Genomic DNA, 72,089 nt, shown 5'->3' with positions numbered 1-72,089 from the left:
GCAATTCTCTGCCATTATTCTCTTAAAAATCACAATGTGTTTTTTATTTTAACAAAATTAGTTCAAATTTCTGTTGATCCTTAAAGTAATATGAATATTAAACTTTATTCTTAGAAGGCCATTAATATTCATTTTTAGGAAGTTCTTATGGAATATTCATAAATTTGATCAACTAATAACCCACAAAGAAATGTAGAAATAGTAAGGATCACATTCTCTGACCATACTGATCTGAAAGAATAACCTAGGAAAAAAACAAAGTATTAATAAGCCACCTAACACCTGGAAACAAACAAACAAAAAAACACACACACACATTCTGAATGATCTTTTATGGCTCAATACCTAAAAGATATTACTCACAAAGTCCATTCATCTCAGCATCTATGAGATAAAAAAATTACATTTCATTTGAATATAGAGAGATAATAGACCCAAAATAGATAAAAAGAAAGCACAGGCTGGATTTAATAAAGATAAAATCAGAATGTAATGAATTATAAATAAGAAAAATGGCAGAACTAATAAATTCAAATACTGAGTCTTTGAGCAAACCAATAATGTAGATAACACAAAAGTAGAAAGCACAAATACATAAAATAATTAACAATGATGGATAATTCACCACATTTGGAGGAAATTAAAACATTCACAACAGACTATGTTGCTCAACTGTGCAAAGACCATTGAAAACCCAGAAAAAAAGTAAAATTGTCAAACAAGTTTCCCAAATTATAAAGATTTTAGAACAAGCAATATCTATAGATATTCCACAGGTAATAGAAATGAGTTACTACCTATGGCATAACATAAAACTCTACGAGTCCAATTAAATATATGAATAAATAAATGAATCATCAATCAACAAGCAGTTAATAAGCAAAAAGGGGATTGGAAAACTCTTTCTTATTGTAGAATTCTATACAGTAAATGTTGAGGAATGTTGGAAATAGAAAATCACCATTTTTCATCATCAGGAGATGTTAAAAGTATGGAGGAAAACAAGATGAAAAATATTGTATAGTCTCAAAGTATCTCTCAGAAGACATTTAATAATTACAAAGAGACACATTATATTGGAAAACCTAATAGGGACCATCTCAATCAAATGATGAAATTATGCAATGCCAAAAATAGGACAAACCCAACTTTATATGCGTCCCGATATGAAGGCTACAACACTAGTTCTGTGGTGTTCTTGTTTTGTTTTTTTTTTTCCAGACAAAATAAACCCTTCTCCCTTTGGCCTCAAAGAGTAGGTGAAGTTTTAAATACTGACAATGTCTTCCTTATATGTGGTATTCTTACCACCGAATTTCATCATGGGGAAACATCAGGCAAGCCCAAGTGAGGGGCACCATACAAAGTAACTGGTCAGATAGCTTTAAAAAAAGGTCAAGGTAATTAGAGAGGAAAAAGGCATAGAAATATTCCAGACTACAGGAGACTAAGGGTCTTAATATCATGTAATGGCATTGAATAATATCTAAAAATGCATAAGTCTGTGGAAAAAATCAAGGTTCATAAAGTTGTACCATTTGCCATTACTCCTATATATATTTCTTTGAAAATAAATATAAGAAATATGGTTTGGATTGACAACAAATCAGGGCAGTTATGAACATGCATATTGTGCCCAGATTACCTAAATTCAAACACATGGGTGAATTACTCAAACACACGATGCCTCAGTTTCCCCATCTGTACACATGGAGAATAATAGAAGCTACCAAAAGGGTTCTATTGAGGATTAACTGACTTAATTGGTGAAAAATGTTTGGAAAAGTGCCCAACACTCAAAAAGTATTCAATAAAAGCTAACTTGTCTTTTACCATTGCCTGTGGGGAGAGAACTTTGTAAGTGTTCTCTCAGATTGGGGAAAAAACCTTTCACAAAAATAATTTTCACATTTTTAATTTTGAGCTATGTGGCTATATGAGCTATTTAAAAATAGAAGGCAAAAATGAGAGAAGATATACTACTATAAAAATAAAATAAATACTCTATAGGGAGAAAAACATCACCAAAGTCTAATCATTATTATCCAATTGTGTCTTACTGGTAATCTGAGTACAAATAACTATTCTGCTGGGGAAGATGTCATATATTAACTTTATACTCAACTATTTCTGTCAATACTTATCATTTTCACTATTAGTTTCATGTGTCACTATATTTATCCAAACAATATTATTGTCTTAATCAAATGATCTAATTTTGAGACACATATTGATTTTGTTGGATGAAAATGAAATGCTTTTTCTTTTGTAACAAGTGTGTTGTTTCCAAACACTCGTTTTTATTGATAAAAATACAAAATGTTTTTATCGACTAACAAAAATAAGGTTTTGTTTAAGTATTTATGCTGTCTTAATCTCATTAACTATATAGGCATAATAAGTACATTAACAGTAACAGATATTAAATAGGTACAAAATATTATTAAAACTGTGTGAGAATACCATACCTCCATATCCTCTGCACAAATTTCACAAAGGAAAAAACGTGCCAAATAATGCCTTTGATATAATATGTTTTGATGAAATAAAATGCACTTAATTAATAATTTTCTAAGTTAAAAAGCTTTATTGTGATTAATCTTTGATTCCAGAAATGAAAAATGAAACAGGAATTAATTAAATTAATGCTAAGTTTAATTGGCATTAAAAGCTGTAAGAGTATGTGCATATACTCACAGGAGCTTTAATCTCATAAATTCTGCACTCTGCCAAGACCAACATTATCACTGAAAATTTATTTGATATCAAAGCTCTAACTGTATTGCAATTAAAACCCATCATTACCTCCCTTTTTAGAAAGGGAATGTGTCCAAGACCTTCTTGCCAAAGTCTGAGTTCAACAAGAATTCGTATTAGACCGACTATTAGAGACACTTAATAAAATTAAAAAATAAGAGATGCAGCCTGAAGCAACATAATATGCCTTCTTAATTGCATTTTAATATCTTCTCTTTGGTGCAGGACTATAAAGCACCAAGCAAGCTCCTTACATTCACAGTAAGAAAAAGGAAAACGGCATTTGTTGAGCTCTTATCTGCCATGTGCCATGCACACTGCTGCATATTTGACATGCATTACCTTATTTACAGCTCAAAATATTCATAAAACAGAGGGATCCACAGCCCCATTTACAAATAAGGAAACTATCAAACAAAGACATTACATAATTTAAGCTTGGTTAGAAGTATAACCCAAGCCCCTGTGATGCATCCCAAATTCCCCAGTTATATGATTCCACCCTCCTTTCCCAGGTATCTCCTCCATAAATCTCCCCAAACTCAATTAGTGATCATCTGCCAGTAGAGTTTATCATCTCATCTGGAATAGTTAGTCTCAAACTGTAATGTGCTTATGAATCACTTAGAGATCTTGTTAAAATGCAGATTCTGATGCTGAAGTGTAAGTTAAAGTTAGATAGACTCTGCATGTCTATCAAGCCTCTAGTCAATGTCCACCCTGCTGGCCCTGGGCCACTTCTTGAGTAGCAAGACCAATGCTTTCTGTTTTCTTGTTGGAATATCCCTGCTCTAAGCAAAGCCTTTATTAAACATCCTCCATAGACATTGCATTTCCAGTGTTCATACTGAAGCCTCAGCACACTTGCCAATTTTCTATATGATTTTTTTTCAGCTTTTAAAAGGCAGAATGTGTTAAGTTGCTAGTTTAGAGTTCTAAGTCAGGGAAAATGTTCAAATTAAGCAAGACTATATCAATGTCCAATCTAAGGCATCCAGGGAAAAATACCTTGGTTCAAGAAGTCTGATGACATTCAGGGTTTCTCTCTCAGCTGGAAAGACACATGGAGAACATGGCAGCATCGGTTAGCTTTCTCTCCAGGCTTCTTGTTTCTTGATGCTCCCCCAGGGACATTTTCCAAGGGTCTTTGGCTGCATGGGCTTTCACGGTTCTTGTGGATTTCAAAGGGACTCTCTCCAAAAATGTGTTCTCTTTTGAAAGATTCCAGCAAACTAATAAAGACTCAAACTAATAAAGACTCAAAATAAAGTCACAACTTCATGGAAGCCATCTAATCAAAAGTTATCACCCATAATTTGGTGGGTCACTTCTCCATGGGAACAATCAAATAGCTCCCAGTCAGCAATATTGAATGAGAATTAAAGGGCATGGCTTTCCCGGGGCCCACAAATTCAAACCAGCACATTCCACTCTTTGGACCCCAAAAGGACATGTTCTTTCCAAATGCAAAATATATTATATCACAATATCAAAAGGTCGTAAATCACTTCAGTAAGAATACAAATACAACACAAGGTCAGAAACTACAAAATCTCATCAAAGTCTTTTACAGGCAAGGTCTGTCCTAAAGCAAAGTTCTCTGGCTCTAGACCTGTAAAACTCAAGACAAGTTGTTGCCAACACATAAAGGAGGGCCAGTCACAAGATAAATAACCCCATTTCCATAGGGAGAAATTAGAAGGGGTAACTGGGCCCATGCATTTTCAAAAACCTGCAGGGCAAAGTCCATTAGATTTCAAAGTCTGAGAGTCGTTTATCTTCAGGGCTTTAAGAAGCGGCAGCCCCACCTTTCCAAGAGTCTATGCAATGGCCTGCTTCTCTCTGAGTACAACCTTAGGGGACATTGGTAAGACCACTTTTTTCTCAGCTCCACCCACTCCAAGCATTTGGGCACACCCAGGCTCTCTGTCACCTCTGGAACACACACTCAACGCCTCCATATGGTGGTAACCAGGCTCTCCCCAATCCCCAAGGAATATGCTATATTCCATCCAAGGCCTGAGGCAGCATCACTCTTCCGTTGCAATGAAGTGGAAGGGAGAGGCCCATCCTCTGCCTTTGGGGCAAACTCACCCTCTCCACATGCTTGCATGGGTCTGCTCTCCTGGTCTAAGATTCCATGACTCTAGACTTTAGCTTCCATAGTTCAGCCTCTGAAGTTCTTTTTCCTCCAATGTGCCCTTTTCCTGGGATTTTTAGTTCAGACTGGCAGTGGTTTAATTTATACAGGTCCCACAGCATTCTGGCTGGTTTTCTATGTAGTAAGCAAGGATCATGCCCATCAGACATAAGGAGTTTCCAAAATCCTTCTTTAATAGCTTCATGTCCAATCTAGACTTTTTCTGAAACAGCTGGCTAGTTCCACATTTGATTAAACCTTCACGTGGGGCACTATTCTCTGGGGTCTCCCTTTCTGGAAGCCCAGAATTTTCCAGAAGATCAATTTCTGGTTTCTTTGTACCCAAGAGTCCAGTTCCCATCTTGTCTCTTTCCTGTCATATCTTGCTGTAAGCTCCAAGGAGAAACCAGGCCGCACTTCCCACATTTAATTTGGAAATCTCTTCTGCTAAATATCCAAGTTCATGGCTTTCAAAATCTGCCTTCCAGCTAAAGTCACTAGTCAATTTTGCCAGATTATCTGCCATTTTAAACCAAGGATTGCCTTCCTTCCTGTTTGCAAAAACCCATGCCTCATTTCTGTCTAGAGTCTTGTCAGAGGTATCTTTAGAGTCCACATTTCTACCAACAGTCTCTTCAAATCATTCTAGGCTTTCTATATCAAGCCCCTTACAACTCCAAATCTTCCCCTTATCCATGTAAAAAGCTGTTCCAACATGTTTGGTATTTGCAAACCTCAACAGCACCCCACTTCTCCAGTTCCGAAATCTAGCTGCCAGAATGCAATATACCAGAAACAGAATGACTTTTAAAAGAGGGAATTTATTAAGTTGCTATTTTACAGCTCTAAGGCTGTAAAAATGTTCACAAAAAGCAAGGCTATAGAAATGTCCAATCTAAAGCATCCAGGGAAAAATACTTTGGTTCAAGAAGGCTGATGATGTTCAGGGTTTCTCTCTCAACTGGAAAGGCACATGACAAATATGGCAACATCTGCTCACTTACTCTCCTGGCTTCTTATTTCCTGAAGCTTCCCTGGGAACATTCTCCAAAGGTCTCTGACTGCATGGGCTCTTGTGATTCTTGGGGCTCTAAAAGCTATATTGATTTTAAACCTTGCTAATTTTGTGGATGACAAAGGATATTAACATACAAATATTTTCGTCTTGTTTCATTACCTAAGCAATCTTTTTCACTAGCAATAAGAAAATGGCAATAAGCAAAATTGGACAATAACAGAGGAAAAATTTTAAAAAGACTCAGAATTATACTGAACCTATCACTGAATATCTTATTAGTTAATATCTCACAGAAATAATTTTCACGTCAATGAATACACATATAAACCATCATAAAACAGTTAAAAGAATGCGGTACTTATTCTCCATGGGAGCCCACAGCCTGCAGGTCAAGTTTCCTTCTGGGCCTTAGTTACCTCACCTGTAAAATGAGTTGAACCAGGTGGGCAGAAATTCTACTCTAGATCACTAGTGGAAATCATAATCCTTTACATCTTATATCAATCTTCTGAATTACTCTACACCAGTGATACTAAACCCAGTTCTCCTGAGTTCCCACAAGAATAAGGCAAAGGACATAGTGGGTGTGAAATATTTGCCCCATCTCAAAAGGTTTCACTTTAAAGAAATCTGCATACACACAAAAACATGGCTTGAAATCTTCAGAGCAGGAACATGTGCGCAGTAGGTCCTGTCCTGTATTACCTACTAGTGGGGAAGATATTTTTTTTTCCTTTTAAAGATTCAGATTTGCATTTTTGAGTTCCTCTTCAGAGATGCTCATTGTTTTCTGAGCTATGAGGTTTGGAAAGGGAATTTCCCTTCTTCGTTTCTCCCATCCCTCTCTCCCCCCCCCCCCCCCCTTTCTCCTCTCTCTTTCTCTATCTGCCTTTCCTTCTTGTTAATGTTAGTAGTAAAACTTCTAAGGTTTCTGCCAAATTTTACCATTTTGGAAGATTGGAAATCTCTTTACTTCTTATCAAATCAGCATTGGTAACAAGTACATATTCCATGACCCAGTCACTGCATTCATTTTGCTAGAGTTTTGCTTTCCTTTTGATTCTATTATACAAGGAGACAAAATGACATCCATAAGATATAACTTCCATCTAACTTTTCTATTTCTCACACACAGAAAATATGGACATTTGTTTTTGTAAGAAATTCTCTCACTCCTGCATTTCTGAGTATGTCCAAATGTAATTTACATGGCTTCTATGGAAAATGTCCTGCTTTTATCTATCTGATGCCCTTAAAATCACATCCTGCAGGATAAAGATGAGGGCTGCCATCTAACACGAGAGTGAGAAAACCTGGCTTCAAATCCCAACTCCACCATTTCCATCTTTCCTGGAAAATTACTTGATTTTTCTGTGCCTCAATTTCTTTACCTTTAAAATAGGATAAATAGTACCACAAATTTCAAAGGATTGATTGATTATTAACACATATTTGTGCTGAAACAATGCCTGGCTGAAAATAAGTCAAGTATAACTATATTTTCTGTTATTATTATTACATTTATTATTTTTCATGAACAAAATCTATTTTACTGTACATGCCAGTTTGAAACTGTCACACATCCCCCAAAAAACATATTTTATTTTCTAATCCAATCTTATGGGTGCAGACTTATTGTTTAGGGTGGAAATTTTGATTAGATTGTCTCCATGGAGGTGTAATATACCCAGTTGTGACTGTGATTTTATCTCCATTTGATAAATGGAGATGTGATTCCACCCATACAAATTGGTCTTGATTAGTTTACTGGAGTCCTTTAAAAGGGGAAACATTTTGGAGAACGCTCAGAACTAAAAGAAACACCAACATTTGGAGACGCTTGGAGTGCCAACAGAGAGAGCAGACATCTAGACACAGATATTTGGAGATGCAGAGCCCAGTAGACGTTGCCATGTAACTTCCCATGAGATGCTAAGCAAACCAGAACCCAGAGTTGTATTTTGGAGGAGCTAAGTGAAGGCCTACAGATGCTTAGAGAGGAAGCCACTGGCATCAGAAGCTGGAAGCCACAGAATTAGGAACAAGGACCAGCAGACACCAACCACATGCCTTCCCATGAGACAGACATTATCCTTCCTTAAGTCAAGATTTCTTTCTTTGGATGCCTTAGTTTGGGCATTTTTATGACTTTAAAACTGTAAACTTTTAACCTAATAATGTCCCTTTTTAAAAGCTGTTCTGGGAGTTCCAGGAAAATGGCAGAATAAAATAGATCAAATTCAACCTTGCTCCAAGGAACAGCTAGAGAAAGGATAGGAGGGTGACTGAGATGGTGATTCCAGGGTGTAAGTGGCCTGGGAGACTTGTCCATACCACATCCAGAGGCCTTAGTTGCAAAACCTGAGGAACTGAGAAACAGAGAACAGAAGACTGTCCAGCTGATGCAAAAAATCTATTGCAGAAGCCTGGAGCCCTCAAGAGTGCATGGACTGGGACACAGGGACTAGGGAGTAAGCCAAGCCATGTTCCTTGAATGCGCTACCCTCACCAGCACAACTTTGTGACCCTTGACTCACCCCACATTCCATGCATCTGAACCCTGTCACCTACCCCCACACCCCACACTCTAAGAGTCCCTTCCCCACCAACACCTCATGCACGTACCTGCCCCACAACTCTAACCCAAGCATGGGCACACCTGCCCCAGCCCAACCCACCTCTTCTGCAGAAGTGCAGTTTTGCCCCACACCACCTGAGCCCTACCTGCCCCTCCCTGCTTCCCATAGGTGGTTGACAGTGCATAAAGGGTACTGGCGCTTGCCTCCATACTGAGGCTACACCAGCCCCCAGACCATACAGTCATGCAACCCCACCCCACCCCTCTGAGCTCTGCGCATATGTAAGTCAGTTTATAGTACTCCAAGATCTTTGCATGAGCATGGCCCCCCATGAGGCCCCCCAGCTCTGTGAAAGTGCTGACCTGCACAGTGGGGTCACATCCACCCTCAGCCCATGCAGGCGCAATACCAACTTGCTGCCCTGAGCTCAGCACATGCGGCCCCATGCTCTAGGCCAGTGCACACTAGGGCCCCACTACCCAGACCCATGCACCCACACAGACACATCTTCCCTGCTGCTGGACACCCATACTCACAGGTACTAGCATATCATCCCCAGCCTGTACCTATACCTGTGTTGCAACACAACATTGCACTATTGTGTCCTGCCCGTGCCCCACATCCTGCTCCACATCCATCCCACAAATACAAAGCTTTAGACTACTGAAGAAAATCAACTTCCAAAGTAAACCAATCAAGACATTTACAGGCCATGAATTCAATAGAAGATCACTAAGCATATCATGATGCAGACAGATATAGCCCAGCCTAATGACCAAATTAAAACACCAGAGGAAACACAGATGTTAGAACAACTAATCAAAGATGTTAATGCAACTATAGTAAATAAAATCAGTGGGAATGCTAATGAAATAAAGGAGATCAAGAGGACACTAGAAGAGCATAAAGAGGAATTTGAATGAATAAATAGAAAAATAGCAGATGTCACAGAGATTAAAGATGCTGTCGACCAAATAAAAACACACTAAAAACACACCACAGCAGATGTGAAGAGGCAGAAGAAAGAATAAGCGAACTAGAGGACAGGACAACTGATTTGAAACACTCAAAACAGAAAATGCCAAAAAAGATGGAAAATTTTGAATTGGACCTCAGGGAAATGATGGACAAGACAAAGCACACAAATATAAGAATCACTGGTGTCCCAGAAGGAGAAGTGAAGAATAAAGGACTCGGAAGAGTAGTTGAGGATATAATGGGGGAAAACTTCCCAACCCTTATAAAGGACATAAATATACAAGTCAAAGAAGCTCAACAAACTCCAAATAGAATAAATTCAAATAGGCCTTCCCCAAGACACATACTAATCAGTCAAATGTTGAAGAGAAGCAGAAAATCCTGAAAATGGCAAGAGAAAAACAATCTATTACATACAAAGGTAACCACATACGACTGAGTTTAGACTACTCAGCTGGCTCTACGGACACATGAAGGCAGTGGTATGATATATTTAAAATCCTGAAAGAGAAAGACTTCCAGCCAAGAATTCTGTACCCAGCCAAACTGTCCTTCAAAACTGAGGGAGAGATAAAAATTTTCACAGACAAATAAAAGTGTGGAGAGCCGCCTCCCGGGTCAGGCCTAGTGGTCACGCTGCAGCCTGCTCTAGAGTTCCCCCCGCCCATCGAGTGAGTCAAGATGGCGCCCGCATCCTGTTTCCGCGTATGACGTACGCGCCCACCAACCCTATCTTCCAATCACCTCTGTATACGTGGCACTAACTTATTGGGTTTGGGCACAGTATATAAGAGGTTACCCGGACAGGGTGGGTGGAGACGACCCGCAGGGAGCCGTACCTGACGGCCGCATAGAGGTTGCTCCCCCGCGGGGTATCTTGTCCCACGTGGAATCTGTAACAGAGAATGCAAGCTTAACTCCAGTAAAGGTCTGTGCTCACAACCGTTGCGTGCCTCGAACCCGTGTTTGTCACTCGAGTTGGTTTGCCTGCGTCTGTCTCTTTCTCCCCTCCTGTTCCCTTCGCCGGCCGGGGATCAGAAGCCGAACGAGACGGCGCCGGACAAGTGGTGGCCCGTACGGGGAACCCTTCTGCTGCCTTTCCCCGAGCTGGTGAGGACGTGCTTCTTGAGTTCGCAGCGGACTTCCCGCGCTTGATCACCGCGAGAAGGTGAGTACTTCTTATTACGTGAGAGTTAAGGCCCGCGGGCTTTCAGGTAGCCCCGGGGACTCGGAAGAGCTCTCCGAGTGATTAAAGTACAGTGCCGACTGCAAACATGGGGCAGTCCGGAAGTTTACCTTTGTTAGCTCCCTTAAAGACCCTTTTAGCGGACGGCTCCTGTGAAAGTGAGCCGCCCACTTGTAAGCCGCCAGAGTCTGGCGCTAGTTCAGACACCTCTGACTCAGAGTCAGATGGTGATGAGACCGAGGGTGCAGACGCGCCTCCGCTGATCAATTGGGGGAGGCCCCCTGTCTCACCCACACAGCCTTCCACCCCGCCAGCGCCTGCTGCAGGAACGCGGCGGCTTCCGGTGAATGGTTTTGGTGATCTCGCCAAAAACCCTCACCACGGGCTCCCTCTGGTGGCCGAATCAGGTAATTACAGTGGCCCTCCTTTGCGAGACCCGGAACCCCTTACAGGCTGGTCGGGGGAGGGGCAGTTACAGCCGTACCCCCTGCCTGCGTACGCGAGCCCTCGAGACCTTACATCACCAAGTGATGGAGGGAGACATTTCTGGAAATGGAACCCCTTTTCAGCCTTTAGACCTTTCGGTATGATGGGTGGTTGCCAGCCGCTTAAGCCAGAACCAGTCTCAGAGATGTACCCGGTTATTATCAATCCCCAAGGTAATAACCAGTATGAGCCATATGATTACAAAATTTTAAAGGAATTGAGGCAGGCCGTCCATCAGTATGGCCCCAATGCCCCTTTTACCCTGAATATGGTTGAAAACCTCTCCGCCCTGAATCATACACCCGCAGATATTTTTCAGCTGGCCCGTGCTTGTTTACCACAGGGCCGATATATAGATTGGAAAGCATGGTTTGAGGAGCTAGCTGAGGAACAAGCCGCAAAAAACGCAGCGGGGAGACGTGGCGGGTGGAATGCAGATATGCTATTGGGGAAAGGTGCCCACTCCCAGAATCAAACAGGGTTCCCTCAAGAAGTCTACGCCCAGATTTTCCGTTGTTTCGTAGGAGCCTGGAAAAAGCTGACAGGTGAGGGAGAGGCTCAAGCCTCACTCAGCAACATACATCAGGGCCCCACAGAACCCTTCGTGGATTTTGTAGCCAAAATGCAAACTGCGGCTGAGAGAATTTTCTCAGATCCAGGAGTGGCAGAGACTGTAGTTAAACAAATGATATTTGAGCAGTGCAACAAGGAATGTAAAGTTATCCTAGCACAAAACAGAGGAAAAAACCTGACGGAATGGGTTCGGCTCTGCAGAGATGCTGGTAGCCCGTTAACTAATGCAGGTCTAGCTGCCATGCTAGCCAGCTCCTTACAAGTAGCTGCAAAGAAATCCAAAGACCTAGGAACAAAGCCAAGAGGATGTTATCATTGTGGCCAGTTGGGACACATTAAGAGAAACTGTCCCAATAAAGGCCAACCACCTGCCACTCAACAGTTTGGTAGACCATATGCGGCAACCAGGCTATGTGGCCGTTGCCACAAGGGACCCCATCGCGCAGAAGACTGTAGGTCAGCCTTCAATGCGCAGGGTGTGCGCCTTTCTGGCCGCCCTGAACAGGACCCCCCTGCATGCCATCCGGCGACACAACACCCGTCCAAATTCGCGCATCCCCTGGATCAGCAGGACTGGACCTCTGTGCCACCTCCAGACTCGTACTGACCCCCTCCATGGGTGTCCAGTTGATAGGGACCTCCTTTAAAGGGCCCTTACCAACGAAGACTGTTGGGCTCATATTAGGGAGAGCATCCACAGCCCTGAAAGGACTAACAGTTATACCAGGCATTGTAGATTCGGATTTCACAGGCTTTGCCCAGGTTATGGTTCAGTCTCAGCAAGGCACCCTAGTCATTGCAGAGGGTGATAAGCTGGCACAGCTCCTGCTCTTGCCCAGCTTACATGCATCCTTCCCGAGTAGAACCAGACAGAGAGGAAATAAAGGGTTTGGATCTACTGGAGAAGTTTTTGAAGGCCTCCATATGTCCCTGGAGTCTCGACCCATGCTAACTATTAAGGTACAAGGCAGACCCTTCATGGGCCTGCTAGATACCGGGGCCGATCGGTCGATCATAAGACAACAGGAATGGCCCTCCGCCTGGCCGACGTGCAAGGCGGAGGAAACCATTAGAGGAATAGGCCACGGCCTGTCCCCGAAGGCTCAACTGTCTGTAGCCTTATTTACATATAATTTTTTAAATGACACCTGCTCTTCAGCACACTACTCCAGGTCCTCCACATAGAGGTCTGGTCCGATGGAAGGATGTCCTGTCAGGACAATGGCAAGGCCCTGACCCAGTGCTCAGCTGGGCCAGAGGCTCTGTTTGTGTTTTTCCCCAGGAGCCAGGACGTCAACCAGTGTGGGTTCCGGAAAGACTGGTGAGAACCGTGACATCGCCCGAGGAGGCCACGGAGCTGTTGCCCAAAAAACCAACAAGCCTTCAACCTGAACCATCAGATCAGGCCTCCAACTCTGCTGATGACGGCGGCGACTGACGAGATGGCAACGAAAACGCCGGTCACCCTCCGACTGTTTAGAAGGGGGGACCAGTTTTAATACCCCCCACTCTCCCAACAGGTGGAATCAGACCTTAAAGTGCTTGGGAAGATCAAGTTAACTCCCGTTGCCTTCGACCTTTCCGAACTGGGCGAGACTGTACAAAGTCTGTGGAACCGAGTCACCTCTTGGTTCTCTTGGCCCAATTTGACTACTTGGATTCTCGTAGCGGTGGGACTATTAGTGGGATTAGTCACTGTTAAATGCTTGTTAGAACGCTTGTTCCAGACACAGCAGCAATTGCGTGTTACTACCATGTTGGCTATGTCACTCGCCCCTGATGCTCCTGGCAACGACCGTCCCGCTACCCAGTCCTTCCCCTCACCGTATGACCCGTCCTGGCCACTCAGGGCGGGGCGCTCGAAAACAGGATCTGCTGCAAAGCCCATGGCTGTGTCCCGGGTATAAAAGGCGGCACCAGATGTCATAATTTTGGTCTTAGGATGATCTCTAAGGCAGAGTCACGGTCCTGGCCAGACTAGACTCCGGCCATTGCACAGAGACATCTAGTGACACTCTCGACTCTGGTTGCCGCTCTCCTGAGCCCCGCTTAGCCCAGTTGCGAGGCGAAGCACTGCAGGGAGAGTCACGTGGTTTCCAGTTCACGGGCTCTCCGGTCTCTATATGAGGAGGCATTCTGGTTGGTGCCTAGCAAGCCTAGTCCAGACTCCCCAAAGCACCAAAACAAGTAGTGGGCTAATCAAGCTCACGGGAGCTCACTCATCAATGGAGACACTGGGTCTAAGAAAGGGTCTACGGACCAAAAATAATAAAAAAGGGGGAGATGTGGAGAGCCGCCTCCCGGGTCAGGCCTAGTGGTCGCGCTGCAGCCTGCTCTAGAGTTCCCCCCGCCCATCGAGTGAGTCAAGATGGCGCCCGCATCCTGTTTCCGCGTATGACGTACGCGCCCACCAACCCTATCTTCCAATCACCTCTGTATACGTGGCACTAACCTATTGGGTTTGGGCACAGTATATAAGAGGTTACCCGGACAGGGTGGGTGGAGACGACCCGCAGGGAGCCGTACCTGACGGCCGCATAGAGGTTGCTCCCCCGCGGGGTATCTTGTCCCGCGTGGAATCTGTAACAGAGAATGCAAGCTTAACTCCAGTAAAGGTCTGTGCTCACAACCGTTGCGTGCCTCGAACCCGTGTTTGTCACTCGAGTTGGTTTGCCTGCGTCTGTCTCTTTCTCCCCTCCTGTTCCCTTCGCCGGCCGGGGATCAGAAGCCGAACGAGACGGCCGCGGACATAAAAGCTCTTCCATTTCTGGTATATTGCATTTCAGAAGCATTCAGTAAACTAATACACTGTGATCTGAGGCTTTTCTTAAAGTTTGGCATATCACTGCTGCAAGTCTCAGCTCTGAGATCAGCCTCTTGGAAAAGTCCTTCATATCTCCACAGACTGAATTAAATTATTACTCCATTAAGTCACAATAACGTATTACAAGATCTGCGTTAGATCCCTTATCATTTGTAGGTTCTACTCCTTTCCTTCCTTGCTTTTATTCTATTGTTTTGTTTTATTATTTCATTTTATGTTATGCCTGCTTCATGAGTATCGTTTTTCCTTTATAAACAAATACATTTTGTAGTCCTAGCATCAATTACAGAATTTGGTTTATTATTGTATTCCATAGATGCTTGTCAAATAAATGAATGAGGGAATAGATAAATATATATATATGGAAAAAAAAAAACATTGGTTATCCAAGGCAATATATAGCCAAATAAATTCGGGAACAAGTTTTCTTTGTCTACTCCTTGATCACTTTCCTTCTCTATGTACGTAGGAGAGGTCCATAGGGGGTCAAGTGACTCAATCACTGAGATGTTGTCACAGCAAAGTTAACCAGGAGCAGCAGGTGACGTCCCTGGAGAGTGGGTCCATGATTGTGCCCATTTCCTCTTCTTCCATTTCCATGTATCTGTGCACAAAGCTGGTGAGAGATAGAATGTGATGGCCTTCTTCAGGATTATAGAATGAAACCTTTGAAGATGAAATTCAGCAAACTCTACCCTTCACCTTTTTGAGCATGCTCCAGAGACAGCTGGGTCATCAATTTAACTTCTTAGATTGGATTTGCTTCAATTTTCCATATTTTGGCTCTTGCTCTGAACTTCCCAACTATGATTCTAATGTGATTGTTTTTTTAAATGAAAGAAGACTGAGACTTAATTTCTTTAAGAACTCCAACCATTAATCCATCTCACTGAGGGGAAAAGCTGAAAAACCTTACTCAGGAGTGAAGTGACACTACTGGAAAAGGCAGATCACCTGTTTTTGAACTTCTGGTTCTGGAACAATATAGATGCTAGAAATGCAATGCACAAGATAGAATTAATATTGTTTAACTTATATCCCAAAATGAGCCTCTTTTTTATTAAGAAAAGTGGAGATGTATTTTATCAGGTCTTATATTTTCTGAATATTCTGAATTCATATGCCCTATTTTACCTCTAGTTGGTCAGATCAGCACTATTAATTAATTCTAATCCCTGAATTATGGATGTTTTAGTCATTCTTCCCTAATTCTTAAGAGAGGAGACCAGAAAACTTGCCAGTCTCTATAAAATAACAAATGCATACAAAGATTAGCTGTTACGCAAGAGGCCTAGATCAATGCAAAAATGCCAGTTTATGACCTTGTTTTTAAAGTATGGATGTCATAGAAAATTATCCATGGATCATTTTAGTCTGACCCAGGAGATAGGATGCTAAATCCATCTAACTTGACACTCACTATTGTAATGGGGGGATCTTTAATGAAGGAATTTCAATTGCAATTTCAGCCAGTTATAGCTTTCTTTATTTCGTTTTGTTGTTTCTCATGTTGGGAGAAGGCTAGGAAGCCAGGAGAAAGTAGCAAAGGTTGACAGGACCTGTTTATAGGAAAACATTAGGAGAACAGACTAAGGCAATTCAAAAGGTTGGGATTTTGAGAGTGTGCACTGGGAAGCAGGACCCGAGAAGGAGAATTTTCCCTATGTACAAACTGAGAAACAAGTGCCTTCCAGGGTTCTTGGGACTCCTAGTTTATTCTTTTACAGGAAAAAGTATGTATTTAATGCTTACCACTAGTCCTTGTATCTCTCTACTCAGTTTATTGTTCGAAGCTCATTTACTAGTAGGTTCTTCCAGAAAGTCTACTGGCAGCATTGTTCTCTGAGTTCTGGTGTGGTGACATGGCCTTCATTTACTCTCCTATTAGAGTTTTTTTTTTTCTTTTTTTCTTTGTCTCTTTTTACGACTAGTGCAGGTACATGTTTATAAAATAGATCTTTAAAAACACCAACATCTTTATACCATAATAGAAGCTTTTGTCATCATTAAACTTTAAGGAATGAGTAAAGGTACTCAGTGGCCAAATGTTTGACTTTGAAATAACAACTCCTTCTTCTCCCTGACAATGATTTAAAGCCCTGATTTCACAAGCGGAGCACTTTAGGAATATAAGTGGTGCATATTTATATCCTAGCAAGGTCTGAAACATTACTGTGTTAGTAATCTGGGAATCAGAGAACAAGTTGTTCCCGGAGGAGTTTTGCAGAAAAACACTTGGTATTTCAGGGGTACAACAGAATGTGCATATGTGACTGAGTCCACTGAGTTCTAGAGGAAGCTTTATCTAAATGTACAAAGTGAGAGTTGTGTGATTCAGGAAGGAATTGGGGTAAATCATGTGATTCAGGAAGGAATTGGGGCAAATCGGATCTGTGGCTTAGAAACAATTCTATTAGAATGGTTTCTCAGGATATTGACTGATATATATTTGGGGGGGTATGATACATTTTGAAAGATACTAAGATTGCAAAACTATGCATAAGAAAATACAGTGCAGAGAGCAAAATGTGAGCCATACACAGATGGCTGTATAAACAAAATAATTCAATCTATTGATGATGAAATAGATTGCAGTCTACATGAGCCCTGCAAAGAAGGAGAAAAGGAAGCTGAGCTAAGGAACTCCAGATTCTGCCTAACAAATTTTGGAAATTAAGGTGGATATTGGCCATGAAGAACAAGGGGTTCTTCCATTGGGACTAGAGGGTAGAAACCATCAGTTCCATTATATAGAGGGATGAGGACTATGGTGAGTGTCCACTCTCCAGCTTAGGATGTTGCACATGAAAAGGCACAATTGTGAAGAAAAGTGAGATTACTGCTCATCAGGGAAGGTAACTGAGACCTTACTTTCCTCTTCAGTATTTTCCAAGACACACACAACTGGCTGGACCCATTGCAGTCAGAGACATATTAAGAGAATTGAAACACCTAGTGGTCATCAGAATCCAGCTAAAAGTAAAGTTAAGAGGACATGTCTTGGAATCTATGGGTCTTTGGGGAAAAAGGATGTCCAGGGGGATGAAGTTATCACCAATAAGCTTTGATAGGGATTCTGGGTAAATTCACACAGATTTCAGTCGTCATTGAAGAAGCAGATGTGGGGAACAGAACAGGGGAAACTGGGAATAGTACTGACTTTAAAGTCTGTTGGTTGTCTGGATGATCATAGAAGTTGTGAGAATTTAGAAGGAACTCATGGGAGTAGTGAAGTCGGTGAAGATACCAAATATCTTTATGAACCAAAGCTCTGAGTATAGGAGCCTTTAATGGATAGTTCATCCAACACCATACTAGAGCACAGAGGTTCTGTAAGTTTGAGGTGAAGTGAGCTAGTACAAAGATAATGGTGTTCATGTATTGGCGATGGAATGGTGATATGCATCCAGGCTAGTGGGACCTGGTAAATAGCAATTTTAAAGATTTCCCTTTTGTGGTCAGAGGTAAATGAAGTGTCTAGGTCACTCTTTGTAAACTGAACTGATAATTATCCATTCCAAACTCTTTCTCTTACTCCTAACTAGCTTTAGACGGTACAAGGAACTTGAACAAAGAGCCAAGGAATTAGTAAAAACAATAGTCAAGTACTATGGTGAGCTTCCCGAGAAATACAAATAAGAAAAAGTCCAAAAGACACAGCCAGTGGTTTTTAGAGAGTTTTGTGGAGACGTGAAGATCACCAGTGAGCAGCATCAATAATGATGACGGTTGGAGGTGGAGCACTGGCTCTTACTGCCTTGCTTCTCCCTATTTCGTTCTTCAACAAATATTTAATAGAACCGAACTTGAAGGCAGGCAATGTGCCAAGACTAGGTAACCATGGTGAAAAAAAACACACAATTTCACTCAGGAAGCCACACTGTATTCATGAATATACATGGACTATTTTGCTTCATTCCTGGAAAATTACGGAGTCCACTGACAGAACTTTGGAAGAACAACTAATTCAGCCTCTGGCCAGGACATGAACAGATGGAAAAACAAATGAGAGAAGTGAATGGAGGTGAGAAGATGGCAGGAATGGAGAGGCAGTGCTGCTCTAGTAGGCGGGCATGAACCTCAAATAATATAAAACATTACATAATTTTTGTAAATATAATCTAATAGGCCCATGCTAAGCCCCAAGCCAGCAAACTCAAAATCTAAGTAAATTCCTATTCCCTTTCAGTACCTGGTTTACCCAGAAAGCAGAATTTAAATCAGTCTATCAGCTGATTATTCTTGCCAACTAACTTCCTTACTGCTAAGCAACTGCCTGCACTAACCATGTGAGGAGATGCTGTCTGAATTGACCAATAAAAAATTCCTCAAAAAAACATACCCCCTTTTCCTGTCTATAAAAACTCATTACCCTCATTGTTCAGCAGAATTCCTCTCCACGACATGGTGATTTGGATCTCCTGGATTCATGAATTGGTTCAACAAAACTCTCTGAGGACTAACCAAATTTTGATTAAGTTTTTATCTTAATAGTCATTTTAGTGACCACAAAAGGATCCAGAGAAATCTTCTGATGACTCTGCGAATAAGCTGAGCGTTGTGGTGTCTGCTAGAACCCATTGTGTTCACCCTGCTTCTCGTGGTCTCATACCAGTCGCCAGTGAGCCACTCTGGGTCTGAGCCCCACTCTTTTTGTGTCTGAGCTCTCTGACTTCACTGAAAGCCTGTACAGAGGCTTATTCCCATACAGAGGACTGAATCTGTACACTTTGGTTTTGTGGACAGCCTAACTGCTGTAGGATCAGCAGCATTTTTGTGGCTGGTTCTAACAGCACTATGCCAGCTGGCACCCCATCATTTATGTTCAAGAATTATGGGACACGGAGTTGTGCCTACTTAACTAAATGGCAGAATATCACTAAGGATTACCTCACTGGAACTCTTCAGCCAAATAGCTTGCTCATCTTACAGGTGGCTTGAAAAAGAAGGCTCTTAAATTAGGCAGAAAGGGATGTTTATTTTAATTGGTACTCAGAATCTTCTAAGAACTAGCAAGGCTCTAATAAAATAGCTTATATAAACTAGTGAAATTTGTTATCCCTATGCTTTCTGTTTTTCTGTATTTTTAAGTCTGAATCACAGCTGAAAATTTTCACAGTATAATTATAAGCTATCTTCTTATGTCTGTAGAGTTTCATGTATAATATTTTCCTACTTCTGCATGGTATTATTAGATTAACTTATAAAATTCATTAAAAGAACTCTATTTAAATTGGTTTAAAGATGAATTGCACTTATGCATAAATTAGCACTCCTAAAGTCCTGGAAATTAAAGAAAACAAACTTCTAATATTTCCAGTGGGGAAAAAAGTGTTCTTAGAACTAAAGCCAAATGTTTTAAAAAATAAAATTCACATAATTCAGATAAACCTTTCATAGGTGGAACTAGTTTAAAATTGTTAGTTAAATAAAAACAGCTACACCTTCTAAATGATCACACTTAAGAACAATATAAGCACAATTCTATTCTACTTTCTCCCTAGATGGTTGTTTCTCCCTAAATGTATGCAGCTTTACTGATAAAATAAAATAGCATTGTATCTATTAAATCTTTAAGATGATGAAAAGTGTAAATGTGTGTTTAGTCAAATTGACCTATTATTCCGACAAACTTTAAGAATAATTATGTTTTGTAGGATGTTTGCTTAAAGGCAGTTTCGAAGATTTTTTCAGTTACATAAGACATACAGTGTGCAAGGTATGCAGGTGTGCTTTGTTAAGGAAAAGAAGGTAGTTCTGTCCTAAAGTAAAATAGTTGGTTTTAATAGAATAAGCAGGAATGTGTAGCGTAGGATAAAAATCTGAATGGGTATAAAAAGTCATAAAACGTTTATGAAAAAGGAATTTTATTTTTCCTGGTCAAGTGTGGCTAGATTTGATAGATTTATGAGATTTTTAGGAGTTTTCTTCTCAGACAGAGAGCATCCACATGCAAAACTAGAATTATTTTTTTTTCTGTTAAAATAAAGGTTTTTTTAATATTATTGTTCTGCTTTTAGTAATAATGATCAAAGTGTGAGTACTCTGCTCGATGTGTTCAATGACCAATCCTGTGACATCAGGGTATCAAAGGGAGAAAAAGTTTATTGCAAAGCATGTAGCAAAGAGACCAGGAGGCTGATGGGCCTCAGATCTGTCTCCCTGAATTGCAGTAACTCAGAATTTTACAATGTTCAAAGATAAGCAGGTTTAGGATAATGAATATAATGGCTCTTGATAATGACGTCAAAGAGTTTAATTATTGAGCACGTGCAGATTAATTACATGAATGCACATATGTCACAGAATGCATATAAAAATGGCAGACTTAACATGGTGTGGGTGTGATTTTTAGTATTATAATGAGGTATAAGTCACATAAGTTAAGGGTTAAGCTATTGTACATTTAGGCGGGCCAATTCAGCTTAGAACTAGCTTTGTCTAATAAGATAGTTTAGGAATTGGGCTGGGTTACTTCTGCGCTGATTCATGTGCCTTCAGCAATAAACACTAAGGGGCTGTCCATGCAATGACAGGACTTACAAGTTGCAAAACAAGATGAAGAGGTACAAGCAGGGCCAGTTAGGAGTTGTCTTGAGGCTTTACAGTTACAGGGTAAAGATCATATAGTTACACAATAAAACATCATCATCAAAAGATCCATGTTTCTAGGTTATAGCTCACTGAGTTTCAGCTATTTACTTTTGGCTCTTCTACAAAATACTAGAAAGTAAGAAAACATCTATATAATGATCCAGTAAATATAATCAGTTATTAACTGTTAGCTCTTGGTTACATTAGTAAGAGGTTGTAGAAGATTTTTCTTAACTATCTGAGTAATCTGCCTAGAAAGTAAATATTTTGTGTTTTAGAGAAATAGTAGTGATATATATATTGACCTCGTCATCCTTTTTTAGAAAACAAGTCTTTTGACTTTTAAAAGAACTAAGTTTTTTTGAACTTTTTTATTGTATAGTATAACATATATACAAAGCAAAGAAATAAAAAAGTAATATTTTTCAAAGCACTCTTCAACAAGTAGCTACAGGACAGATCCCAGAGTTTTCATGGGTTACCATTTGTCATGGGTTATCATACGATCCTCTCATATGTTTCCTTCTAGCTGCTACAGAATATAGAAAGCTAGAGGACTCAAATACTTTTTTATCATCACAATTGATTTTTGTTTCCTTCTGTTTTTTGTGAACAATAACATATATACAAAAAAGTTATAAATTTCAAAGCATAGCAACACAATTAGTTGTGGAACATGCTTCAGAGTTTGACATGGGTTACAATTTCACAATTTTAAGCTTTTACTTCTAGCTGCTCTAAAATACTGGAGACTAAAGAGAATCAATTTAATGATTTAGTATTCATGTTCATTTGTTAAATCCTGTCTTCTCTGTATAACTTCACCATCACCTTTGATCTTTCCATCCCTCTCTTTAGGAGTGTTTGGGCAATGGAAATTTTAAATTTTTCATATTGGAAGGGTCTGTCACTAATATGGGGTAGGGAGATGGAACTATCTGATCTGGAGAGGCTGGGCTAGGTTCCAGGACTTATCTGGCCCAGGGACTCGTCTGGAGGTTACAGGTTTCTGAAAAGTTACTCTAGTGCATGGAACCCTTGTGGAATCTTACATATTGCCCTACGTGTTCTTTGGGATTGGCTGGAATGGTCCTGTTTAGCGGTTGGCAGGTTATGATAGGTAGCAACGTATAACTGAAGCCTATGTAAGAGCAACCCCCAGAGTTGCCTCTCAGCCCTATTTGAACTCTTTGCCACTGATACTTTATTAATTACACTTCTTTTTACACTTTTGGTTAGGATGGAATTGTTAATCCCATGGTGTCAGGTCTGGATTCATCCCTGGGAGTCACCTCCACGTTGCCAGGGAGACTTTCACTCCTGGATGTCATGTTCCATGTGAAGGGAGCAATGATTTCAACTTGCAGAGTTGGACTTAGAGAGACTGAGACCACATCTGAGCAACAAAAGAAGTCCTCCAGAAGTAACTCTAAGGCATGCCTGTAGGTATTCTAAGCTTCTCCACTATGTACATAACCTTCACAAGAGTAAGCCTCATGATCGAGGGCATGGCCTATTGGGTTGGGTGTCCCTAAAGTTTGACACAAAGTTATTAGGGGATTCCCTGATGGTAAGGTTTAATAGTTCCATATTTTTTTCTCCCATTCCTTAGTGGACTTTGACAATACTTTTTGATTATCTGCTTAATATACTCTAGGACGTATCTAGGCATTAAATTAATCTATACAGGATTAAAGGATGTTTTTGTTATTATGTGCTCCCTGAGTTTCAGTTGTTCAAATGAGCTATACAGATAGGTTGAATTAGATTTTGCACTATAGAAAATTTCTTGTTCAGACCAAATAAACCTTTCTTCCATTGTTCTCAAATATAAAATAGAGACACTGTCTCCCTTACCTCTGTGTTCTGAATCATATTAACCCCACTCTGGCTTTGTTCTTATCTCTAAATATCAGGTTATATATATAAAACAGCCTCTCAAAATCCAGAAATAATAATCAAAACTCCAGACTTAATGTGTTGCTCTAAAAGCTTACAATCTAGGCCCCCATTTTCTTATAAGCATTTTCTAAAGGTGACCATACCATTCCTGTTCTTTCATTTCTGGCTTATTTTGTCTCACCGAATGTCCCACATGTTCATTCACATCATTGCATGACTCGTGACTTTGTTCCATTTTGTGGCAGCACCACCTTCATTCATAAGTACACACCATCGTTCACCAATCTATTTCTACATCAGTGCATCCTTCACCACCTGCATTCGCAGGGCATCACATAGAAGGCCCAAAGTCCACAGTCCATCAACATTCTCAATTTTAGATAATTTCATTCTTCCCAAGAGAAACAAAACCAATTAACACAGCCTTGCCAAATAGAAAATCTAAACCTCCTCTTAACTTTTTTCCCTCCCCCTCATTACTTACCTCTGATGTTGCTGTGGTAATGCTGATGGTTTCTGTTCTAGTTTGCTAGCTGCTGGAATGCAATATACCAGAAATGGAGTGGCTTTTAAAAGGGGAAATTTAATGAGTTGTTAGTTTACAGTTCTAAGGCTGAGAAAATGACCCAATTAAAGCAAGTCTATAGAAATGTCCAATCTAAGGCGTCCAGGGACAGATACCTTGGTTCAAGAAGGCCGATGAAGTTCAGGGTTTCTCTCTAGTGAGAAGACACATGGTGAACACAATCACTGTTCCTCTCTTATCTGGAAAGGCACATGGTGAACACGGTCAGGGTTCCTCTCTCATCTGGAAGGGCATATGGCAGACATGGCATCATCTGCTAGCTTTCTCTCCTGGCTTCCTGTTTCATGAAGCTCCCTGGGAAACATTTTCTTTCTTCATCTCCAGAGGTCGCTGGCTGGTGAACTCTCCTTCTCATGGCTATGTCATTCTTCTCTGCTCTCTATGAATCTCCCATTCTCCAAAATGTTTCCTCTTTTATAGGATTCCAGTAAGCAACTCCACCTTCAGTGGGTAGAGACACACCTCCATGGAAATCATTTAATCAGAAGTTACCACCCACAATTGGGTGGGTCACATCTTCATGGAAACAATCAAAATGCTCCCACCCAGCAATACTGAAGGAGGATCAAAGGGCATGGCTTTTCTGGGGTCCTCCACAGATTCAGACCAACACAGTTTCCTTTTGAACATAGCTCATAGTATGCAATAGCAGTTCTTCCCTGTAACCTGGACTTAAACACTGTTTGTACAAGAATTATATCTTTGAAGTAATTCTTGTGAGAATTCATATTTCTAGTGTTAATCAGTGGGACACGTAGGTCTATACAACCCCTTTCAATATTGTTCATCTTCGATATGGTAATATTACTTACAGACCCACTAGAGAATCACCTTCACTCCTATCTTTTCCCTTACATTGGAGTTCAACCTCATTAGCTAAAGGTTCACCATCTCTAGCTTCTATGTATCTCTAAATCCCCTACATTCTGTATTATAAGCTTCTGATTACATCTTTATGCTGGTCATAAAAGTGGAATCATATAGTATCTATCCTTTTGTGTCTGACTAACTTCACACAGCATTATGTTCTTAAGGCTCATCTATCTTGTCATGTGCTTCAGGACATCATTTTGTCTTACTGTTGCATAATATTCCATCATATGTATATACTACATTTTGTTGATCTACTCATCTGTTGATGGGCATTTGCTTTGCTTCCATCTTTTGGCGATTGTGAATAATGCAGCTATGAATTGGTGTGCAAATGTCTGTTTGTGTCGTTGCTTTCAGCTCTTCTGGATATATACCAAGTAGTGCTATTGCTAGGTCATAGGGCAACTCGATATTTTTTTTTCTAAGGAACTGCCAAACAGTCTTCCGTAGTGGCTGCATCATTATACATTCCCACCAGCAGTGCCTAAGTGTCCCAGTTTCTCCACCAGCAGTGCCTAAGTGTCCAAGTTTCTCCATTCCAACATTTATAATTTCCTGTTTGCTTAATAGCAGCCATTCTTATAGGTTTGAGGTGGTATCTCATTGTAGTCTTGATCTACATTTTCCTTATAGCCAATGAAAATGAGCATCTCTTCATGTGCTTTTTAGCCATCTGTATTTGCTCTTCAGAAAAATGCCTAGTCAAATCTTTAGCCCATTTTATAAGTGGATTGTTTGTTCTGTTGCTGTTGAGTTGTATGATTTCTTTGTATATACAAGAAACCAAACCTTTGTATGATATGTGATTTACAAACATTTTCTCCCATTGAGTTGGCTGCCTCTTCAACATTTTGACAAAATCTTTTGAAGTGCAGAAGCATTTGATTCTGAGGAATTCCCATTTATCAATTTTTTTATTTTGTTGCTTCTGTTTTGGGTGTAGAGTTTAGGAAGCTACCTCCTATTACTAGGTATTGAAGATGTTTCCCTATATTTTCCTCTAGAAGCTTTATGGTGCTGGTTTTTAGATTTAGGTGTTTGATCCACTTTGAGTTAATTTTTGTGTAGGGTGTAAGATAGGGATACTCTTTCATTCCTTTGGCTATTGATATCCAGGTCTTCCATGTCCAGTTATTGAAAAGACTATTTTGTGCCAGTTCAGAGAATTTGGGGGCCTTGTCAAAAATCAGTGGACCATAGGTTTGGTGGTCTATTTCTGCACTCTCAATTCAATTCCATTGGTCAATGCCTCTATCTTGTACCAGTACCATGCCATTTTGACAACTGTGGCTTTATAATATGTTTTAAAGTCAGGGAGTATTAATCCTCCCACTTCATTCTTCTTTTTTAGGATGCTTTTAGCTATTCGAGGTATTTTCCCTTCAGATAAATTTGGTAGTTAGCTTTTCCAAATCTTCAAAGTAGGTTCTTGGAATTTTGATTGGTACTGTGCTGAATCAGTAGATCAATTTAATGAGAATTGACATCTTAACTATATTTAACTTTCCTATCCATGAGGAGGGAATGTCTTTCCACCTATTCAGATCTCCTTCGATTTATTTTAGCAATGATATGTAGTTTTCTGTGTATAAGTCCTTTGGGTCCCTAGTTAGATTCATCTTCAAGAATAATAGCAACTTGATTCTTTTAATTGCTATTTTGAATGGAATTTTTTCCTTAACTGACTCCTCAGCTCGCTCATTGCTTGTGTATAGAAATGTTACTGATTTTTGCACATTAATTTTATATCCCTGCACCTTGCTGAATTTATTAACTCAAGTAATTTTGCTGTAGATTTCTCAGGATCTTCCAAGTATAGTATCATATCATCTGCAAATAATGAGAGTTGTACGTCTTCCTTTCCAGTTCGGATGCCTTTTATTTCTTTGTCCTTCCTGATTGCTGTAGGAAAAATTCTAGCACAATGTCAAATTATAGTGGTAACAGTGGGCAGCCTTGTCTTGTACCTAATCTTAGGGAAAAAGCTTTCAGTCTCTCTCCATTGAGTATGATGCTGGCTATCAGTTTTTCATATATTTTCTTTATCATATTGAGGTATTTACCTTTGATTTCTATCTTTTGGAGCATTTTTAATAGAAAAGTACGCTGAATTTTGTCAAATGTTTTTTCAGCATCAATTAAGATGATCATGTGATTTTTTCCCTTTCAATTTGTTAATGTGCTATATTACATTAATTGATTTTCTTGTGTTGAACCATCCTTGCATTCCTGGTATAAACCCCATGTGGTCATGGTACATAATTCTTTTAACGTGCAGTTGGATTCGATTTGCTAATAGTTTATTGAGGGTTTTTGCATCTATGTTGTGGTAGTTAGATTCAGTTGTCAACTTGGCCAGGTGAAAGCACCTAGTTCTGTTGCTGTGGACATGAGCCAATGGTAGGTGAATCTCATCTGTTGCTAATTACATCCGCAGTCGGCTAGGAGGCGTGTCTGCTGCAATGAGTGACGTTTAACTTAATTGGCTTGTGCTTAAATGAGAGAACGCAATGTAGCACAGTCTAGCAGCTTGGCATTCCTCATCTCAGCACTTGCAGCTCAGCCCGGGCCCTTGGAGATGGAGAAAGAAATCACCCCGGGGAAAGTTGTTGGAACCCAGGGGCCTGGAGAGAAGACCAGCAGAGACCATCCTGTGCCTTCCACGTAAGAAAAGAGCCTCAGTGGAAAGTTAGCTGCCTTTCCTCTGAAGAACCAACAAAATAAATCCCTTTTATTAAAAGCCAATCCATCTCTGGTGTGTTGCATTCCGGCAGCTAGCAAACTAGAACATATGTTCATTAGGGAGATTGGTCTTCAGTTTTCCTTTCTTATAGCATCTTTACCCTGTTTTGGTATTAAAATGATATTAGCTTCATAAAATTAGTTATGTGAATTTCCTTTTTCCTCAATTTTTTAGAATAGTTTGAGCAGGATTGGTGTTAGTTCTTTAAGGGTTGTTTGATAAAACTCCCCTGTGAAGCCATCTGGCTCTGGACTTTTCTTTGTGGGAAGATTTTTTATGACTGATTGAATCTCTTTACTTGTGATTGGTTTGTTGAGATCTTCTATTTCTTTCTGTGTCAGTGTAGCTTGTTTGTGTGTCTCCAGGAATTTGTTCATTTCATCTAAGTTGTCTAGTTTGTTGGAGTATAGTTGTTCATAGTATCCTCTTATAATTTATTTTGTTTCTTCAACATCTGTGGTAATGCAACTCTTCTCATTTCTGATTTATTTGCATCCTCTCTTTTTTTTTCTTTGTCAGTATAGCTAATGGCCCATCAATTTTATTGATTTTCTCAAAGAACCAACTTCTGGTTTTATTGATTCTTTCTAGTGTTCTTTTGTTCTCCCATTCAGTTATCTGTGCTTTAATCTTTGTTATTTCTCTTCTTCTATTTGCTTTGGTGTTAGTTACTGCTCTTTCTTGAGTTCCTCCAGATGTGATGTTAAATCCTGGATTTTTGCTCTTTCTTGTTTTTTAATATAGGTATTTAGGAATAAATTTCCCTGTCATCACAGCCTTTGCCACATCCCATAAGCTCTGATAAGTTGTATTTTCATTTTCATTCATCTTCTGATAGCTACTGATTTCTCTAGAAATTTCTTCTTTGACCCACTGGTTGTTTAGGCATATGTTATTTAATCCCCATATATTTGTGAATGTTCTCATTCTTTGGTAGTTATTGAGATCCAGCTTCATCTCATTGTGATCAGTGAAAGTGCTTTGAGTAATTTCAATGTTTTTTAAATTTATAAAGACTTGTTTTGTGCCCCAGCATATGATCTATTCTAGAGAATATTCTATGAGCACTAGAGAAGAATGCGTATCCTTATGCTTTGGGGTGCAATAACCTATATATGTCTGTTAGCTCTAATTCATTTATCAAGTTATTTAACTTCTCTGTTTCCCTGTTGATCTTCTGTCTGGTTGTCCTATCTATAGAGGAAAATGTTGTATTGAAGTCTACTATTACTGTTGGAACATCTATCACTCTCTTCAGTTTTGCCAATGCTTGTCTCATGTACTTAGGTGCTCCTTGATTGGGAGCATAAACATTTATAATTGTTATATCTTCTTGGTGAATTGACCCTTTAATTAGTATATAGTGTCTTCCTTTGTCTCTTATGAATGTCTTTACATTTAAATCCTATTTTGTCTGATATTAATATAGCTACTCCTGTGTTCTTTTGGTTGCAACTTGCGTGGAAAAAATCATTTTCAATCTATTTGTATTCTTGCGTGTAAGAGGAGTCTCTTGTAGGCAACATTTAGCTGGATTGTGTTTTATAATCCATTCTGCCAATCTGTATAAATTTAATGGATAAATTTAGTCCATTAACACTCAAAGTTATTACTGAAAAGGCATTTTTTTATTCCACCACCTTATTTTTTTCATTTTATTTGTCCAATCTATATATTCTTTTCCCTTTTTCTCTTTGTATTCTTTAAATTCCCCTAAGTGGTACTCTTCAATTCTGTACCCTCCTCCAGACCTCCCTCTCCTGTCTTTTTTTTTTCAGTCAGCAGAACTTCTTTTGGTATTTCTTATAGGCCTGGTCTCTTGTTGACAAATTATATCAGGGCTTCCTTGTGAAAATTTTAATCTCTCCCTCAATTTTGAAGAACAAGTTGGCTGGGTAAAGAATTCTTGGAAGTCTTTCTCTTTCAGGATCTTGAATATATCATACCACTGCCTTCTTGCCTCCAGGGTGCTAGTTGTGTAGTCTGAACTCAGTCTTATTTGGTTTCCCTTGTATGTAGTAGATTGTTTTACTCTTCTTGCCTTCAAGATTTTCTGCTTCTATTCAACATTTAACAGACTGATTAGTATGGGTCTTGGGGAAGGTCTATTTGGATTTATTCTGTTTGGAGTTTGTTGGGCTTCTTTGACTTGTATATTTATGTCCTTTATGAGGGTTGGGATGTTTTCCCCCATTATATTCTCAACTACTCTTCCTGGCCCTTTACTCCTCTTTTCTCCTTCTGGGACACCAATGATTCTTATATTTGTGTGCTTTGTTTTGTCGATCATTTCCCAGAGCTCCCATTCAAAATTTTTCCATGTTTTATGCCATTTGCTCTTTTGAGTTTTCAATTATTCTGTCCTCTGAATCACTTATTCTTTCTTCTGTCTCTTCAAATCTTGTGTTGTGTGCCTCTAATATGGTTTTTATTTGGTCAACAGAATCTTTAACTTCCACGACATCTGCTATTTTTCTATTTATTCCTTCAAATTCCTCTTTATGCTCTTCTTTTGTCTTCTTGATCTCTTTTATGTCATTTGCTGTACAACTTAATTTATTACTAGAGTTGTATGAACATCTTTGATTAGTTATTCCGATGTCTGTGTCTCCTCTGGTGTTTTAATCTGGTCATTAGGCAGGGCTATATCTGTCTGCATTTTGATATGCTTGGTGATCTTCTGCTGTCTTCGTGGCATGTAAATATCTTGATTGATTTACTTTGGCAGTTGATTTCTTTCAGTAGTCTAAGGTCTTGTGTTTGTGGGATGGTTGTACAGCAGAAAGCAGGGCATGGGGTGGAGCCCTCAGTACAGTGATTTATTTTGGGCAAGTATGGACACAGGTTGAGGATGTCACACTGATGCTTGAGAGCATGGGTGCCCAGTGGCCAGGGAGGATGTAGCTGTGCAGATGCACTGACCTTGGGGGCATAATTCTCGTGTGCATGGTCTAAGGCCTTGGGCCCTTTGTGTGCATGCTTAGAGCTCTGGCAGCAGGTCGGCATTATGCCTTCATGAATTGGGGGCAGACATGACCTGGCTGCATTGGTCGGCACTTTCTCAGAGCTGGAAAGTGAGGCTGAGGGCTGTGCACATGTGTGGCTCTAGGACTGCTGAAAAGTGCAGCTCCCAGAGCTGAATGACGTGAATGGGGGCCTGTGCACATGTGTGAGCCTGGGAGTGCCATTAAACGGATGCACTGAGCTCAGGGAGGGCTGGGTCAGGCTGTGTGACACTATGGGCAGGGGGGCGGGGGGTAGCCTAGTCATGAAGGTTTATGTGAGCACATAAAGGGTGCTCACAACCTTTATGTGCTGGCTACAGTTGCAGGGAACAGGGAGGGGGAGGTAGTGCTCAGGAGGGGTGCAGGAGAAGTGGGTTGGGCTACACTTGGAGTGGGGATGGGGGGCAGGTATGTGCACTGGGGGCTGGTGGTGTTGGGGTGCCTGGGGCATGGGGAATGGGAGTGGGTGATGGGGTTCAGGTGCATGGAGTGTGGGGTGAGTCGCCAGTCACAGGGCTGCACTGGTCAGGGTAGCGCACCCAAGGAATGCAGCCTAGCTTACTTCCTAATCCTGTGGTCTTGTCTGTGCACTCCTGCAGGTTCAGCACCTCCGCGCCAGGCTACAGCCTTCTGCCTGTCAGTTCCTCGGCCTCTACAACCAGGGTTATTGCATGTGGTGCAGAAGGCTCTCCCAGGTCAGCTGCACTCCCGAATCGCTGCCTCAGTCTCCCTCCTGTCCCTTCTCTAACTTTTCTGTGGAGCAGGGCTAATCTCAAGCTACTCTAATCAGCTATCTCCCCAGAAGTCCTCCCCAGAACCAAGTTTTTATTGTTTATTTTCATTTGTTTGTTTTACAGTCACATTACCTTCTATTTACTTTTAAAATATATTCTTGCCTCTTTGGTTAAATAAGAAGCCAAATATTATTCCACAGTGACCCATTTTCCTATTTAACAAAACGTGCAAACCTAGCAAATTTTGACATTTTACCTTCCCTAAATCAAATGTTAAGGAACATCTTATTGATCGTAAACTATCTTTCCAGAAGGCCCCCAGAAAATCACAAAAGATTCATTCATTCATCCTTAAAAGAGAGGTGCTAGAAACAATTACATTTATGTGCTATATTATGAGTTACATGCAATGTTGTTAAATTAAAAAGGATTTTCTAACCTCTTGTTAAGTTTATATGGGTAAAAGCCTATAATACAAACATTTTAGAAATTGCATAAAGTTCCTGGAGATTTGTCAATATCCCTAATGCTCATGAGATGTGTTAGTACTATCTGCCTGATATTAGACAACATTATAATGTTACTGATTTAACTTCAGTTATTCTTTGAAAATGTTGCATATCACAGAAGCAATCAGATTTCCTTCTCAATCACATTATTTTTGCAATGAACTTTAATCAGAATTTCCACTTTTATAAAAAAGCAATACATTAGCCATGGCCATATTATCTTTTGTTGTCTACAGACAATTTTTATTTCAATGTGTCACTGAAAATATTTGCAATGAGCTAAAGACCAGGGAGCTTCATCTTCAACAAAAAAGGTTACCTCAATGACCCAGAGACAGAACTATGCTAGTTACTATGGAGTACAGGCTTCTATGGCATTGCTTAAATAATTGAGACCATACTACTGGACTAAAATCAAGATTCCTGAATTCTAGTAAAGAAGCCAAAGGGTCATGAGGTTTTTCACACAAGACTGAGCAGAGCAAGGACTAATTGCCATGGACTGAATAAACTGATAAAAGATTTTGATGATTTAATACTCTATTTTCTAGATACAAGGATACCCTTACTCTTTTCCTTTAAGCTATCTATAATCCATAAAACATTTATCTTTTCCACCTTGCCTACACCCTCCAGAATTTGTAAACTCTTATCAAATATTCTTTTTTTATGGCAAAATAATTACTTGCAGAGATTTGATCAGAATCTGCCTTCCTTGTTAATAGGACATTTTTGGAGATACTGGTTATAAAAGCTTTAACTCTAATATCATATTTAAGAGTGTTGCTCATTTAATCAGATAACTTTTAAGACGCTAGTTAATTCATAAGATTAACTATATGAAGCCAATGATTACAAAACAGTCTTGGAAAAACCAGTCTGATACCTAGCTCCAGAGTTTCCAGCCTCAGAGGTCACTAAAGAAAGTGACTTTCTGATCCGCACTTGAAATCTGATGTCAAGTTATTGGCTCAGCTTCCTAGTCCTAGAGGCTTTTAAAAGTCCAATCAGAATTTCTTTACAAAAAAATTATCAGCAAAATTAAAAAGGACTGTCGAATTGTCATTCTTGCTGCACCTATGTGAATAATGAGGCCAAATCTAATAAAACCAGCCTTATTCTATAATTAAGAATAATCTTTTGGACATTACCTTTGATCAAAAGAAAGGTGACTTTAAAGAATGTTTTTATTTCAATGGAAAACTATAGCACACTCTTGAGTTAACAGATTTTGCTGCTGTTCATTATCTGAGTTATTTTGCATCCCTTTTATAAATTTCACTTAATTCCATGTTTTTTTTAACCTACCTGTAAATTAGATTGATTTCTGTAATCTTGAAGAGATTATCTACTATATATGACCATCAGAAAGCTAGCTCAGTATCTTTTGCATACTGGGCCTTAAACCGACCATAATAAAGGATTCCACCCTTTCATGTACATCATAATACTTTCCCTAGGAACACATGACCTAGAGCAAGCAGTTATAAATATCTCTAGGGTTATAAAACAGAGCTTTAATACCACCCTAAATGCTCTTTGGGTCCTCCAGGCTGAAGTTAAAAGCTTAGCATCAATGTTCTTGCAAAACAGGCTCTAGATACCCCGACTGCCCATAAACAATGTCATATTTATGCTTATAAGAGTGGCACAGTAATAAATAATCTGAGAATTTTAAAAAGACCAAGTTAGGTCAGTTAGGCTTAAACATTTCAAAGGACATAAGCCTTTACTTGTCATAAGGCAGATGTTATGAAAAAAACTTTTAGAAAGTACATTCTCCTCCTGGGGAATGATTTCAATTATTTCTAATGACCTTGGTACTTATCTTACTGGGCAGGTCATTAAAACTCTACCTTAGGTTCAGCAAACAAGTGACAGCATTATTGCCTCTACCACCCACAATACTCTGGAAAGAGGGAGAGAGCAAATGGCACATTATGACTTAAAGAGTCTTCAATTAACCTAGGAAACAGGATTATTAGATTCCTACCATCCACCCTAATAGCCATTCAAGGCACATCTTCTGGGAAACACAAACTTTCTCCTTATAAAATTATCTCTGGAAGACCTATGTCAATTGGCCTCCACCTTAAAATTGGACCTCTACTTCCCCAGCAGTTGATAACTTGACGCTGTAAATCTCTAACAATTTGTGCAAAAGTTTATTTCCAAGAAGCGAGAGGTGCATTTCTAGATTCAAATTTTCCTCAGACTCCTCCCATCCTAAGTTCTGGCATTTGGGTGGTCTGGAAGTGACATCAATGCAAAACAGCCCTGGAACCACACCAGGCAGGACCCTACCCAGTAAGAATACTTTCCAGGTACCCTCAGCTTCTGACACTGCAGCCAAATTAAAAAGAATTGAACTTTGGATTCACATCTCACAACTTAAAAGGTCTCCACCATCCAACAATTGGACCTGTAACCAAACCGGAGACCTACAGCTAAAGTTCACTGGGATGAGAAGAAGATGCCTTCCTGAGGTGGAAAGCTTCCACTCAAGATCATGAACCCCATGAACTCCTACATTTTTACCATATTCCTTATGATACTATTGTTCACAATTATTGCTGTATTTCTATTATTTTCACACCCTTTCTCCACACTTTTTCCATCTTGCTTAGAAAATTCTACCATCAAACAAATGATTGAACTATTCTTGCTAGTCTCTTTCTTTCTTCTTGCCCTGGCATGGAAAGACAATGCTGTCATTCATTTTCCCTAGGCCATTGCAAAAGGAGGAGAACCTAACTGATTGTTGGAGGACTTTTTGGATCTGGCATCACAAATCAAATGCCACCATTCAAAATATCACACGTCATTGATCTCTTTCTCCTCCTTGAGTCAGGAACACTATCTAATCTTCCCTGTCTCATAGCTGTACAAACATCAAGAAAGCCTTCATTTACACTCCATAGCGGCACAGCCATTAGCTGTGAACACTTCTTCCCCACACTGAGCAGCCTGAAAGATGCAATGACTCCCAATATAATGGAAATGGCAAATGGCTCACTCATATATTCAGAGGTGTCCTTACGATGACCTTGACATCTCTAGGGGTGGACTGCACTCCTCCAGGACTAACTGTTCTTTGTGGAGGAAATAAGACATCTACTGGTTGGGCCACTCCCTGCATGGGTAGTAAAACAGTGACAAGACAATGACCATCACACTCCTTCATTATTTACTTAGAAATTCATAACAAACCTGAAACTTCACATTGGACAAACCTATTTAATTTAAATTCCAGAGGCAGACACAAACTACGTAGGGATGTCACTGATGTAAAAAAGTCCTCTTCTCTCAAACTCTCATTGTCTTAGTTATGAATTAATACACAGGAAAATATGATTAGAAATTTCTCTATAATAGCAGGAAAAATTGCTAATTCCACTGCAAAGGCTATCGCTGTGCAACAAAACCTTTAGATTCTTTAGCTAAAGTTATTTTAAGTAATAGAATTGCACTGGACTATTTGCTGGCTGAATAAGGAGGAGTTTATGCTGTCATCAATGCCGCCTGCTGTATTTGGATAAACGCTTTTGGGAAAGTCAAAATACAGTTACATGAAATTGTCAAACAAGCTATGACTCAAGTAAGTAAGTCCTTCCTCAGAATAGTTTTTTTTTTTTTTTTTTTTTTTTTTTTTTTTTTTTAAAGGAAAGACAGAGAGAAGGAAGGAAGGATAGAAGGAAGGAAGAGAGGAAGAAAGGGAAACATCTTTTAAACATTTTCTTGTTTTTATTGTGTTTTGTTTCTCCGTTTTCGTTACATGGGCTGGGGCCGGGAATCGAACCGAGGTCCTCCGGCATAGCCGGCAAGCACTTTGCCCGCTGAGCCACCGCGGCCCGCCCCCTCAGAATAGTTTTTTAATCTTTTTAATTTCCAGTAACTTGTATCCTGGGGTCATTGGCTCAGGAGCATACTGCGAACACTGATATTTTACTACTCATAGCAATCATAAAAGTCTCTTGGTGTACTGTATTCTCTCAAAAGTTTTAAATGCTTTCACTCAGTCATCTCACCAAAAGGTGTCCATCTGCCTGGAACAACAAAAGCATGAAGAGGACAAAATGACTGACCTCCTGATATCTATAATTTGGAGTTAATCACTTATAAAAGCTGTCTAGAGCCAGCTGATGGTAACTGAGAGTAGTGCTAATGCCTTAAATGTTGATCTCAGCACTTAGTTTGGCAGAGGGTGGGATCAAATGGGTGGAATTGATAAATAAAATTTAATAAGCCCAACTGGAGGGTCTGTGCTAAGTCCCATATCACTAAAATTGAAATCTATGTAAGTTTCTATTCCCTGAAAATGCCTGTTTCGTGCAGAAAACAGAATTTAAATCAGCCAATCAGTTATCGCCAACTCCCTATTCTTATGCCAGCTGACTTACTGATTGCTAAGCAACAGCCTGTACTAATCATATTAGCAGAAATAGCCTGCATTAACGAATGAAAATTTCCTCACTGTATACTCCCTTTTCCTGGCTATAAAAGCTCATTCCTCCCTTTGTTCAGCATGGCAATTAGAATCTCCCCAATTCATGAGATGATTCAATAAAAAATCTCTGATATCTAACCAAAGTTTGCTCAAATTTTTATGCTGCCTATAGGCAGAAAGAAGAGGTCCAGGAAAAAAATGGCTTGGTGAAGGAAGATACCAACCTCTTCTCTCTACTCTGAGTGGTTTCAAGCGTGGGATATAAATGTGATCTATTTGAGAGGGCAGGAGAAGTCTTGTGTGTTCAGAGAAGATCTTTTCCAAAGGCATGGAGACAGAGGGAAAATTCCATGAGGGACTGACAAAATGCAAGAGAGTCAATTTCCACAAAATAGTGAATTCCAGGTTTAAAGACTATGGATGAAAGAGTCGGGTGAGGTGAAAGAAGTATCAAGTATGATAAAGCTGAAATTATAGGAAAAGATATATGCGCCAGGATATACAGAAAAGGACCAAAAAACGAAGATAATGATGTTAAAGAAAAAACTGCACCAGACAGGATTAAACAGGCAAGGATGACTTTATTCAATGACTGCTATATCAGAGGATGGTATAGAACTCAATTACCTTGAAAAAAAGGACAGTAAGATTTTTAAGGGCTGGAAATAGGTTGGAGTAAAGCACTAGATGATAGTAAGGGCGGTAGATCGCAAGGGTGGTTGAGACATTTACTGAGATTGCATTAGGACCACTTGTTTGGGAATGTTTTCTTCAGGGGTAATTAGGCTACAGACAATCTGAAACAACTGGGGGACAGGAGGAGGGAGATAAGAAACCACCCAGTTAGGGATGCTCAAGCACCTAGTATGGAATGGGAGGAAGATAAGATGGGGGAAGTCAGGAGCAACTTAATGTATAGAATTGTTAGGGTCTGATGTTGTACTTTACTTTTTTTCTTTTTCTTTATTTTTCCTGCAGTTCTAGTTGTTTTTTTTCTGTGGTCCCACAACTGCAAGATTGTTTTCAAGGGACTCAGGATGAGGGGAAGAAAGTATGAAGAGTAAGGCTGACAGCTTGGTCAAGAGAAGAAAAATAGTCTTCATCTTTGACAATCTGAACAACTACAGGTTAGCTAGTTACAAAATTTCTAAACACATCAGTTTCCAATCATTGCTGGACAGCAGGGACTTTCATCTCTTTAGAAGTCATTGATGGCCTGAATAGACTGTGTCTCTGAAGTAATTTAATCGTGGTACTAGGTCAAGAGCTGTACAAACCCCAGTTATTGCTTATGAGTTGGACAAACTCAAGTGATTTTCAAACAGCTCTCCTGAAACTTGGCACTTGGGTTTCTGCTTATTTTATCTTTAAGAGCCACTCTCCCTAGATAAAATTGAAAGCCCTGGGGGAGTAAGATCATTGCATGAAACAGTTAAACACAATTTACATAACTTAACTTGACGTATGAAAGAGGTACGTGCATATTTTAGTTCCCTGGGCTGGTTTAAACAATGGGGGCTGCACTGGTTAACTAGGAAAAGTCCAAAATCAAGATGCTAGCCAGGTGAGACTCCCTCCTTCCCCCACTCTCCCAAGTCTGTGGAGCTGTGGGCTGGCTGCCGAATCCTTGGTCCTTGGCTTTTCTGCCACATGGCTATGCACATGGAGATGTCTTTTCCTTTCTTCTCCTGGTTCTGTTGACGTCCGGAAGCTTCCTTCTCTCTCCATGTCTGATTTTCATTCTGCTTCTAAAGGACTCCAGCATCTTCAAGAGACCCTATTTGCAATGGGTCCACACCCCCCGAATGTGGACCAAGAACATGTCCAAACTGGTGTACGCAGTTAAATCCACCACATTGCTCAAAGCAGATTCTTTTCATCTTCTCTCCCATTGGATTTTTTGGGGATATGTTGCAAGCTGTCTTTCTTATCTGTTGTTTGAATTTCTTCTTCATTTAAAAAAAAAAAAAATTTTCCCAGGACTTAAACAAAAACATTTATTGAGCACCTACTGTTTGATAGACATGGTGTTAAGCACTGCAGATGCAAGCATCAATTGCCCTCAATTCCTGCCATTAATGAACCCACAGTCTAGTAAAACTATTTGTGTATAAACAAATAATTTTAATATAATGTGATAATTGTGCATTAAATGTACATTAATTTTATGCAAGCACATATATATCCGCCCATCCATCTACTTGTTCTTCCGTGCATTCAATTCACATTTATTGAATCTCACCTATGTGCCAAGTACTGGTTAATCACTACAAGTGAATGTGACATGTACTAGATCAGCTTTAAAAATTATAATTAAAAAAATGATCTTCTCTGGTGGATGAGGGAATACCTTGGGTGACATTAAATGGCTTTAGAAGGGCAGGTAGCATTGTATTGGATGAATTTTAAAAACATACTTGACATGGTTAAAAGAATGGACAAAATATGGAAGCACAGCAATTCATGGCATGCTTGAAGAGAGAGAATTAACTGCCAAAATGTAACTAGCATAATGATTGTGAAGTGGGTCAACAGTTCACTGGTTCTGTGTAGAATTTATCAAAAGCTTTCATGAAAAGTAAAATTGGGAAATACCAGTTAAAATTGAATGGTTTTCTTTACTGTAAGATTTCTCTTAGCCTTTAATATGGTGAAGTGAATGTGTATCCAAGAGATTACAGCTTGCACTGCTAATGGGTTATTAAACCAGAGTACCTTTGTCATGGAATATCTTTCAGGACTATCCTTCTGTGAAATGTGCCTTTGAAAACAAGGGGGCACAGCAAGAACTAGACTAGTGCGTAGTTGCAGAGGCAGCTGGGTTGGAAGGTTTGAGCCACACTATGAAAAGTGTGAGGGCAATGGAATTTGGACTACACTTAAGTGGTAGGAGAGGGACACACAGATGCATGTTATTATTTTTATTTTAATTAATGTGTTTATTGAAAAAATCATCCTAAAGCATTCAAAGTAAAGACATATACAGGAAACAATACAAGAAATATGCGTGCATCCTCATCTGAGACTTCGCAACTATTAATACTTTGACACATTTGCTTTAGATGGTATTTTTCAGGCCTGATTATATCAGTAAAGATACATTTTGATAACAGTTTTGACTACAGAAAAATCAAGTTATGGAATGGAATGTATGGTACCAGATGTAGACTTTACCTGCAAAATTCCTGTTTCATGTTTATGGATTCATAGATAAGTAGTAAAATGCAAAAATGTTTATGGGAATTAAAAGCACTAAATTAAAGATTGTGAATTTCTCTTGAAATAATGGGAGGGGAAGATCCTCCATAGTGTCTATAATATTTACTACGTTAACAAAAATAAAAATACTATCTAACACAAATAAGAAATGATGCTTGTGTATTATAAAACTGAGTGATGATTGCATTTGGTCCAGTTTCCTGGAAATAGAATTTGAGACAGAAATGTGTGTGCTCTTGGGAACAATTCTTAACAGAAGTGGGGGAAGGATTGGGCAGAAAGAGACATTGAACTCCAATTTAGTTACAAGGGCACTATCTGATCCCATAGGGAGTTCTGGAGGAGGGGTGGTTCTGCAGAGAATTCCCAGACTGAGCCTTGTCTTCGGATCCCAAGCTGACCTTGGGAAGAAAGTGAATACTTGGGCAGAGCAATTTCCTTCAGCCAAGGACAATTTGGAGAGAGGCACACTGTTGTGAGCCCTCAACTGCCAACAGTTTCAGCAGCTGAGGGAATGTGTGTTTTGCCTCTGCTTTGAGAGGCACATCTGTCCAGTGTACCACAGTATCCACTACAATGACTTACAATATGCCACTCCATCATTGCCTATTTGCATGTTTGAGTAAAATTAAGTGGTGCCCGCATTGGGCTTTGCTGGGAGGGGACCCCTTTCAAAGAAGGGGATTTCCAGAAGGCAAAAACAGTTAATTGCAGAGAAAATGGAATACACCCTATAGAAATATAGATAACCAGTACTTGGTGATAAAACTAGTTTTGGTCCTGTAGAGATAACTTTCAGAATGGACAAGCATACCATACTACACAAGGTATATATGCTTCCCACTTTTAAAGACACCCCTTATGTAAAATGGAAACGTCAGCCAAGCAGAATATTTCCTTACTTGCTTCCATGTTTGCACTTTGTGAGGTTTGCCTTTTTACTCCCTGGGTGGAGCTCCTTTCCACTTTCTGAATGGGATACCACCTGATTCATGAATTACTCAATAAAGCTGTGAGCTCCTAAATTGCATGTAAAAATTTCATGTCATCACCTCATACTGCAGTATTAAAAAAAAAAAAAAGCAGCTTCCATTTTCTAGGAACAGTATTCTTCTAAATACTCTCCCCCCTACCACTGCAGCATCCTCCCACCCTCAACCCCCGCCAAGCACATACCACAACATAAACTCCAGTTGTATTATCAAGTTATACACTTGAACTATTTTATTTTCTGTTTTCTCTAAGATTTTTGGTAAGGTCCTTTCCTCCCCCACTCTCTTAGCATTGGAAGGTTTGCTATGCCTCACAAACAGTAAAATTTACCCAGCATTTCTACAATCTTGTTACAGGAGAATTTAGTTGGCCCTTTTGCTAGCATGTGGTTATTTCCCACGAAATGTCAATTCTAAGTGATATTAAAGAAAAAATGAACTTAATTCCATTATTGAAACATTGAACTCTTTGCATTACTCGTCTAAACCCCTTTTCTTGCCTTTGCTCCAGTGTGAAATGAAAAATCCGAATGCAATTTTGTCTTTTAGTTCTACCTAAAATAAAAATAGAACCAGGGGGTCTACACACTGGCTAAATCCAAGTTTGCAAACTCTTTAGTGGTAACGCAGCGACGCTCATTCATTTACATCCTGTCTATGGTAGATTTTGTCTTACTGGGGCAGGTTTGATTGTCATGACAGGCACCATGATGCCCACAAAATTTAAAATATTTACTATCTAATCCTTACAGAAATGGTTTGCCAACACTGCTTTAAAGTATCTTCTATTTTTACATTTTACTTTCAGAAAATCCATAAGTGGTTGACACAGCAGTAGATATGGGCTAACATGTATAGCCACTTGACCTTTCTTTACTGTTTTTCAAACAGAAACTGAAAAATGTACAAAAATCAGTTGTCAGGAGCAATCTTTCTTTGCAACTCTGCAAGAAAAATCCTAACTGCAAGAGACCCCTGCAGTGAAGCTATTTCTTGCTCTAAAAAAGGGTCTCAACCACAACAGCGATGAAGTGAAGGAGAAAACAATGTTAAGATCTACTTTACCAGCTTGTAGGCAATGGTAAATTACCAACTTGGGTGAAAAACCACAGTGACTTACGTATGCAAACTCACACAAACACACATACACAGATACAGAAGTGTGTGGCGTTATTTCCTTCACATGAGCAGGCTGCTTCATTTTTTCATTAGAATGTCAACTAGGGGCATCTTGTTTGATAATGATACATATTTCCCTATATAGCTTTTATTAGTAATTTTAGAACTGCATTTCATGTCCTTTGCTAATAAAGTCTAGCTGGAAATCTTATTGGCCAACAAAATCTGAAGAAGACAAGCAGTTTTTTTAAACTAGCTATATAGATTGAGATAGGTATACAGATTCACATATGCATGAAGATAAAGATGTGAATAAGGGTACAGAGACATATATATATATATAAATATGTTTTCTGAATCTTGCTTGTTATGTGTTTCCTCTTTCTTACTGACATGAGTTTTCCCATGTGTCTTATGCTCAATTTGTTCATCCAGATTAGCTAAATGTTTGCCCATAAATTGAGTGCATTTATTCCCTTTAATTTTTTTTCCTGTTACATCTTGATTTATAATAGTATCCTTTGATCAACCCTTAAGATCAACAGCTGGTTGATGCAAATTTTCTTTGCTAATCTGAGTACACAAATGCTGTGCCAGGGGAGTAGGCTATGGGGGCAGCCCCACTGGGGCAAGTGTCTCTACCTCTATTTTTCTTGTTTAAAAAGTTCTAAGCTAAGACCAGATTTCTCTATGCGGATTTTTGCCATTTCCCTGGTCAATTGCTGCCACAGCATGAAAGAGAATCACCATGCTAGCACTGCTTCCTAAGATGGAGAGTGCAGCATGGGCCACTGGCTGCCTCTAAGTCAACGCTCACCAATGGTACTGATTGGGCAGTGCCAGGGGGATTTTAAATGCTGTCCTTTCCACCTAAGGTTTCTGTTACTCTTCTTTCTCTAAATTGGAAATTGAAACAAGATTCTCTGAGAATCTATTCTATTTATTTCCTGGTAGAATGAGAAGTGTAAATTAGTTCCTGGTTAAAGTTATCCCTTCTATCAGACAGGGCTCTCCAGAGAAATATAACTAACAGGAGGGATGGATGGATGGATGAATGGATGGATGGATGGATGGTTATAGTCATGCATACATACATACATACACACATACACACATGTAGATGAGAGAGAGTGTTGGATATTAGGTGGAAGATGTAAATTCAGACTGTAGGTAACACATGAAAGGACTGTTTTGTTAGATCAAGGGGACTGAAGGGGGAGCAAGGAGAATGAGAGTGGCAGAGGAACTGGGGCTTACCTAACTTAGTCTCCTGAGAGGGTTAGTAGAGGGGGTAGTGAGAAAGATCACATATGTGTAGTGGGTTCTTGCCTTTACTGTCACCCAGAGGGATGGGAGAAGGGCTATCCCACAGATAACAGCACTTGGCAATTTTAAACCACACAGTTGGAAAAGCAGAAGCAGCAAGGGCAGTTTCGAGACGCTGAGGGCAGCTCTTATCATCCAAGCCATGTGGAGTTACATGCTTCACTAGTAAATTATGTGGTGCAAAAGGGTAGAAGTGGCAAAAACTGTCTGGGGAATCTAGGGGCAACTGTTATCCTCTGAAACATATGGAAGAGCATGGCTTGCTAATTGCGGTTACACCCAGGGCAGGGTTAACTGGGTGGGCACTCAAAGAATGATCATAGGACTAAGCTGGACAAGACAATGTGGCACCTAATCAACTTTATTTCATGCCATTACAGCTAGCTAGCTATCTGGCTAGATTACTGATAGATTTATTGTAGGAATTAGCTCACGCAAACCTAGGGGCTGGTATGTCTGAATCCCATAGGGTGGAGCAAGCTGGAAATTCCAATAACAGTGAAGCCAAATTCTCCAGGGAAGAATAGAAGCAGAGATAGAAGCAGAAACTCTTCTTTTCTGACATCTGAAATTCTCATTTTGGCTTTAAGATTGGATGAGGAGATTCCAACATTGCTGAGGGCAATCTCTTTGTTGATTGTAGATGCAACTGATCATAAATACAAGAAAATGATTATAGATGCAAATCCATCTAGTAAAGACCCTCAAGTAATAGTCAAACCAATGCTTCCTTGTCCAAACAACTGGACTCCATAACCTAGCTAAGTTGACATATGAAATTAACTATCATATCCCTCCATTAACTCCCTGTTATATATAGGAGAAATGTTTTATGTTTTGGCATGTTCAATATGTCTGGTGATGATGTACAACTTCCCTTTAAATGAAAGTCTGGTTAAATAGGGTGGGGTGGGAAGGCTTATGGTTTGTTGCATGTGTTTATCCTGTAATATAAATTATTAATGGGAGATTTCTTCTTATACCTGCCATGTAAGCCTGACAATTTTCAAAGCAGCACTGCAAATAAGAATGCAAAATTATACACTCACCATTTACATTTTACTAAAGGAAATGCAAAAATGGAATAAGAAAATGACCTTTAAGGCCTTGTCTTGATTTCTCCCAACAATATAAGTAGCCTCTTTATAAAAACCAGTTTGTGGGCTAATAATTTGAATAAATGGTAGAGTGGGAGAAAGAAATGAAAAATATGTTTCCTTATTATTCAGTGTAACCCTGGCAATTTTAACAGGCCACATTTTTATTTTGTGTTTTCTTAATTTCTTTGTGTGACACATAATTCTTTCATTCTTTTTTATTTGGTTTTTACTAAATTGTGAATAAAATATTTATACTATAATCATTTCATTTTCCATAATCTTGATATTCAGATGTTTGCTCTTGCTTAAACACATTCTTATTTCTCATTTAATAGATTCTGTGAAATGCAGATGAGCCTTTTATTGATACCCAACATCTAAACATGTACTTACATACTTATTAAACAAATAGAGAAGCTCAGATCAGCCCATTATATGTTTGAGAACTTTGTGAATGTATTTTTTCTGGTTTCAGATGCAATTTAGTAATGAAAATAATAAAGGCTAATAATAAAATTTTGAATTCTGCTCTTTCAATATTTGCTATGAGCCAAGCACTTTGTTAGTGCTTTATCTATATTTTATGTTGTCTTTGCCTTACCTTATCAAGTAATATTATTCTACCAAATTTTCAAATGAGATAATTTGGACTTTGCTTATATGACTCATTCAAGGTGAAAGAAAGAGGGAGAGAGAGAAAGAGAGAGAGACTTCTTTCCATTTTTTCAAACAACTTCTCCATTTATACCAAAAAACCTATGGTTTCTCCATTATAATAACCACAGTATACTAAAAATGGTCAACCCTGGCATTTCTGAGGTGTTCATTTCTCAAATATGCTCACATTTTAATTTTATTTATATTTGCTCTAACTTTTTTCCCTCTTTTATCAAAACTATTTCAGCATTCTATAACCATACGATGCTCTTTTAGTGTCACTAACTTTAAAAACTGATAATTATCTAGTAGGTGACATTTACTTGTGAATGTGGGCCGTAGCACAGAAAGACTGGCAGGTAGGAGCTGGGCTTCTCCAGGCTAGCAGGCCATTTTTGAATTTTTATTCAACATTTGTTAAAGTATACTAGGTGGGTCAAACTTCAGCCTCAGCAGGGACATTGGACCTCTGTCCCAACTGGAGCTCAGCTTCTTCAGAATATTGGCCTCTGCACTTAAAAAACATCTCCCTCTGCATTCACGGGAAAGGAGCAGCATGGATAGTGAAGTTTGATCTATGCAGGATGAATGCGAGGTGAGTAGCCTTAACAAATCTCCATTACAACCCCGAGAGCTGAATAAAATGAGACTAATAAAGCAAATTCATAGGCATCAGGCATTTTTGAGCCCTCCGTGGCAAAAGTGTAGAATTCCTGGGTATAAGAGCAAAAGCTTCCAGAAGATGGAGAGAAGGCCAGGGATGCAGACAAGGCAGAGTGAATGAGTGCTTTTGATCAATCTGCTTTTCTTTGTTTTGACTATTACTATCCTAAGACCAATTATGCTTTCTTTTAAGGCTTAAAGACCTGACCAACAAAGAGAACTGCACACTTTTCTTTTTTTTAAGTTGGGCTTACTGTGGTATAATTTGCATAGTAAAATACACCCGTTTTAATGATCAATTTGTTGAATTTTTGACAAATATTTAAGAACTAGAGAATATTTACATCATTTCAGAAAGTTCTTCCTTATTCTTTTGCAGTCAATTCCTCCCACACTCCTAGTTGATAACTATGATGTCTGTAACAATAGCTTGGCCTTTTACAGAATGTCATCTAATTGGGATCATACAGTATGTATTCTTTAATATAAGACTTTAGAGATTTATCACGTTGACACATATATTAGCAGTCCTTTATTTTTTACTGCAGTTAACAATTTGTTTATCCACTAACCAAATGATGAGTCATTTGGGTTGTTTCTGCTTTTGAGTTACTGATAAAAAAAAAAAACTATCATCCTATAAACATTTCAGTATGGGTTTTCTGTGGATGCAGATTTTCCTTTCTTGGGGTAAAATTTCTGGGTAATACGTATGTCTTCATAAAGAATTGTCAAACTATTTTCCAAAGTCATTTTGCCAGATTGTATTTCTACCAATAATCTATAGGAGTTTGAGTTGCTCCACATTCTTGCCAGCATTTGTTTTTGTCAGTCATTTACATTTTAGCCATTCTATTAGGGATGTATCTCTTATGGTTTTAATTTGTATTTCCTTAACACTAATTAATGTTGAGCATCTTTTCATGCCCTTTTTTTGCCATCCATTTATCTCCTCTGGTTAAATATTTGTTCAAATCTTTTGTTCATTTTTAAACTGGGCTATATGTTTTCCCTTTATAAATTATGAGACTTCTTTATATATTCCTCATAAAGTCTTTTATCATATGTTTGTTTTCAAATATTTTATCTTACTCTTTGGCTTGACTTCTTATTCACTTAAGAGAATCTTTCAAAGAGCCAACTTTTAATTATGACAAAGTTTACTTTGTCATCTTTTTCTTTTATAATTTGTGCCTTTTGAGTCCTAAGAAATCTTTGCCTAACCAACATCACAGATATTATCTCCTATGTTTTCTTCTAGAAGTCACATAATTTTAGCTCTTATATTTAGATCCATGATCTATTTCAACTTTTGTATATAATGTGATATAATGGTTAAGGTTCATATTTCACGATTTGCTGTCCAATTGTTTCAATATAATTTTTTGAGAAGATTATCTGTTCTCCATCATATAACCTTGGAACCTATGCTGAAATTCAATTGAACATATATGCATGAGTCTATTTCTTTTATATTCTCTATTGTGTTCCATATGTCCATAAAAAATATATACTGTCTTGTTAACTATAACTTTGTTGTAAGTCTTGAAATAAAGTCGTGTGAAACTTCCAGATTTCTTCTTCTTTTTCGAAACAATTTTAGTTATGTCATATTTATTTATTTTATTGTTTGATTGTTCATTTATTTTTTACATTAATTCAATGTGGTATGCTGTATTGTCTCCTACGACAGGAAAAAAAAGGATATTATCAGAAAATATGGCAAAATCTGAATAAAGTCTGTAGTTTAGTAAATAGCAATATACCGGTGCTAATTTCTTAGCTTTTACAAATGTGGCCTGGCTATAGCAAGATCGTTATGTTAGCTAGGTGAATTGTATATGGAAACTCTTTTATACTATTTTGTAATTGTTCTGTAAATGTAAAGTAATATTAAAATAAATAGTTTAAAATACAATATAACACACTTAGTTTAGTGCATTCTTAGTGCTAACCTTACAGCATAAATGAGGGTCACCACTATAATCCCATTTAACTCACCATTCTGACTCAAAAAAACAGATGGACTGTGTTGCATGATGATGTGATCCTCTAAACACAACCAAATAGTAGCCCAATTGCAGTTAACTTGCCAGGACTGATATTTTGCTAGAGCTGATGAACATGGTTACAAGGTCATGATATGCAACCATCGATGCAGCAAGGGCATCAAATTTCCATCCACCTCAGGAAGGAGGTTCAGAAGCATTTCACATAGATGTGGAAACAGTATATATTGCAAGCTAGTCCCAAGAGAATACAAAGTCTCCCAGACATCATAAGATACCCTGAAGGGCACTGGCTCTGATTACATTCTGCAGAATATCCCAATGACCCACTACATTGATGGCATCATCTTGATTAGAAAAGATGAGCAAAAAGTGATAAGTACATTAGAGACCTCTGTGGATCACATATGGTCACAGATAAACTAGAGATATTTCAGGAGCATGTCAGTGAAGGTTTTAAAGGTCCAGAGGTTTGGGTACGTTGGGATATCTCTTCTTAGATAAATAATATAATACATCATCTCACCCTTATCACCAATGGGATAAAGATGCACAATGTTTTGATGGCCTTTGCAAATTCTAGAGGCTCTGGATTCCACACCAACTTATTTACCAAATGCATTAACTAGGGTTCTCTAGAGAAACAGAATCAGCAGGAGATATCTGTATATATAAAATTTATAAAAAGTATCTCACATAAGTGTGGGGATGTAGAGTCCAAGGTCTATAGGGCAGGCCATGAGCTGGCAGTTCCAATGAAGGTCTTCAATGAACTCTCAAGAGAGGCTGGCTGGCTAAAGCAGGAAGAGTGATTGTCTCTTCTGAATCCTCCTTAAAAGCCTTCTGGGGATTACATTAAGTGTCACTAATTACAGAAGACACTCCCTGTATGTTGGATGCAGCCAACGTGATCATGACGTAATTCCATGAAATGTTGCCATAGCAACAAACAAGCCAGTGCCTGCCCCACCAGATAACTAGGCACCACCACCCAACCAAGCTGACACATGATACCAAGTAACATGAAAGGCTCCCAGGTTTGATTAGGATACAGAGCACAGAAGAGCTGGAGTTCAGTTATCTTACTTGGGTCATATTATTTGGAAAATACTCTGCTATCAGAGGTATCTGTGGTAGTAAAGGTGCCATGTATAAAATTTCCCAATAAGAAAATCACAATTAGGAACCTAGGAATCCACACTGAGGCTCTTATTTTCAATGAAAAACTATCTTCACACTATTTGACAAACAGAGGTTGCCTGCTATGACATCCTGTAAAATGCCTGACCATATACATTATTTGGCCATGTGGCAATGGGTTTGCATCAAAATCTGGGTTCTGGCAAAAGTCTGAAGCCATATATTGGATAAATTCAATAGCAATTCATTGTAAGTTTGAAGTGGTACATCTAGATGGAGCATAAGTAAGGAGGTATAGTACATATAAGCTGCATAATCATCCCAGACCTCCATATCATTTACTAATATTGTACTGGTGCCTCTCCTGCTCACTCCTGTGGCCACATGAGGGAATTTCTTATTACAAGCTGACAGAGAAGGAAAAGGCCAAGTTTTTTTATGGGTCATCCCAGCATGTGGAGTAAGCCAAAAATAGGCTGCTGTTGTACTACAGCTCCTCTCAGGGCAGGTTCAGAAAGAAAATGACAAGAGGAAACCCTTTTAATGGGAAAAGCTTCAAACATCTTGGCATCTACTTTGTGTGGAAAGGGAAGTAGTCCAAAATAAGAACTCAAATGGATTCAGGAACAATAGCAAATGGCTGGCTGGCTTTTCATGGGCCTAGAAGACAGATATGAAGACTAAAGACAAAGAGATGTGTCAAAGAGGCAAATGGATGCACCTTTGGAAGTGGGCCCAAAGTATGAAGATATCATATTGCATATAATTGTCCACAAGAAAACATCCACAATGGAGTAAGTACTGAATTACCAACTAGTCAGTGTAACTTAGCATTTTGGTATCAGTCAGCATCTGTCATCCACTATCCCATTCTTAGTACAAAGAGCTCTTATATGGAGCAGCCATCGCGTTAAGGATGGAAGTTATGCATGTTTTCAACAACATATGCTCCCACTTACTAAGAGTGATAAGCTACTGCTCCTGCTAGTTATCCAATCTGCCACAACACAAGCCAACACTACACCCCTGTTAACCATTGTTAGGTAACCATTAATTAGCTATCTCTCAGGAGACCAGATGACTTGATAAAAAGTTTATTATACTGTATTCCTTTTACCTTAGAAGGCAGTCAAGATGAATAGACAGCTATTCATCCTGATTATATTCAACATACTTTCCATATATGGGTTTGCTATTCTAGCACACTATCCAAGGATATAATGAAGGTTCAATGTATCAACATAGAATCCTGCATAACATCACAACACATGACAGGACCTACTTCACAGTAAATGAGATGCATCAGTGGGCACATGACCATGAGCATTTTGTCCATGTGATACTACCCTAAGGCTAAAGCCATGATACAACAAGGGATTGGCCTTCTGAAGATACAGCTGTGGTATCAGCTTGGAGGTGGCAGCATGTGTGGTTTCCATTAGGTGGAATGCATGAGTCTGGGAACTAAGGGTCTGGTTGTAGAAGTAGTCGTGATTACCATCACTCCTAATAACCTACACAGGATATTTGTAGTTCCCTTCTCTATCATATTAGACTTTGAAGGTTTAGAGTTTATTGTTCCCTGAAAGATAATTCTACATCCAGAGGGCATAATTAGAATCCCTTTTTAATATTATTTTCTGGCTGCCACATACTCATGTTAGGTTCTTTGGGTCAAGAGCCCAGTAGATAAAGAAAAGGATCAACATTCCACCATGGTTAATTAACCCTGATCATGAATAGGTAACAGGATTGATGGGATAGGGATGAATACATTCAGTACCCAACTAATCCATCTGGGAGTCTTTTGGCACTCCCTTACTCACTTTTGAAGGTAAACAGAAAAAGTGTTGGAACTATGATCTGAAAAGAATTCTCAGTTATGAGGATAATACTCACCCCACCAGGTATGCATTTAGACCAGCAGAGGTGCTAGTCAGGTGCTAGGGATAGCCAAAAAGGAAAGAAGGAAGCTGATAATCTGTGGCTTCAAGCAGGGGCTGCAGCTAGTCAAAGCAATCTTCATTTTCTAAGTATTCCAAGATAAGATAACAACTGGAATTCTGGAGGAACATTTCCCAGGTGCAGTACACTTCACAAAGCAAGTGGATCTGTATTCGCAGTGTGGACTGGTGTATATCATGGTGCATTGTCCAAATCTCTCCCTTCAGGAGTGATAATCTCATTCCCACATCCATTGGGATTTCTGGATGCTAATCGCTCACTACTGAGTATCACTTTGGGAATTACCTTCGGCTAAAGAAAACCGCCTCGTCCATGTTTATACCCAATATCATACGCATGTCAACAGATGAACAACCTGCTGGCAAGTTCTTGGATATTTTAGCAATCGACTCCCTTGAACCAGTACAGAACGGTTCCAGCACTCTACTGGCTTACAGGCTTACACTTCCCTCTTTGGGGCCAGTCTTCATCCAACAGTTGGTTCAACAGAAAGGCATGGAGGCAAATAGGAAAAACTAACCCACCTCCAGATTGCTGCAGCTACAACAATTTCACAGTTTAACCTCTCACTCTGCCCCCTCTTGTTTCCTACTCCCCTTCCGTGCATATTTGTGGGAAATATTTAAGGAACATCCTGCACGTAAGTCTTCATCCCAGAGACTGTTTTCAGGGAACTGGACCTAGTATATACAGTAAATACTCAACAAATACTTATTTTCTTCCCTCATTCTTTATCTTATTCTAGCAATGAAATGTATATATTTAAGGAAGCAAAAAGTGAATGATCTTCATTGCTGGTCCACATCCTTGAAAAACCAGCAAAGATTAGAGGAGAATGCATTAGAAAAGCAACAGGTAAAAAAAGGGTAATATAAAGTGATTCTCTAATATTCACATTGGCACTAAAAATATGCCATATTGCATAGTTGGACACATTCTCCATTTAAGACTCAAAATCTTATACAACAAGGTCACATTTCCATATTAGTGCAAGCTTGTATAAAAAGAATTTTAAAAGGTGTTTTTGGACCCACTTTTTAAAAAAGATAACTAGCATAATCTAAATTGGAATTGATGAACCACCCATGATGCGTATTTCACAATATAACAAATAGTTTTATAAAATCTTCATCCTAAAATTCTAAGAGATTCGAATGACAATAAATAATTTGCTTGCTTTCTGTTCCCATCAAGAAGAACCTAATTTTGCCAGTATGGTCTGGCATGCAATATCATTAAGTCTTTTTGAAGCATTTGACTGGCAGATAAGGATGTAAATTGTCAAATGCCTGATGACAAATCTCAAATTTCAGCCATACAGTATTTCTAAACATGATATTAAATAATTTCTGAGGAAAATACATTTTCTACCCATCTGCTTTGAATAGATACCTTTTAATTTCTTCTCATTGCTTTTTAAAAAAAAATTGTCAGGATTATATATCATGAAAGGAACATTGAAGAAAAATTTCTCAACAGTCAAACAAGTAACATTAAGTGCAAATAATACTGAAGGTAATACTTAAAAATTTCATGTGGATAAATCCTCAGTATGCCCCTTCCCCAGAAATATTTCTTACATATAATTCCAAAAATTTAGAATGCATATTCTAATGAGATTCTTTCATGGACTTTGGATAAGTAGATTTTGAAATGCATCAATTTAAACAGAAAAGAATATATCTAAAAAGAGCACAGCCAACCTAATGTAGAAATAATTCTGAAAACTTTACTCACTTCATGATACTCAGCCAAGCTTCTAAGAGCCTGCCTTGTTAATAAGAACGCAAGCCTAAAATTATTATATGTTGGGTCTAAATGAGAAGGAAAGTAATTCCAGTTGAGAGTGTTATGTTACAGGCACTACATTGTACATATTATGAATGATATCTCATTCATTTTCACCCACATCACTGTAAACTATTCTTATCTCCTTTTGATGGATTGGGAAATTAAATGCCAGCAAGTTTCCAAGGTCACATAACTATATCTATCCATCTCCTGATATCTAAGCAAACAAGATATTCAGGTATCAGTTCTCTGAAACCTACATTCACTCTCCACGAAATCTCCCCACACCAATGACTTTAAAGGCCATTGTGTTTGTTATTTATTGTGGCATGTCATATCACCTCAAGTTTAGCATCTTAAAACAACAAATATTTATTCACTCATATGGTTTCTGAGGATCAAGAATTCAGCAGTGGCTTAGATAGATGGATTTTGTTCAGAGTCTCTCACAGATTTGCTGTCAGCTGTAACTGAAGTCATCTTGAGTAAGTTAGAGCATCTTTTTGCAAGACGATTTACTCACGTAGCTACTGGACGGAAGCCTCAGTTTCTGCCAGGCTAATGGAAGAAAGCCTAAGTTCCTCAAAATGAGAACCACTCCACAGTGCCACTTGAGCATCCTCATAACGTGGCAGCTAGCTTTCCCCATAGTGAGGATTCCAAGGGAAACAAGGCAGAAGCCACTGTCACATAACATAACCTTGGAAGTAGCATGCATCAAGTCTATCCTTCACATGGAACAACCTGGACACATTATGTGAGAAGACCAGAAGGTGGGGATCAGACCCAAGAATGGATGCATTTATTCAAAACTAATTCCTTAAGTACAGCTTCTCAGGGATAATATTTTTCAATCTCAAAGCCAACTTGTAAAACTAAAGTGATGAAAAAAAAATAATAAAGTGATGTATTTCTCCTCCCCACCCCCTGCCCCCTGTCAAACACCCAAAATCTATTACTTGGACAAGCATAGGGTATCTGCTACAGACATCTATGTTCAAACCGATAGAAAATGGGAGGCATACAGGATTCCATAGGTCTATAACAATTGTGAAATACAGCTGGGTCCATATTGAAAGTTCCTCAATTAGGACTCAGGATCTGGGAATAACCCCCCATAGTTTGTAACTTCAGGCTTTTGGATCTACCCATGAGTTATCTTTTCTTTTCTCATAGATGGTAGTATGTGCTCACATCTGAGTCATGCTTTTAGCCTGCTTTTTGCTTTAGTAGTTTGAGAGTCCAAAGGCTCCTCTTCATTTTATGTTATCTCTGTCCTATTCAATCCAAGCGGGCAGTGTTCCTTTTATATCTTAAAATCTTCATAAGTTTCTTGTGATTCTTGTCGGGGTTCATGCTATTAGACAAAAAACACACATAAAAACTTTTTTGAGATAAGCTCTTTTCTACTTTGGACTTCTGCTGAGTCAGCTTCTTAGAAGCTTTATTGTTTAAGAGCATCTATGAGCTAAACACTTGCACTTCTTAGAGGACTCTTTGTCTGACTAAATAGTATTCTGATGCACCACTTTTGTTCTCTCTGAAGTCTAAACAAAAGATTTCACTATCGCGCCTCTGGTTTTATTTTTAGACTATATTTTTCTAGGAGTGTCTTGGTTTGGTCTTAGCCAAGAAGCCATTTCTTAATTTGAGCATAATTTTCCCTCTGGATAACTTGAAGAATTTCAAAACCATGACGTGTCAATTCTTTCTCACTTAGCAGTCCTTTTAATTTATCTCTCTCATTTCACATTTCACTATAAAGAACAAGAGACACCTTTAACACTAGCTGGGAATCTCTATATCACCTCATTCATTGGGTACATTTTCTACTGCCCTCATTAATGCAAGCAACAGTATTGCTAAGCTTTCTGCCACTACATAGCAAGGTTGTACTTTTCTCCAATTTCCAAAAAGATATGCCTCCCTTTCAACAGCAACCTCCTTAAGGGTCATGGTGCCTTTACAAAATTTCCTCAAGGATCTGCAAGCTTTTTCTAATCCCTTTCAAAGTCCTTCCAGCTTCCACTCACTTCTTTATTACAAACCTACTCCTACATTTTTAAGTATTTGTTATGGCAACACCTAATTTTTGGCACCAAAATCTGAGTAAATTATCTATTATTGAATAAGAAACAGGCCATCTGAAAACACAAATATTTAATATTTCAAACTTTTCTGAGGGTCAGAAATCAGGGGCAGCTTATCCGGGTGATTTTGAGTCAAGGACTCACATGAGGATGCATTAAACCCTTGACTGCAGAGGAAATCATTTGAAGGCTTGATCCGTGCTAAAGGATTTGATTCCAAGATTACTCACTCATATGGGAGAAGCCTCAGTCCCTTACCACATGGGTCACTCTTCAGGTTGTCTGAGTGTCCTTATGACTTATTTGATGTTTTCCCCCAAGTTAAGTAATCCATGGGAGAATAAGAAAGAAGCCACAGTTTATTTTGTTAATCTCAAAAGTGATATACCATCATTTTTGCTATATTATAACAGTCACCCAGACCAACCCTGATAAAATGAGGATGACGACCAAACAAGTTCATGAATTCTAGGAAGTGGGAATCCATTGGTGCTATCTTGGAAGCTGGCTACCAAAACTATCTATAAAAGGATACACAAATTTATATCTTCATGCCAACTTCTTTCCTGAAATACAGGCTTGCAGCTCTAACAGTTATCTTGACATCTATACTTGCGTGCAAACAGGAAGTTCAAGTTAACAGAACTTCTGATTTACTATTGACTATTGCCATATGACGTGTTAATATACTAGTGTCCTCAATCACAGTTAATAACACTACCAATTGCCCCTCCCTCAGGCCAAGACCTTAGTCAATCTTGGTTTATCTATTAGTCTCACATTTCACATCTAACCAATAAGCATATCTGTTAACTTTACTTTCAAAAACGTTCTGATCACAACTATGTTTCACTTTCATACGTATTATTACTTTCACTCTAGTCTAACCCAGTATTATTACATGTCAATGGAATCATCCAAAAAAATTTCTCATTTTTCTGTTCCCATCGCCAAGGACCTAAATTTGTTAGTAACTTTGGAATATGGTGTTTCTAAGATTTAAATGTATTTATACATACCTCCCCATAACTGCATGCACAGAATGCATAATGCCTAACATAGGGTTTTGGGGGAGATCCTAATTTGGGTGTCGTATAAAGAGTTTCTGGATATAGCCCCAGAATGTTCTGATGGGGGACCAAATATTTTATATGAACTTTTTTCCTTTCGCTTTGTTTCAGTCCCTCTTGAGCTCTCTGTCAGCCACTACTTGGCATTCTGAATGGGAAGGTGTCACCATTCATCAAATTAAAATGCACATACAAATGCATGTTAATGTGCAATATACACGAAAAAGTCTCCGTAAGAAATTATATGACCCAGCTCCACAATGTAATTTTAGCATTAAGCCATTTTATCACAATAGAATTACAAATTCAAACTTGTTTATTTCTTTTCCCCCTATCAATTAGTCTTCTGCCAAGTAAGCAAGTACTTCTTCCTTTATTAATGGCACAATGGGAAAACAATTGCTAAGATGGGTGCAGTTTAGGCCTCTGAGTTTTCAATAAGTAGAGCAAATGTAGTGGAAATGTTCCTTATTTGTCCATATCAAACTCTGTATGAGGCATATGTAAAGACTTCTATTAGAGGTCTTTATGTAACTGTGGCCCAATAAGGTCCCCTTCTAAAAGGTGAATCTACATACTTTGCTATAAAGACCAAACATCCAGCACTAGAAGAATAAATATCTCCAATGATGCTGTCTTATTTCAATTCCTGCTACACATTTGCTTCTCCAGATAATTTGTTAGTATTAATTATCTATAGATGTGTACAAATTACCCCCAAACTTAGCATCTTAAAATAACAAAACTTCATTATCTTACCACTTCTGTGGGTCAGGAATCCAAAGGCAGCTCAGTTGGGTGGTTCTGGTTCAAGGTCATCTACAAGGTCATAGGCAAGCTGTTGGCCAGGCCTGCATTTGTCTCAGGCTAGAGGATCTGCTTCCAAGGTCACTCAGGTAGTTACAGGCAGGCCTCGCTTCCTTCTTGGCTGTTGGTCCCATACCTCAGTTCCTTGTCATGTGGCCTCTCCGTAATGCTGCTTAAAACAGGCAACATGTGTCCCCCAAAGGGAATGATCTAAGAGAGAGATAGAAAGAACCCAAGATATAGGCCAGAGTCTTTTCATAAAATGTAGGTATATACCCAAAGAAATTGAAAACAGCGCTTAAAGAGACTCCTGTGCACCAGCGTCCATAGCAGCATTATTCATAAGGTGGAAACAAATCATGTAACCATTAATAGATAAATGGATAAAGAACATATGTATATACATAGAATAGAATATTACTCAGCTATAAAAAAGAATGAAGTTCTAATATGTGCTGCAACATGGATAAACCTTGGAAACATTATGCTGGAGTGAAACAAGCAAGGCACATAGGGACAAATAAATTATTGCACTCATATGAGCAAATTTTAGATACGGACAGGAGATTAGAGGTTACCAGGGGCTAGGAAGAGTGAGGAATGGAGAGTAATTTTGGGTACAGAGTTTCTGTTTGGGGTGATGACGCATCTTAGTAATGAATGGTGGTGACAGAAGCACGATACTGTGACTGTAAATAATAACTCTGAATAGTGTATACAAAAGTGGTTTGAAAAGGGGAAAAAAATAACCTCATAAGTGACATGGCATTCGTTCTGTTATATTCTATTCATGAAATGTGGGTCACCAAGTCCAGTCCACACTCAAGTTGAGTGGAGTTAAGCTCCACCTCTCAGAGGGAGAGATATCAAAGAAATTGTGATATTTAAAACCCCCACAGCCAGGTAATCATACACTTCATATCTTCTCTGGTCAAGGACTGGGACCAATCCTGATAAACTTTTCAAGACTCTGTCCTGGATTGATGGCAAGAGAGACCAGCATCTTAACCTGGGGATAGGCTTCCTCTGTTTCTAATATTTATATAAAACATCTTTATTGTCCATCCTGTAACTTAACAGAAAACTCACAGAAGGAAAATGACACTCCTGACTTTATCTCATAGCCATTTTCTAGTGACTTTGGAAGCAAACTCTATAGCCCAGTTCTTTAGCTCACATTCTGGCTCTACTACACACTTGCTGTGGAACTTCAGAAAATTATTTAAATGACTTAAAGTTTACATTCCTTAAGTTTCTCACCTCTAAAATGGAGATAATGATAGTACCTATGCATTGGGTCTGCTGGGATTATTAAACAGGTTATTACATTTAAAATGCTTAGAACATTTCCCAACAGATTAAAAACCTTAGTTGATTACTAACTCCATTATTAACATCATTATTATTTTTATTGAAATAATATCCACCTAATCCTGGTCTGCAAAACAGACATTCATTCCACAACCATAAGAGCTTAGTACTGAGTCAGACTGTCTTTTAGGCTTTGGCAATTCAGCAGTGAACACAGTAGAGAAAACCCTACCCTATGGGAGTTGCTCTTTTTGTGGGTTTTGCTTGCATCGTTCATAGTCTCCTCCACAGCTTCACTAAGAAAAGTGAAATGGGGACAACAGCAACTGAAAGGGCCCAAGCAAAGCTGAAGATCCAGAGGAAGCGCTGCTCCAAGGAGTGTGCCTTAGTCGCCATAAGGTCTGCTAGGCTGCTTGGTGTGTGTTCTCACGAACAAAGTGGAACAAGGCTGAGCCTTTCCACTAAGTTGCTGTGTCAATTTGAGCAAGTCATTTCTTTCTTCCCAGGGTGTTTCCCATTTGCAAAATGAGAGTGATGGTGGTGGTGGTGGGGTGTTGGACTACCTCTTTGTTGTTTATTAAAAAAAAAAAAAAGAAGAACGACAGTGTTCAAGGAAACCTGGGATTTTTCAGAGATGCTTCTAGGACTCTGAAAGCATGTTATTGGAATTTCACTCAATTTGTTTATGAGTATTTATTTTTAAATAATCCAATAAAGAACATCATGCAATCAATTGGACTACACCAAATGTTAATATATTAGAGAGTATATGAGTTGACATTGATCCTAATCCTTAATAATTTACTTAACAATGAGAAAAAATGTCATATATCTGACCTTACCAAATAAATAAATACTAAGTTTTAATTTAATCTGTTATATATTACAATTCTGTATGAGCTCAATTGAAAATGGAGCTCCATGAAATAATTTTGAAAAGTATTTGTCCATATAATAAGGTCTAATATTTTTAACCATTAATTTTTGCAACCATCTAACCCAAGTGTACGTTATTCTCTTGTATTTAAAAACAATTCTATGATGTCAATATTCATGTCTTCCTTTCAGAATTGAAAAAACTAGATCTGGATAGATTAAACAACTAAAGTCAGATGACGCAGAGTGGCAGAGCGAGAACAGAAACTGAGGTATGAGGACACTCTGAAGAGTGCATGTAACTACCACACTATAATCATGCAGGGTCTCTTGTGAAAGAAATTGCCATATTGATACAACCTTCCCATTCTATTACATAGAAAGCAGCTTTCAGTATTGAAGGGGGAGGATCTACTGACAAATTTGGTGGCCAAAGTTCCAATATAAAATGTCTTCCCAGAAGCTGTGTCAAATGAATTGCCATGATTAGAAACCACAGCCCATCATCGGTGTGATGATTTGAAGCTGTTATGGACTCTCAGAAAGATCATGTTTCTAAAGCTAATCTATTCCCTGTCTGTGTAGACCTATTGTAGGCAAGACTTTTCGGTTAGGTTATTTCAGTTAAGCCATGCCTCAGGTGGGTCTTAATCCTCTTACTGGAATCCTATGTAAGACATAAAATTCAGAAAAGCACACAGGGAGATGTTGAGAAAGCAAGACAGAGCTCAGAAAAAGAAGCACAGATGAAGCAGCCAGAAGCTGAATGCCATGAAACCCTGGAGAGAAGGACCAGCAGACGCCACGTGCTGTGTCATCTGACAGAGAAATTCAGGTGTCATCTGACAATGCCTTGATTTGGGCATTTTCATGGCCTCAGAACTGTAAACTTGTAAGCTAATATGTCCCCATTATTAAAAGCCAGTCCATTTCTGGTATATTGCATTTCAGCAGCTTTAGCAAACTAAAACAATCCGTTTCTATTTTGGGCTAGTATTAGCTGCAAGACTATATTACCTCTATCTTTGTGCTCTTCCCTTTCCTGCTCATGAATAAAGTCCTGTACTCACAGAGGTGGATGTATTTCTGCTCCTTTTCTTCTGGTCTCTTCCAGTAAAGGCACATCATTCAGACTGTGAATAAATGACGTTTCTAAAACATCACTCTCCGCAATGGCTCCTTCTTTATCTATATTCCTTAGCCTTGCGTTCAAGGTTTTTTACAAATCTACTTCCCTAGAAAATTTCTACTATTATACCCCTTATAGCTCAAACTCTGGCCTTGTTTTAAAATATAAATGTGCAGTTCTAAAAAAAAAATTACCATTTTGTGGGTGGTACAAGTATGGCTCGGTGGCAAAAATTCTCACCTGCCTCCTGAGACCCAAGTTAGATTTCTGGAGCCTGCCCAGTGAGTGGAAAAGTATCTGCAAAGCCCCCTTCGGGGAATGGTGAGAACGGGGAGGAATTCAACTTCCCCAAGTTGAATTCTTGATATTCTCAAAGCAATGTGGACAACCAAAGCTATAGGCTGAGCCCCTAGTCTTGGGGTTTGTTCATATGAAACTTAACCCCACAAAGGATAGATCAAGTCTAAAAAAAAAAAAGTTACCATTTTGTATTCCATTATGTCTAGAACAGTTAGTGCCTGGCTTGGAATTAGCGCTGAAAATTGTAGAAGAAAACTGTGTATGATTATGTCTGATCATTGTTACAAAAATGTTAATTCTTAGTTAAGTTTTTAATGTATTAAAGTGGAGCAGCAGAAACACAACTTTAGATTATAACAATGCAGCAAATTTCAGTCAATGGCCTCAAACCTCTTTAAAAGTTTACTTTATTAAAGTATAAATGTCTAAACATTCAGTCAATCAGGAAACTTCAAAGAATTTGGTAAATGTTACTGAGTCCAACTAACGACTGGAAATCTAAGAGAAGAGGCTTCCTAAGTTGCAAATGCCACATTTCCTATTTTCTTCAGCTCGATGTTTGTGATTGAGCAGCACAATTCATAGTTACTATTTTTGCAAGGGATGTGAAAAGCAGTAGTTTGTCTAGCTCTGTGGGTGACGTTAAACTAGCAAAACAGTCTCCTTGCCATTATCCTGACACCAGTCAATGAAGCCATCAGGCAAACGAAACTGCTTTTGTGATAAGCAGCTCAGTAATTGAAAATTGTCATTCTTTTCTTCCCTAGGAAAACCTGAATCATTCATTTCAATTCGTTTCATATCATCAGGAAGATATTAGTATTTATAAAACAAGAACAGAGGCACAATTGGGGTGTCATTTTACTTGGTGAATTGCACAGAATGAAGAAGGTGAAACAACAATCCAAGCTGAAGCTAACTTGCTGCAGTAACAGATTGTACAGGAATTTATTCAGCTCTCAGTCTAATGTGTGTTTATCGAGGCCAGAAAGAAATGCATTTGTCTCATCTGGGAACCACAGAACTGGACAGGTAGGTACTCACTTTTCTCTAAAATCCAACAGTTACTGGATAGACCTGAAGACTGGATCAATGGGCTGGAATCACCAAGCAATTGGGAATAACCCCAGGCCACAAGACAGGATTGACTTCATCTAAAGGAAAAGAAAACAAAATTCTGGACCAAACTGTTGAACCAAGCATAGAGTTTCAACTTGCTCTCTCCCCAAATCCCACTGGATTACAAAAAAGTAATTAGAAAAAGAAAAAGTGCACAACTATGTTAAAAATAGGGCAAAGTATGAGTGGCAGACTGTAAGTAATGTTGAAGAATTTTAGATGATATAATCAGATGGTATGTGATTAGTGAAGGAACCAATCAAGGATCAATTAATATTTGAGAAAAACAAATGAAAGAGAAGAACCAAAACTGAACAAAGCAGACATGTGACTGAAGGACACAAAGGAATTAAGAAAAAAAAAAAAACACAGCTGGAAATTTAAACAGTTCTAGTAAGAATCTGCAGAGACATCACAGAGAATATTCCATAGAGACATCACAGAGAGTATTTCATTCACAAAATATAATGATATTCTTTGAAAATAGTAAAATTAGAAAGCAAAAATAAGAGCCCCTGTTATTTACAAATATAAATTTACAGGTCTGAAATCAATAAAAAGATTTAATAATAGAAATAAAATGAATTCCTGTCAAATTAGTGATCGGCTATATAAGGTCATGGAAATTTTCAGTGTGGATAGAAAAATATATGAGGAAATAGTAGAGATGTGAAAGATAGATCCAGAGTAGCCTACTCATATTCCAGGTTAGAATCCTAAACTCAATGTATTTTACTTTCTCTTTAATGGTTAAGATCAAATTTGTTAGCTTTGGGTTTTAAGTAGATTTTTGTTTCTTTTTTTTGATTTATGAAATTGTCCTTTTTTATTCATTTATTTATTTAATTTCATTATGGTCATAAAATATTCCATTGATATTTGTAACATATTCTATGTTATAGATACAAAGTCGACTGATGAATAGGGAGAAAGAAAAATAACAAACTTTGTACTGCTTTATTTAATTCTGAGAGTCTCATATTGTTAGTTACATAAAGCTCTATGACAGTCATATTTTTGGTGTGGATCATCAAAATAGGGATTTAAAATAAATCCTTTATTTATCAGTAGAAAACTATATGATAGCCATATAAGTGTCTATTTGAACTAGAGATTAAGGAGTATCCAGAAGAACAACTCCTAACAGAAGAGAGAGTCAAACGCGATGAGCCTGCAAGGGAGAAGGGGTTTCTGATGGAGCATGACAGTTGTCAGCAACTTTGCCTCTCAGGCAGCTTTCCCAGCTTCATGGATCTATCTTACGGGGAGAGGTGGTCCTAGCTTGAATACTATAGCACTGGTTTGCTTGATCTTCGATATCGTGGTGCAGCACTACTAAATATTTCCAATTATACCATGCACTCAAAAAGGGGCAGCTCGCCACAAAAGAACACAGCACAACTTTGGTCCCTGGAGGGCGCCCTTGCTCCAAGGAGGCATTTCCAGAAAGCAGCCAGGGAGCACTCAGAGAAGTTTGGGGGCCAGTGAAAGTGTATTTTACATTTACATCTCTTTTCCAGATGATTTGGTTTTCTTACAATTCTTTCTTTGGTAAAAAATTTTACAGGAAATAAAGAAATAATAGCTAACATGTAGTGTCTATTGTGTGTCAGGCACCATGACACACTTCATACAATGAATCATGTTCACACACTGCCACCCTACCCTATAAAAAGAACTGTTATTTCCATTTTGAGAAAGAGAACACCATTACCTATTACATCTAGAACCAGAATTTGAACTGAGTTCCAGTACCAAAGTCCAGACATTTCCCACAAAGCTGCTCTGCTCCAAGTACACTCAGATGGTATTTGAATGGTTGCAAGTCTGTTCATGGGATACATTCTTTAATTAGAATTTCCCTAAGGGGTTCAGCTAAAGTCCCAGGCCTTTTCAACAACTGCCCATTCTCCAGCCATATGGGAAAAGAAACAACCAATCAAGCACACACAAAACAACAACCCTACTTGCATTGTTTTAGTGAATATGCGGAAATATCTCCTTAGAGCCTTACCTCTATTTGATCCATCCTATGATTATGAGACAAAATAGATTTCGTCAGTTAAATACCAGTAACAGTTTTCTCTCCTATCATTTTTCTGCGTGATTTGAGATTTATGGTTCACTTTCGTTGGCCACTAAGTCCAGCGTTATCATAAGGTTTGTTTTACTTTGTTTGCTAATGCACTGGTGATGTTAGGAAGTCTTCACAGCTTTTAGCATGAATGTAACATCTGGTTTCATTTCAATAACACTGCAAGCTGCAAATGCAAATATGATGTTTTTTGTACTTCAACAACAACAAAAATTTCAGATTGTCATTCTAATGAAGGCTGATTTCCAAGTTCCAGTCCTTTAATGCTACTGCTTTGCTCCCCATTTTTTCCCATTTTGTTATAACTTTAATCTAACTTAACATGTCCTTCATTTATCATATTTCAGAGACTCGAGGCAACAGGTAAAATATCACTTTCTCTATCCTTCCTGAACTTGTATATTAAAATGATTTTGTGACACGTTATGGCATATGATTTCTCTCATGCAAAAAATCAAAATCATATATCGTGATAAAAGGCATACAGGAAAGACTTTTGGTTATTCATATGCCAAAAGTGCTTAGCAGGTAGAGATTTTAAAAAATGCATCATGATATGATGATTATTGGAGCAAGAATTGAGGGCAGGGCTGGTATTGATATGTGAAATTCACAGGCCTGATATTTCCAGTTTCAGATAATGCCTAGATTCATTTACATATTCTTCACCCACACAGCTGTAAGTTTAAGGTAGTGATGTTCCATTTAAAATAACATCCTTAGAAAACTCCATGTCTCTTATGAGCTAGACCCTGTGATGGATTCAAATGTGTAGAAGTACAAACCGTCTTGTCCTCTAAGGAGTTACCTAAGCTGGGAGAAATGAAAGTGTGGATAAAGAAAGAAAATAAAAATTAAGGACAAGCCATTAGGGCTGATTCATGGAAAATCTATGAGTTTTATGGAAATTCAGAGACTGGAGAGAGCACATTTGGCTCAGTATTCAGGAAAAAAACACAGAAGAATGGAAATTGGAATGGAGCTCTGGGCATTAATTTGATGGCTGGTCTGTAGGAGGGAGCATTCTAGATATAAGGCCTGGGCTGATTAAGTCCTGGGGTTGGAGAATTTCAATGTGTCTAAGGGCACAGTTTGCCATCTGGCCTGCCACAACACGCCGGAAGCAGAAACTAATGTGAGGTTTGCCCTCATTTATTATTTGAGTACACTCAGGTGGCCTGGGGCATCCAGAAGCTGGGACCCATAGGACAATGGAACCTTGTGCATTTATGCTGAAGTGCTGGAAATATAACCTTTTATCATCGTGTGGGCCTACCATGATTTGAATGATATTATAAAGCAATGTGTTATCCTATAGCTTCTAGATCATTCTAACTAGAGGTTCAAAGAAGATAGCAATTAGAGAGATTTCAAAGACAGATTCTGTTGTTTTTGCTCATTACATACTTTACTTCTTTTCTACCCTCACAGCAAGTGGAGTAGAAAATATATTTCTCAAATAATAGCTGTGAAATGAGGTGTGTTGATCAAGGTTAAGCTCCTAGCAAGTGGCAGATTCAAGGTCACCTGCCCCAATACTCCTTGGAAAGAAAGGAGATGCAATGACAATGAAGGCAGTAACAATACACCTTTATAGTTAGAAAGAGCATCTCAAAATCCATTTCTGAAACTTTCCATGAACCTGATAACTCCAAGTCTCTGAGATAAAATAGGTTATTCTCCTAACTTGGCCTTGAGACAAATTAGGGGCTTATTTCTAAACTTAATTATTAAGGACAGTTTTAGATCTATGGAAAAACTAGAAAGTTAGGGCAGAGAGTTCCTCTATACCCCGTACCCAGATTCCCGTTTTTAACATCTGACATTAAAGTGGTGTGTTTGTCACAATTAGTGAACCAATACTGATACATTGTTATTAACTAAAATCTATACATTATCTGGATTTTATGGTTGATTTGTTTTTGTAATCCAATGTCCTTTTTCTCTCCCAGGACCCCAACAAGGACCTCATATTACGTCTACTTTTCATGTCTCTTTAAGTTCCTCTAGGGCTGTGCAGTGTCTCACTGTTTTAGTGTCCTTGCTGTCAAAATAAATACCATGAAGTGAATTGACTTAAACAATGGGAATTTCTTTGCTTACAGGGTTGAGTTTAAGGAAGAGCCCAAATCAAGGCCTTATCAACGTGCTGTCTTCTCCTCAAAGACTGTGGTATGCTGGGCCTGGCTGCTGGTGATCTCTGGTCCCTAGTTCACGGCACGGCAAGACACATGGAGGTGTCTGCTCATCTCTCCCCTCACTACCAGGATCTGCTGACTTTCAGCTTTCAGTTTCCATGGCTCTCTCTCTGTGTTTGAATTTCATTATCTTATAAAGGATCCAGTAATAGGATTAAGACCCATCCTGATTGAAGCAGATCACACCTTAAGTGAAGTAACCTCATTAGAAGGTCCTCCTTAACAATGGGTTTACATCCACAGGGATGGATTAAGGTTAAGAACATGCTTGTCTGGGCTACACAGTTCCAAACCATCATATCCCACATGAGATAAGGCTGTGTTAAAGATTTCTGAATCCTGGCTTACCTGTCCTTTCCTAAGTGCTTTTCTAAATAGGACTTTGCTATTGAGACACTCTGGACATATTTCAAAATGACTACTTTTCTTCTCTCCTACCAGAACCATGAGATGATCTAACTTGGTACTTCACTGTGAGGAACTTGGTGGGTTCCCTGGAGGTAAAACCAATGAAAGTGTGTGGGTTCCCTAAAGACTTCAGCCCCTAGGAGCTTCTCCCTTTCACCGTAGTGTGCACACAGTCTCTAGCAGTTTGTCAAAATGATCATTTAAGTGTTCCTACCAGTTAATGGCTTATCTACCAGGTAAGCACATCTCAGTTGGGACTCTGTATCCTCCTGTCGCTACAGATCTTGGGGGTTTGTCCTGTTGGATTTCAGTTCTCTGATGCATCCAAGTAAGGTCTTTAGTTCTCATTTTTTTCAGCTTTCTTCTTATCGTAAGGATGGGAGTGAGGCTTTGTAAGTACTTTACATGTTGGAGTGGAAGCTGAAAGTCCTCAGTCAGAGATATTTTTAATGATCGTTACTTCTAGAATTTTTCTAGAGTCATTAGAAAATCAATGTGTGAGGAAATTAAAGTAATGCTATTGGAACTAATTGGGGTGCCACAAAAATATGGCAGAAGCATCTAGCAAGAATGTTCTATAAAGTTTCATGGAATTTGACCACGATTACATTTATATGGGGCATAAAAGGACTAAATTGACAACATTTGAGACATCCTCACAGTTGTTAATTCCACTTAGTATGTACAATAGCTATGCAGTCCTTACATTCAGCCTTTTGTTGGCCTTGAATCTAACCCTGTTTGATACATTTTAGAGTTATTGAAAGTTATTACATGGTGCCAAGACTCTGAGGCAGATTTGAATTCTGGCCTATCCATCTCTGTCTAAGGCTCTTATGCATCATCATGTATGCTTTGAGTAAATAGAAACCCAGCTCCTTGTTAAAAAGCAAGAATGTTATATAAACAGATAAGGTCTGGGTCACTTTGGGATGGGGTAAGGGTGTAGTATATGCTACCTATTGGACCAGCACCCAGAAAATCAGAGTCTTATTAGAAAATCCAGAACACTTCTCATTCATGCTTTTGATATAAGATTATAAAATGAGGCCTTGATCCAATTTCCCTTCTGTTTTATTGGATTAAGGCTGTCATTTTCTTGAATCATTCCTTTTCTTATAATTGTCACATGGACATAGCAGAGATTTTAAGTATAACCTCACTGTCAGGAAAGGAACCCTCTCTTGCTCTTCTCTTCTTCCCACATACAAAGAAAAAAACATTTCCAGCCACATGCCTTTCTCCTCTCCAATATCTGGTTCTCAAACAAATCTGGGCCAAGGATAGGAAAGTTCTCTGAAGTTTCAAGCCTAGAGAAAGGACCCTGTTAATCTTTGCAAAAAGCATTTCTTGAATTGGGGAACCTCCTCCCTCGCCTTAAGACCCTCATACCAAGAACAAGGTCATCGGTGACAAATCAATCGCCCAATCACCATGGGTAAAATAATTTTATGAGGGAGACAAAGCTGGAATCAGAAGTCACAGACTACAGCCATAAAAATATAGGTTCCTACCAGGAGGTTGAACCCTGATGTGTCAATCATGGCACTACACTGTAACTTGAGCTGCTGGCCCACTCATTCTTTCCTGACCTATAATTGTGTTTCAGGAACAATCTCTGCCCAGCAATAAATTTATATGGGTGACACAGACTCTGCTTGAGAGAAACATTCATAAAGCTTCTCCTCCTGTTTGATCTCATGAACCATGTACTTAACCTGAGAGTGATGGGGAGTATGCATTTAATTATAATTAGCCTGGTGGGATCACTAATTAAGAGCCAGGATGAGTCCTCGTTATCTCACAAGAGTCTTAACAACAGATTTCTAAAAGGAAGCTGCACTTCACCAAGGAGGGCTCCTCTTGATTTCAATGGCAAAAACTGAAAGAGAGATAGGTCATATATTTTGCCTGCAACCTAAGTTGTACATATTTTACACAACATATAAATTGACTTCACTCATCAAAACTGTATTTTCATTTGGCACTGTTGTTTCCACTTCACAGGTATACAAAGCAATGATACAAATGAAAGGAGTAAATATGTAAGTGATAATACCAGCATAATTAGCAAGTTTGCCATAAGAGACATATAAACATCATATTAGAGGATATATATTCTTTTCAATCACACATGCATTTACTATATTGTAGACCATGACACAATTCACAGACACACACACCCATCTTCACTCTCAGCAGATATGTTGCTTCCTATTTCATAAGACTGGTCATAAGAACTTCCACAAGTATCCATTGCCATTCCCATATGCCCACAGACATCTGTGCCCACACATTCAACATTCATTCCTGTTATCTATAACCTTTACATGCTGACCATAAAGGTCAACTTCTCCGCTTACGCATTAATTGCCATTCCTTTACATTTTCTACTTTCTTATGGACTACTTTCTTTCTTTCATCATTTATTTCCTCTAGGAAGACAGACATGCTATTGTTTCACTCATATTTCTTAAAAAAGCAAGACATTTTCTTAGGTCACTGCCTCTATAGCTATTGCCTCACAGTCTCCTCTCCTTTTGAGAGAAGCTCCTACAAATGGCTGTCTATCTGTACTATCTTAAACGCTTCTCTTCCTATCTCTCTTAAGAGGGCTGGTTGGGCTTTCATCAACCCATCTCTCTTCTGAAACTGCTCTGGGCGAGATCATCAATGCCTTCTGCTTTAGCAGTCCTGTAATTAACTTTCTCAGTCCTTATCTTCTCAGTTCTTGTCTTACTTACCAGCAACATCAGATGCAGCTGATCACTCCTTCCTCTTTCAAACACTTTCTTCACTTGGCTTCCAGTACTCCAGGTCATCTCTACACTCTTCTGGCTTGCCTCCCCTCTGAGAAGACCATTTCTTCTTAGTTTCTTGTGCTGTTTCCTCCTTTTCTCTCTGACTTATAATGCTGCTGTGACCCAGGTTCCTTCCTGAGGTTTCTCTGTCTGTTCCTTCTGAGGTGATTCCATCTACTATCAGGACCTTAAATATGATCTTTGTACTGATGTCACCAGTGTTTGTATCATGAGCTCAAACTTCTACTCTAAACCCGAGATTTCTACAGCCAATGCCTACAACATATCCAGTTAAATATCTCATAGACATTTCAAATTTAGTACGTCTAAAACTGAAATTCTGAACTTTCCCATTCAGAATTACAACAGAAGCTACTCTTCTGTACTACTTGCCATTTCACTAAATGGCAACTTCACCCTTCTGCATGTACAGGGAAACATAACCTCAGATTTGACCTGAATCCTTTATCTCAGATCTTATATCCAATCCATCAACAAATCCTGTGGTCTCTACCTTCAAAATATACTTTCAAAAGAGGTATACTTTCCTCTGATTTTTGCACTATCACTCTCATTCAAGCTCTTTTCTCCCTTCTGAATTAATGCAGTAGCAACTGAATAAGTGATGTCAATATTTTTCTTAAGTTTCTCAATATAGCAGCTATGGTCATACTAATACAATGTTCATCAGATCATGTCCCTTTTTCATCCAGACCTTCTGATACTTTCCCTTTTCACTCAGTCTTTATAACATGTATGAAGTCCTAGGCCATCCATTCCTTTCCCCTCCATCTAGCTAACCCACTGCTCTTTCTCACCTATGCTGGAATGTTTGCCATGCTCCCACTTTAGGGTCTTAGTTTATCAGGGTTACTACAACAGGTACTGCAGACTGGTTGGCCTAAATGACAGGAATATTACTGTTCCATGGTTTTGGAGGCTAGATGTCCAAAATTAGGGTGTTGGCAGGCCCTGTTTCTTCAGAAATCTGTAACATTTTGTTGGTGGCTTGCGGCAGCTATCCATAATTCAATCTCCACCTCTGTCACATGGACATTTATTTGCCTCCTCCTGCCTCCTTCCTACCCGACTCTTCCACATCACTGCTTCTCTGTCTTCACATGGTCTCCTGCATGTCTAAATTTCCTGTTTATAAGGACACCAGTCATATTGTTTTAAGGTCCACCTTGATTCAGTCTGACCTCATCTTAATAAGATCTTAGAAGATCTTATTCACAAACGAGTTTGCACACACAGGACTAGAGGTTAAGACCTGGACACGTTTTTGTGGGGACATGATTCAATTATGAGGCATACTTACATTTTGGAAAGGTAGATAAACGAAAAATACTTTAATCTTAGACTTCATGAAATATGGTACATTTCTTTCTTCATTTCTTTCTGTTTTATTGCTTTGTAGAGCACAATAAATTTTGCTCAGTTTTTGATCACCGTTAACTTGCAAATCTTTTCTAACACTCTTAAATGATTTCTCTTGTCATTGGGGTTATTCCTTTGGTAGTACCTTTAATTTGTGTCTTTGTATTGCAAACTTCTCTGTGGCACTGTATGCATGAGTATGTTTATTGCGCCCCCCCCATATTCAGATAATACATTTTTCTGAATATAAAGTTCTAGATGTTTAAATTTCATTGAATTACATCTAAGCTGGATTATTTTATTTTTATTTGTTTTTATTTTTCCAGCATGACACTCTGAGTAGAGTGAGCACATAATTTCCCTTTCAAACCAAGAAACCTGCCTTTGCAGTTACACAAAGAATAATGCCACTTATTTCATATTCAAGAGAATAGAAATTCCAAACTTTCCTTTGATAACGAGCATGCAGTAAAAAGGCAAATCACCCTTAGACTTAAGTGGACTAATTTTCTATTTGAAGCGACTGCTGACAGTCCTGAAAAACTGGCCCCCTTGCAGCCGAGCTCCTCTTCCACTAATAATACCGATTCCAGGAACCACCCCTGTTTCAAGGGAGCTCACTGTTAACTCAACCTTCATTCAGGGAGTCTCTTTTCACCTCTTTAGTCGAAGCATCACTGGAGATAATCTGTTTAAATTGTGGTGCAGGAGCCCTGAGGTGTGGGGAGGAGAGGGAAGATGAGGGTGACCCAGCAGTCTGCCCTGATAAGTTCTGCCACAGAAATGACAGAGACTTCTCTGGTTTTAAGTCAACTGTGTTAGTAATTCATCAATATCGTGCCATTAAATATGTTTTTGACTATTGGCATGAGACATATATTCTTTATCATTCACAAAGCATTTTTTTCTCTTAATATGGACATGGCATTTTATAAATTACTGTTATCAAATAGATAGAAATGGTGCAGGGTTCTTTCTTAGATCTTGTGGTAGAGAGCCTGTAAAAAAAAAAAAAAATGGACTCAGTTATTCCCCTCCCTGTATCTTGTCCCCTCCCTTGCTATGTGACTTTGTAGCTCCTTACGTTAAGAAATGAAATTTACCTTCCCACTTTGGGAGCTGTCCTTTCTCCTGCTTTGGCTCAGAGAATGCGGCGAGTTGAAGTTGGGTCATTTCTGAGCCTAGAGCTCTGGGGTTCTTGCATACTGCCTCTGGCTTTCACGGAGCCCTATTTCCACCCGTGAACAATCTGGAGAAGCAGAGAGCACAAGGCAGAGAGCGCTGGAGCAGCCCAGTGCCAGCCCAACCCCAAACATGCAAGGAAGATCCCCCAATTCAATAACCGGCCTACTGTTAGGCCAGAGGAACGCGGAAGGGCACTACAACTGGAGCTGCGGTCACTGTGTCGTCCCTCCCAACATGGCTTCTGGAACCGCCCCTTCCGGACACCTGACTTCCGGACACCTGACTTCCGGAGAACCGCCTCTTCCGAACGCCACCTGACCCCCTTCCTTAAAAACTGCCCACCCCATTACCCAGGCGCAGACTCACCTCCCTCCGTTTTGGGCTTGGTGAACTCAGCCAGAGAGTGCAAAAATAAACCCGCCCGCTTTAAATTTCCGGGTCTACCTTCCTTCTTTCTCACCCTTTGGCCTCCCAAACCTTTCACCTACCTGACCCATATTGGAACCACTGACTGCCGAGCAACAGTAAATGTGTATTATTTCAAAAACGAGTTTTAGAGTGGCTTGTTACATATTTAAAGCTAAAGGTTACAAACCAATTGACCGTCTACCTCACTTAGGCTAGTCTTACTGTTTCCGGAATTGAAGGGATTTGTTGACATGGGGGCTCAAAGAGATGTGAGTAGGAAATATGGGGCAGAGTAAGTACCTTAAAATCTTCGTGAACATGTGAGAGTGGGTGACCCAAAGAAGAGCGATTAGAAAATTAGCACGTAATCTAGGCAGGTGGCGTTTGGAGGGAGTGACATTCCGAGGTGGTTATTAACATCCAGACTGTTAGAAAGAATGGCCATAAGACATTACTAAAATGACCATGTATATTTATTAAATAAACATGTAGAAAGGACCTAATAGATATTAGTTTCGTAAGAGCACCAGTGAAAAAAATTCAGAGATCTGTAAGAGTCTCATTCTTCAATAGATAGGTATTTTAGTAAGAGAACTAAAAATTACATTGCCATATATTTTTGTATTAATTTGTATACTATTACATGCAGATAAAACCTAGCATGGTATGTGTATAACTACATTTTAATTTGAGTTTACATTTGTGTAAGGGTCAAGCTGTCTATCTCTATTTAAATAACAAAATATTTACATCAGGCTATGATATTTGGGAATGATGTATGAACTTTTGGCCCCTAAAAACATTCTAATTAGAAGTTGTTGGTAACAATAGAAATTATCTTTAAAATTGTGCATGCAACTTCACTTTGGGGTTCCACTCAGCAAAGGAGGGATTTCTTATGTCTTTTAAGAAGGAAGACTAAGACGTAGGACTTAACGCTTCAAATCCCCAAGGCCTGGGCCTGGAGGATCAGAGCCAAGGTTTGGTCAGGCGTGCT

General features: G+C 38.9%; 2 long non-coding RNA genes across 4 annotated transcripts; one reads left to right on the top strand and one right to left on the bottom strand.

Annotated features, from left to right (window-relative positions):
• The first annotated feature begins 30,582 nt into the window (after window positions 1–30,582).
• On the top strand, window positions 30,583–60,963 carry LOC143653593 (uncharacterized). Its single transcript, XR_013161388.1, has 4 exons — window positions 30,583–30,652; window positions 30,844–30,939; window positions 36,913–37,061; window positions 60,266–60,963. It is a non-coding gene; the product is annotated as an uncharacterized LOC143653593 (long non-coding RNA).
• LOC143653591 (uncharacterized) lies at window positions 51,589–70,959 on the bottom strand. 3 transcript variants are annotated; one of them, XR_013161385.1, is made up of 7 exons: window positions 70,603–70,945; window positions 68,063–70,497; window positions 62,632–62,878; window positions 60,543–60,652; window positions 59,087–59,202; window positions 55,835–56,092; window positions 51,589–53,272 (listed from the first exon to the last, which is right to left on the bottom strand). It is a non-coding gene; the product is annotated as an uncharacterized LOC143653591 (long non-coding RNA). The 3 variants fall into 3 exon arrangements; XR_013161386.1 differs by lacking the exon at window positions 59,087–59,202 and having other exon boundaries at window positions 51,640–53,272; window positions 70,603–70,748; window positions 70,851–70,959; XR_013161384.1 differs by lacking the exon at window positions 59,087–59,202 and having other exon boundaries at window positions 51,633–53,272.
• Between the last annotated feature and the right edge of the window lie 1,130 nt (window positions 70,960–72,089).

The sequence above is a fragment of the Tamandua tetradactyla genome, chromosome 13 (genome assembly GCF_023851605.1).
Source record: "Tamandua tetradactyla isolate mTamTet1 chromosome 13, mTamTet1.pri, whole genome shotgun sequence".
NCBI classification, from domain to species: Eukaryota; Metazoa; Chordata; class Mammalia; order Pilosa; family Myrmecophagidae; genus Tamandua; species Tamandua tetradactyla.
This window is presented reverse-complemented; position numbering and strand designations above follow the sequence as displayed.